Here is a 64,028-nt window from a genome sequence, read left to right as displayed (position 1 = left end):
GATGCCCTGGCTGGACATGGCTCCGAAGACCTGCCGCTCGACAGCTAGCCGACGGGGAGGACCTGGACCCCCAGGTGGTGGAGAGCATTGCGCAGCCTGGGCTTTAAGGAGGACATCCAGGACTCCGTGGCCGAACCCAAACTGAAGGAGCGCGTCCCCCACACTTCATGTCGGGGCTGGGCAAGAGCTTCCTCCAGCGGCTGCTGACGGTGGACCCCGACCAGAGGTCGACCCTGGAAGCAGACATGAAGATGCTCTGGCTGGACATGTCAGAGGATGACCTGCCGCCCTGGGCTTCACCGAGGAACAGGTCCGGGACTCCTTGACCCATCAGACATTTGATAGGACAATGGGAACATATCGCATCCTCCAAATGGCTGCGGACAGGATGCTGGGCCGCACCGTCCAGATCAGGTCCTACCAGCCTCCGACACCAGGGCCGCCACCCCTTCCAGCAGCGAGGCGTCTCAGCCATCGGAGGGCTCGTCAGAACCATCGGTGGTAAGCCCCCTCTGCCTATGGGTGAACAAGACCAAAGTCCCGCCGCCGCCCAGCCTACTAACAGTTTTTAACTACTTGGGATAAAGTAAGTTACATACCTGGAGACAGTGCTGTCGTCCCTGCTGCCTCTGCAGCCCGCGGAGCTCCCCTTGGGGACCCCCGGCCCAGCCCCGCAGCTCCGCCCGGGGGGCGCCCCCACCCCCGCACCAGCAGCTGCAGCTTCGGAGGCAGCAGTGACAGTGAAGTGATAGAGAACCAGGAGGGAGTCCCCCCGGACAGCTTCCCCCAAGAGGGCAGCTCCTCCTAGGTCAGCAGCCCCCAGCCTCTCCCGCCGCCAACACCCGGGCCGGCAGGGCTTTGCTCAAAGGGCCTTACACGCCTTCCTGAGGACCACGGGTTGTGGCTTTATCACCTTCAAACTCCGTTTGAAAAGGACGAGAGTCCACCGTCGGTAACATTTGAAAGGTGAGGAACTTAGGTCGATGCTATTTAGGTCATTTTGGAAAGTAGTTAACAAAGAACTTTACATTGTTTCTGATCCCTCACAGTCTGCGGAGCTGCAGGAAGGCCGGTGCGCGGACCTAAAGACCAAGGACCAACGGCCAACGGCCAACGACCAACGACCAATGACCAACGACCGACGACCAACGACCAAGGACCAACGACCAATGACCGACGACCGACGACCGACGACCAAGGACCGACGACCAAGGACCAACGACCAATGACCAACGACCAACGACCAACGACCAAGGACCAACGACCAACCAGAGGTTGTGGAGAGCAACATGGAACAGAGAGGATGGAGGTCTCTTCGGCTCGGGCTCCCATAGGTAGGGAATCCAGCAGGGCCTTGGAAAGCATCACTTTTTTTCTTTTATTTTAATTTTGTTTTTATTTATTTTTTTGGTTTCTTTTTGTTTTAGGTTTTTTTTTATTTTATTTACTGTAACTTTTATTTATTTTGTTTTTGTTTTTGTTTTTTGGCATTAACCATGCCTTATGACTGAGGAAGACTGCGTGGCGCCCCCTGGAGGTCAAGGTGAGAGTCTGCCCTCCTTGTGAGCCCATTTGGCAGGGTAAGATTTATGAAGGAGAGCAATCTATACATCATCTTCAAGTTAGCTGATTACTAAATTGGCTATTTAAAATTAATTTTAGAAACTAATTGATTACTAATAGATTACATATATGGAAAAGCCTACTTTCATAATTATAAATAAAAGTAAGCATAACATTTTTACATGTGAATTTCAACATCATATGCTAGTCTGGCCATTATATGTGAAGAGTTGGAATAGTCTATAAATCAGCCACAAAACTAAACTAAGAAAAGGGGAAGGGGGGGGCTCATTTTAGCATGAACTTTGATCAGGAAAATATTAAATTTAATTAGATCTAAAACCAGGAATAGTTTAGTTTTGAAAATCATCTTTCTTGAATGAACATGTTTTTTAATATCAAAGTCTACTGATTTCTCACTTTATGTTATTAATTCTTAAGTTGATGCAATACAAGTTTACTATAGTATTGTTACCAAGCAATAGTCTATTTCCTTTCAAAGGCTCAATTAAATGTTTGCCCTGAGCTTACTGTATGTCAGATATCTTTTGCAATTATGCATAGCCACTTCCTCTTGGAATTTAATTCTTTCTTTGCAAACTTAAAAACAATAAAAATCAGAAATACCTGTTACTAACTAAAATTAACTTTTACAGTTGTATTCTATATATTTGTTCCACACAAAAATCTTTGATTAATTTGAAGTAAAAATTAAATCACATGAATTATACATAAAATTAAAATTTAATATTAAAATAGTGAGAGTCAAGTCAATATTTTACAGTAAAACATCATTAGAAAATAAGTTTCCTAATTTCTCATTCCACTAACTCATTCATTTAGAGGATTTTCAATAGACATTGAGTGATAATTTACTTTTTTTTTTCTTTTAAGAAACTGCTGTCATGGAAGGCAAACAATTTATTGGCTTACCTTTCATATTTCCGACTCTATAAATCACTATTCAGGATTAAGATTTTGTGGAATGAACAAAGGCAATTTAACATTGACTAAATGCAAATAAGTATAGATAGATCAGAAACAATTTAAAGTTCTTTGTTAACTACTTTCCAAAATTACTTAAATATTAACATCTAAGTTCCTCATCCAGCTCCTGAGAAGCAGCCTTCATGCTAATTGCAGAAGGAGGTAGTTTGTCCTGCTGGGGCACCCATAGGAAACGCGGCCCACCTGCCTGCGGATTGGCTGTTGTCGTGGTTACAGTTTGTTTGGTTTCTCTGGGCTGTCTTCCACCTAGGTGGAGGGATTTAGCTGCTGGTGGGCGAGCTGGAGTCACTCAGACCGGCGGCCCCCCCCCCCCTCCCGCAAGGCGGCCTCCCCTTCAGGGTCGCCCCCAGCCAAGGCTGGGCCCCCCATGGTGGGGTCGTGGTGGGAAGGAGGCAGCGCCGCGGGAGCGCAGAGGAGCCGGAGCCTCTGGGTCCAGACCGGGAGGGGCCGCGGGCCTCTGCGCGAGGCTCCAGGCTCCTGGCTCCCGTCATTTGGGGGCATTTTGGTGGCTCAGTCAAACTTGATCTGCTCTAAGGGTCCCTCAATGACGGTGTCCTCCCTCCCTCCTTCCCTCCTTCCTTTCTCCTCTTTTCTTTCCTCCCTCCCTTCTCTATTCTTTCTTTCTCTTTATTTTCTCTTACATAATGCTGGTTACTTTTTAAAATTAAGTTTTGCTCCCCTTTTATTATAGTTGAAAGGTAGAGTTACTTTAGATTTACCACGTTTAGCGGCTTTAGCCAATTCTAAGTGACTCATTATAAACTTTAAATGTTTGCTGTCTCCACGTCAGAACCAGTCCATAGCTGCACTCACCTGGCAGGTAACCACCAGCTAAAGGAAGCGGTTGAGGGTTTGAAATGTGCTGTAGGTGCAAAATGCAAGTTAGATGTTGAGTACTTAGTTTGCAAACAATAATGTAGCCCTTTTAGGTTGAACTTCATAACAGTTTTTAACTGATTATACCTTGAAATACTATTTTGGATAAAACAAGTTACATAAAATATAGTATTGAAGTTTACTTCACCTGTTTCTCTTTATTTTTTAAAACGTTGCTACTAACTAGAAAATTTAAGATTACAAATGTGCTCAAATATGTAATTGGACAGGGCTGATCCAAAGATCAGCCGAGGAGCACAGAGGGACATATAGTGGAAGTGACTCTTACCTTTCCCCTAGTCTCCTGTCTTTCTTTCTACATAAAGTTTTGTATACCTGTGTAATCTGCTTTATAGCACGTTAAAAAAAAGTTTCACCTAACCTTTGGATTGCACTTTAAGTTGGTTTGATTACAGAATCACATTTTGCACCAGCGGTGTTTTGTTTTTTAGGTGAGAAAGGTTGTGGATGAAACTGAGTATTTTTAAACTAGCTTTTAAAATTATGAAAGTACTGCATATTTATTATTTTAAAAATCACTCAACATAAAGGTATGAAATGAAAATTAAGTTCCTCAATGCCTTCCAGCATGTTTCTGTCTAAAAATAAAGGGTGTGTGTGTGATTACATAAGAGTGATATTACTCTGCCTATCTTTCAGATACCTGCCATTTTTTAATTATTTCTCTGTGGCTATATTTCCTGAGGAGTATAGCAAGTGTGCTTATTTTTATTGGAGAACTATTATAGTATAATATTCTATTCCCTGGCTGCATTATATTTTATTTAACTTTCCCTATTGAGTATGTAGGGTATCTATACATTTTAGTGGTGTAATTGTAGATTCACATGCAGCCTTAAAAAATAATACTTGTGCCGAAACCGGTTTGGCTCAATGGATAGAGCGTCTGCCTGTGGACTGAAAGGTCCCAGGTTCGATTCTGGTTTCGGGCACATCCCCAGTAGGAGGTGTGCAAGAGGCAGCTAATCGATGACTCTCATCAATGTTTCTAACTCTTTATCCCTTTCTCCTCCTCTCTGTAAAAAATCAATAAAATATATATATTTAAAAATAATACTTGTACACAAATGCACTCTGTCCAGTGTCTCTCAGTGATGATATTTTGTAAACTATATTATAATATCATGACCAGGATATTTATATTGATGCAATCTGCTTTACTTGTACTTATTTGTATATGTATATGTCCTATATAAATTTTCTTATCTGAATAGACTCACTTATCTACTACCATAATGAAGATATACTGAACAGCTCCAACATTATAAGAATCTCTCATGTTGGCCTTTTCTCATCATAACCATCTTCTTCCAACACAATCAACTCCCAACTCTTTATCAACCAGTTATATGTTCTCCATTTATAAAATTGTGACATGTAAAAATGATATAGAAATGGAATCCTAAAGTATCTCATGCTTTGGTTTCTCAGCATAATTCTGTCTTGAATCTACCAAAAAAGTTGATTTTGAGATGGATGGGTAAAATAAGGGGGAAAAAAGAGGAAGGGAGGGAAGGTAAAAGAGGGAGAGAGGGAGGGAAGAAGAAAGGAAGAGAGAGAGGCAGACAAATCCAAGAGGACAGAGTTCAGAAGTCGAAAGTCCAGGGACTTGAGGAAAGAATGAAAGTTTGGAATAGCCTCTAAAATAAAATAATAGCTGACTAGTACAGTTATTTTCAAAATTATTTTTACCAAGAACCGCAATAAAACAAACAACAAAAAATAGGTTACGTTATAATTCAAGCACGCACACATTCATACTTTAGAAACATGTTTGTTTGTTAAACAATTCTTATCTTTAGCATATATAGTGTAATTATAGTTTCTTTTCTGGCCTATTCTAATATTTTCTATCCTATCCTGTCATTAAAACTTGATAATCAAGAGGCACTAAATTAACTTTTTGATCTGCTAATGGGTTATGATAATTTGAAGATTATTAGAAAAGGAGATGTTCAGAAAGATTGCTGGGGAGATGAATAGCTTGAGCTTGGGGACCATCTGGTAGTGAAGAACAGGATTTGAATTCAGGATGTCTGAATTAGGATCCTGCCCCCATTACTTATTAATGTAATGGCTATGGACAGTTAAGTAACCTCTTCAAACCTGAGTGTTTTCGTCTATGCAATGACTGTAATGACCCTTAACCTTTTAAGTCACTCTGAAGATTATCCATTATACAAATGTCTTCTAGTGCCTGCCTTGTCACAGCTACTTAATACTTGGATGCTAATGATAGTGATGATGATGATGATGATGATGACGATGACGATGATGATGATGACAAGAAAATATACTGAAATATATCCATTACAAGTGTTAAAGATTTATTATTTATTTATTTATTTATTTATTTAATATATTTTATTGATTTTGTACAGAGAGGAAGGGAGAGAGATAGAGAGTTAGAAACATCGATGAGAGAGAGTCATCCATCAGCCGCCTCCTGCACACCCCCTACTGGGGATATGCCCACAACCAAGGTACATGCCCTTGACCAGAATCGAATCCGGGTCCCTTCAGTCCCCAAGCCGACGCTCTATCCATTGAGCCAAACGGGTTTCGGCACAAGTGTTAAAGACTTAAATGGCCCATCCAGCATGGTTCAGTGATTGAGCATGAGCATTGACCTATGAACCAGGAGATCATGGTTTGATTCCAGGTCAGGGACATGACTCAATCCCCAGTCAGAAGCATGCATGAGGCAGCCAATTAGTGATTTCTTTTCATCATTGATTTTTCTATCTCTTTCTCCCCTCTGAAATCAATAAAATATATTAAAAAAAAGATTTAAATGAAATAAATTTTTATTTTACATGCCATCATTACCCAATATTTCATGTTATTGTTGCAAAACACGGCTCTCTCTGCTAAAATTAACAACTCTGAGTTAAAGAATAGAAACTAGCCTTATGTTTCTATTAATCATTTCTATTAGGATGAGTTCTTTTGTAAAGTTTCTTGGTTCAGGAAGGCAAGCCAGCTTATTCCATGTAACTTTACTCTTAGAGTAGTGTTTCCCAAACTTTTGACATATGTGTACCCCTTCTATAATTTTCGTAACGCTGAGTACCCCTCGTACTCATGAGAACTTAGAATTAGGCACAGCTAAGCACGGTGCAGTGCATATCCCCACCAAACTCCGGTGCAACGCGTACTCCCACCAAACTCTTCCTGTACCCCTGGTGGTATGCGTACCGCACTTTGGGAAACACTGCCTTAGAGAATTAAAAGTCTAGTAATAAACCTATTTTGTAGTCAAACATTATTCTTAAATATATGGTACAGACATGATAAGGTATGATGAACATTTGTTAAACTAAAATGTGTATATAAAACAATGTTGGATAATTATGATACATTAAAGAACCCACAGCTTATATTAGCATTAGCCTCTTTAATTTTCTTCAGTTCTGTGATTTATTGTGAAGGATGATGGAAGATAATGATGATGTAAAGATCAATGAAGAAATAGAGGCTGAATTGGACAAAATCAGCATTTCTTCTTTGGAAAAAGATGATGTAGACACTGATTCAAACTCAGAAACCCAGGGTAATGAGAGTGATGCTAGAAGTAGTAAGTTTGGGACTTTTGAGCCCTTTAATTGGAGGAAACTTTTTAGGAGATACTTTACTTTCTCAATGTGTTTTGTGTATTTATCTCATGTTTAACCTTAGGATCATCTTTAAACAGTGTAAATTGATATTTAAATATAAAAGTTTATCGAAGATAAAAATCACCTTATTAAAGATAAAAGTTTATTGAAGATAAAAATCATCCACATTCTATATGTGTATTTTTTGGGTAAAATTGGGATTATACCATTATGTATATACTAGAAGCTGGATTTTTAACATTGTATCCTGCTTTTTGACATTAATCATGAACATTCTAATATGAACATATATGGATGAAAGCAAACTTTATGTGAAAACTTTAGATCTATAGAGGTAATGCTTTTAAAAAAAAAAATCAAACATGCTATCTTTTCACTTGTATATTTCTTCCAATGAATATATATGGATGGATCCTGCTTTTTAACATTAATCATGAACATTCTAATATGAATATATATGGATGGAAGCAAACTTTATGTGAAAATTTTAGATCTATAGAGGTAATGCTTTTTTTTTTTAATCAAACATGTTATCTTTTCACTTGTATATTTCTTCCAATGTTTATATGCTTTAAAAGTCTGTTTATGATTCCTTTCTTTACCTCAAAACTCTTAATCCAATGGAAATTTATGTTATAAAATGAAGATCTAATTTGAAATTTTCTTGAACATACTTAGCTAATATTTCTAGTGTCACTTGTTGAATAATCCAACTTTTCTCAATTGACTTATTTTATCTTTTTATACATTTAGTGTTTTACATATGATCTATCCAAGATTATCTATATTTTCCATTATTATTAATGTTTGCTGTATTACAGTTTTATATTTTTCAATTTCAAATGAGTCCAATTTTTTGTTTTGCAATTTCAAAAGCTTCTCAACTAAGTTTAAAAACAACAACAACATAGCGAGGCCAGTTTGGCTCAGTGGATGAAGCATCGGCCTGCAGACTGAAGGGTCCCAGGTTCAATTCCAGTCAGGGGCATGTACCTTGGTTGTGGGCACATCCCCAGGAGGGGGTGCGCAGGAGGCAGCTAATTGATGTTTCTACCTCTCTATCCCTCTCCCTTCCTCTCTGTAAAAAATCAATAAAATATATATTTTTTAAAACACACAAAACTCACTTGCCAACTTTCAAAAAATAACTATATTCTCAGTTTTAATTAGGATTTCAATAACCTACATATAATATTTGAGAAAATTTAATATTTTTTCACATTATTATGTCTTTTTAGCCACACTTAATTTAAATGAAACTAAATATCCTGATATTATTCATGTGATTATGAAATTCAACAGAATCATAGATATAATTCATAACACCTGAAAATGAAAAGCAAATTTTCACCATATATATTTGTTTGAAATAGGCCCTTGTTTTGCAGTTTTTTATATTATTTTATTAAAACATTTTAATGTTTGCAGGTGTCCCCCTCCCCCGTTTCCTGCTCCCTTGGGCTTCTCCACAATATTGTCAGTGTCCACAGGGTAAGCACACATGTTCTTCAGCTAAAGCTTTCACCTTCTTTATCCAGTCACCCTCCTCCCCTCCCCTTGGACACCATCCAGTCTGTCCCACATATCCAAGCTTCCGGTTCCAATTTGTACATCAGTTTATTTTATTCATTAGATTCCACATATTAGTAAGATAACATGGTATTTATCTTTCTCTGACTGGATTATGTTGCTTAGCATAATTCTCTCCAGGCCATCCATTCTGTCACAAAGGGTAAAAGTTCCTCCTTTTTTAGAGCGATATAGTATTTCATTGTATAAAGGTACCACAGATTTTTATCTGCTCATCTTGGCCATTGTAAATCATGCTGCTATAAACAGGGATGCATATATCCTTTCTGACTGGTGTATTGGGATTCTTAGGACATATTCCCAGAAGTGGGATCACTGGGTCAAAAAGCAGTACCATTTTTAATTTTTTGAGCAAACTCCATACTATTTGTCCACAATGGCTGCACCAGTCTGCATTCCCACCGCCAGTGCATAATGGTTTCCTTTCCTCCACATCCTCACCAGCACTTGTCATTTGTTGATTTATTGATGATAGCTATTCTGACAGGTCTGAGATGAATTATGTTCTTTACAGCCTTTTACCTCATCTATGCATTTTCTCATATTTTTTATGTGGAATGAAGGAGGAGATATTTGATACATAGTTTTAATAAAAAATTTTATACTTTCTTTCATTATTGAATTTTCAGGACTTAGTTGAATTATCGGAGTCAGTTCTTCACTGTATTGACATCATAAAGAATAAGAGTAAAACTGCTGAAGAGCTCATTCTTCGGGACTTAGAAGATACTGATGCTTTAAGTACAGTTTTTATCTGCTTGAAAGATACATTTTCTTGTGAGAATAATTTACCTAAAATGAAGAAAATCAAACTGTTTAAAGTATGTACCTCTTCTTTCATGCATATATTTAGTCTCTAATATAATATATATATAGTATATTGGACTGTTCAATTTAGTTCATTTGTTTTTCTTACTAACCTTCCTTATATCTCCAATAAATACTAATCACCAATATTTGTTTAACCAGCCTTAATTAAAACCAGACATTCTATTACTTTAAAGAAAACTAAAAAAAAAAAAAAAAAACAAAAAAAAACGAAAACTAATCATGGGACTATTTTAAAAGTATCAGTTTGTGTATCTTTTTGGAGAAAAGTATAATTTATATAAAAAGCCTAATAATATTTATTTTCTTCAACTGATCAAATTTACTCCTGGGAATTATTCTACCTAATAAAAGAGTAATATGCAAATTAACCATCACTCCGCCACGCCCACCAGCCAATCAGAGCCCCGCCACCCGGGGGGGGGGGGTCCGGCTTGGCTACAGAGGCAGCACCCTGGGACCCTGAGCCCGAGCCCACCCGCTCAGCAGCGCCTCCTGTTTCCCAGCTCACCGATGGGGCCACTGCACCCGCTGCTCTGCGGCTCTGAGGCTCTGCGCCAGGGCCACCCCGCTCTGGGTCGTCCTCCTCCGGCTGACAGCTGCTCAGGAAGCAATCCTGCATGCGTCTGGAATTGGCACACCTTTACCATCTAAGGACTACTGCATGGTCTATAACCCTCATTGGACAGCTCTGCCAAGAACACTAGAAAATGCAACTTCCTTTAGTTTGAAGAATCTGACTTCCATACCACTGTGTGACACTTCTGATATTCCTCCTGATGGAATAAAGAACAAAGCAGTTGTGGTTCAGTGGGGAACCTGCCATTTTCTTGAAAAAGCCAGAATTGCAGAAACCGGAGGTGCTGAAGCATTGTTGGTTGCTAATAACAGTATTGTATTTGCTCCCTCAGGGAACAGATCTGCATTTGATGATGTGAAAATACTGATTGCATTTATAAACAACAAAGAATTAAAAGATAAAGCAGGCTCTTGGAGATAACATTACTGTGAAAATGTATTCACTGTCAAGTTCTAACTTTGACTATACGATGGTGGTTATTTTTGTAATTTCTGTGTTCACTGTGGCATTAGGAGGATACTGGAGTGGACTACTTGAATTGGAAAGCATGAAGGCAATGGCAGACACTGAAGACAGAGAAATGAGAAAGAAGGACGAATATTTAACTTTCAGTCCTCTTAACTGTTGTAATATTTGTGGCCATCTGCTATATTATGATGGTCTTATTTTCTTCCACAAATGGTTGGTTTATGTTATGATAGCAATTTTCTTCATAGCATCAGCAATGAGTCTATACAACTGTCTTGCTGCACTAATTCATAGGATTCCATATGGACAATGCACAATTGTGTGTTGTGGCAAAAGCATTGCAGTGAGACTTATTTTTTTCTCTGAACTGTGCATAGCAATAGCTGCTGTTTGGGCTGTGTTTAGAAATGAAGATAGGTGGGCTTGGATTTTACAGGATATCTTGGGGATTGCTTTCTGCCTGAATTTAATTAAAACAATGAAGTTACCCAACTTCAAGTCATGTGTGATACTTCTAGGCCTTCTCCTCTTCTATGATGTGTTTTTTGTTTTCATAACACCGTTCATCGCAAAGAATGGTGAGAGTATCCTGGTTGAACTTGCAGCTGGACCTCTTGGAAATAATGAAAAGTTACCAGTAGACATCAAAGTACCAATGCTGGCATACTTCTCAGCAATGAGTGTATGCCCCATGCCAGTTTCCATATTGGGTTTTGGAGACATTATTGTACCAGGCCTGTTGATTGCATTCTGTAGAAGATTTGATCAGCCGACTAGTTCTTCTTCTATCTACTATGTCTCCTCCACAATTGCCTATGCTGTTGGCATGATAATTACCTTTGTTGTTCTGGTGCTGATGAAAAAAGGGCAACCTGCTCTCCTCTATTTAGTACCGTGCACACTTATTACTGCCTCAATTGTTGCTTGGAGACATAAAGAAATGAAAAAGCTCTGGAAAGGAAACAGCTATCAGATGGTGAACCAGCAGGACTATGTAACAAGTGAAGAAACCCCTGTGGCTGCTGGTGAATAGATTACCCAACAGTAATATCATGTGGACCTGCCATAATGTTTCAACTGATTTTCTGCAAAAGAGTTTTGCTTTTAGAATTGACAATCTGAAAGAATCTTCAATGACATGCTCGCAAATATACATTTTTAAGAGCTGGTACTGTCAACTATGTCATTCGTGATTAAAATACATTTGCTTTTAACTATGTTAAAGTTGTGCCTTCACATTAAATAAAAGGACATGGTCTGTATAACTTTCAAAATGTATTATATACAGTATATTTTTCTAAAAAAAAAAAAGTTCTTTATCGATCCCTGTATTTTTCTTACTGAAACCTATTTCTTTTCAACTCATGATAGATAAAAGTATTTCTGCCCAAATGAATTTCTGAACAGATTTTACTGGGGGGGAAAAATGAAAATTTTGTACTCTATAGAAATTTGATTAATATGCAAGAAGGAAGTTCCATAATGAAATTCCAGAAACTGCAGAAGTTAAAAAAATATAATCTGGAGGAGGATCCAAGATGGCTGCTCAGGTAGACACCTAACCGCAGCAGCACACAACAATTTCAATGGAATACAACTAAAATGTAGAGTGGACATCGCCCAGACCTACAGGTAGTCGACTGACTGAAAATTCTACAACAAAAAGGAAAGAGAAAACCAGAAGGAAAATCAGAGGAGCTGAAAAAAAGCCTAAGGTACGGAGACATGCTGTGCGCTCGCACATGCACGCGCGTGCACGGAGAGGTCACAGCCAGAGAGGAGGAGAGGAGGAGAGGGCTGGGTGCTGCCTGGCGTTCCCTAGCAGGAAGGAAATAAAACCCCCAGCCTGGGCTGAATCCCCGAACCGGCAGCGCTGAGCCCCAGATATGAGCCAGACCCTGGGGACCCAGGCTCCGGCGGGGGAGACGGGGCTGTGAGGCGGAATCCCAAGTGAGCAGCGAAAAGCAGGGCCCCCGGAGTCGCACGCACATTGAGTGCAGAGGACTGAATGTTGATTCTGATGCTGGATTACCCTAGCGTGAAGAAACAAAGCCTCCAGCGGCGCTGAGCCTCAGTCCGGACTGCTCTGAACCCCAGTCCTGGACCAGACCCTGGGGACCCAGGCTCGGGCAGGGAGAGACGGGGCTGTGAGGTGGAATCCCAGGGGAGTGGCAAAAAGTGGAGCCCCCAGAGTTGCGCGCACTGCGCGCAGAGGACAGTCTGTTGACTCTGATCCTGGACTCCCCTAGGGAGAAGGAGAAAAAAAAAAAAAAAGCTCCAGACTGGAGGAATGCGACAGGGAGCAGGAGCCCCTGCCTGACACTGGCCAGCTGGGCGCCGGCAGGGAGCCGGGCGACGGGGCCCCCGGGAGGGGGTTGCCCCTGAGCCATTGACCTCTGAGCACGGGCAATGGAGCCAAGGCTGGGGGCTGCTTCCTGGGCAGCGCCGACCCCGGCAACAGGCTGGAGCAGCGCAGGAGCCCGCGGAGAACAAAGCGGTGCCACAGGCCAATCTGCTGAGCTCCCAGGACAAGGAGGAAGAAACCAAAGTTCTCAATGTGAAGAAATCAAGTGAGAGCAAAAGATAGTAAAATTACTTAAGAAAGAATACAAAGAAGATCTTGAAAATTCAAAGACTAAGTCAGAACTCAACTCACCAGCCAACATTGCAACATAAATAAGTTTAAAAAAAAAAAAAAAAAGGACAGAATGTTGGAACAGCGGCGGCCAGGCCTAGAGTGCCCAGGCACAAAGCAATGGCAACCGGGCCCGGAGCAGCAACGGCCAGGCCCCAGAGCAGCAGCAGCCAGATCCAGAGCAACAACAGCCAGCACTGGAGCAGCCAGACCTGGGGCAGTGGCAGCCAGGCCTGAGGCGGAGGCAGCCAAGCCCAGGGTGGCCAGTCCAGGAACACCCAGACCCGGAGTGGCCGGGCCCGGAGAAGCCGGGCCCAGAGCAGCCAGGTTGGGAGCAGCCAGGTCCAGAACAGCAGTAGCCAAGCCCAGAGCATCCAGGCTGGGAGTGGCCAGACTCGGAGCAGCTGGGCCCGGGGCAGCCGGGCCCAGAGCAGCCAGGTCTGGTATGGCCAGGCCTGGAGCAGCAGCAGCCAGGTCCAGAGCAACTAGGCCGGGAGCGGCGGTGACCAGACCCGGAGCAGCTGGTTGTGGAACGAACCAGAGCAACAGAGACCAGGCCCGGAACACCCAGGCCCGGAACAGCTCACTCTTCGCCTGCCCCTGCCCCACGGCTGCCTCTCAGACATGGCTGGAAACTATTGTGGGAACTTGAGGGTCTGCTGAATCGAGTGATGAAGGCTTAGATCTGGATGTGTTGAGTTAGTATAGGGCTGGGGTGTTGATCTGTGAGTGCCTTGGGTGGGGCCTGGATGAGGCTGGTTGACCTATTTGGAAATGTCTTTTGTGTGAAATGTATCATTGGGCATGTGGTGGTATTATTGATATGAGAAAATGCTAAGTAACTGATTTACTATCTCAGCGTTTTTCAACCAATGTTCCGCGGCACACTAGTGATGTTGCCTGGTGTGCCGTAGGTGCAGACAAGACAAGAATTTTATAATTTTTCACTATTTTGTTTACTTAATATTTCATAATAAAGTAATTATAAAATACTTTCTTTGTGTTTATTTGATTCCTATTCAAGAGAATTACTTTATATATAGTCAATATAGGCACAGAGTTAAATTTTTTAACATTTTCTAATGGTGGTGTGCCTCGTGATTTTTTTCATGAAACAAGTGTGCCTTTGCCCAAAAAAGGTTGAAAAACACTGTACTATCTGAGAAGGGATTTACTATCGGGGAATGGGAGGGAGGAAGAGACTGAACATAAACTGCACCTATGGATGAGGACAATGGGGGATGGGGAGGGGGCGGTGGGTGGGGTGGGAACCTGGTGGAGGGGGGGAAAAATGAGGAACCTTTGTAATAATATGAACAATAAAGATTGATTTTAAAAATTATATATATAATCTGGGAATATGTTTATAGCATACGTTTTTTTTTTTTTTAAATCATTCCTTTTTTAATCTTGAGAACCTGAATTGCTTCAAATTGCTATGTTTTATGTTACAATATTTTTCCCAGTATAGGGAAACCTAATATATAGAACTAGTCATTAAAAGGACACAAAAATGGCATCCACAGTTTTCAGTGGTTTGCTATTTCCTTGAAGGTATAGCTTAAATTTCTATAGTAGCACTCAGTTTCACTGTGGTGTTTCTGATCTCTGAAGTTTGGGCCTGTTGATGTTCAGGCTTAGTATTTTGTATAAATTTATGCATTAATACATATGGCTCACCATTTAACTGTAATATCCCTAACCATCCCCTCTCTTGCCCCTGCTCCCACCTCCCACTATCTTAATTCCTTCTCCTTTCTCCAAAGGAAACCACAGCTAACCTTTTATATTTTGGTGGAGGATGGTATACTATTATAATTTACCAGGTGTGCTTCAGAAGAAAGAGAGACAAAAGAGAGGAGACTGGGTGTTAGGGTCATTTTAATTACATGACAGAAGTGTGAGTAAATTGTCTTGGTGCCAGACATTGATGTCTCAGTTTTCTCATCTGCAAAATGAGTAGGTTAAACCAGCGATTTTCAACCTTTTTCATCTCATGGCACACATAAACTAATTACTAAAATTCTGCAGCACACCAAAAAATATGTATTTGCCATTCTGACAAAAAAAAAAAAATAGGTATAATTTTGATTCATCCACACTGGACAGCTGTTGTGTTGGCTGTTGGCATTTATCTAATTGACAATCTAAGGGGAGAGAGGTCTGTGCCCCTGACTAAATAGTCAATATTCTCTGTTGTGACGATTCTTGCAGCATGCCAGGTGCAGCACACTGGTTGAAAGTTGCTGGGTTAGACCAATGAACCACTCTAGTACCTTATAACTTGGAGGGGGGGGGGGAGGCGAGAGACAAAAAACCTCTCATTCTTTGCTTGTGACCTTCAACATTCTTCTGGAAGTCAGAGGTCAAATTGTCTTTCCTTTTTTTTTGCTAAGAAATTTCCAAATAACAAGTAATTCCAAAGGCAGTGGAATTTCACGTTTTCTAGAAATAATATACAAGATATGTTAGCCACTCTATGCTCTTTCATTCTAAAGCCAGTTCAGCTGGTTAAAATATAAACCTAATGCCTTTTAAAATGAATGAGAGCCTTGGTATTAGACCTAAATTTAGCATTTGAGGGAATTAGATGCTTTTGTTTGTTCCTTTTGCTGAGTAAGTAGCAGATAGAGAAGCTCCCTTGACAGCCCTTTGTCCACCTAATACAATTACAGATCCTTCGGTAAATGACAAGTATCTGACCAGTAAGGGTTATTCTTCATTCTGTCTCCATAATATCAAGTTCAAATTTTTTCCAAAGAATCTAATTTTTTTTTTTTTTTGCAAATGCTGATAGAACACATGAAATGTCACTTTAAAGATCCAACTATATTTTCATTTTTAATATCAATAAAATGTTTGCCAAAACATTTTTAGTAAAATTGTCTGCATTCTCATCCCAGCTTTTTGATATTCAAAAGCCTCAACCTCAGCCACATTTTATGAAGAATGTTAAGGAAAATTTAAATCTGTAAATATGAAATTTTAGTTCTTTGATACACATTCTACTGTATCCAACCATTAACTACAAAGGAGGTAAAATTTCCTTTCTAGATTGCTATTAAAAAGAAATAGGGAAATTCCTTAAGTTTCTCCATCCTCAGTGTCAACTTTACGTTGTACTTAATTTTTCTAACAACCCCGCTGAATATATTTAGAGAAATTACAACAAAGTACAAAAATATTTTACGAGTCAAAGTAAAGAGTAGGGGAGATGCCAATTTGCCTTTAAGAGGCTCTATTACTTCTTCCTCTCTTGCCTTCCCATCACCAGTAACTTTAAGAAGATAAATTGTTTTTTTTAACTAAATATGTCTTAAAAAATAATACTATATCCTATATTATTACTTATTGAAAAAATTGTTACTTCTTAGATATTTTCTATGAACATTTTTGCAACTTATCCAACATAAATCACTAAATATCTCAAATTGTAGAGTTTTCACTTCATTTTACTTCAGCAAAGATAATTTGGTTTGTGAGGAAAACCTTGCTTTTCTAATACATTATATTTCATCTTGTATTTTCTTTTTAGATTAGCAATACCTTATTAGTAAAATCCACAATTTATTTCTTTTTAGAAAGAAGAAAATATTAACCCATCTGCAGTTGACATTCATAGATTTTAATTAAATGTCCATAGAGATTTTGTTTAAATGATACATTTATATTCCATACAAATGAGCTTTCTAGTTTTCTTTTGCTCCTTCAGTTTTTTCCTTAGATATAAGCAGACATTTTTACATTTGACTAAAAAATTATTTAATTTATTTAAGCTTGATCTCTAAAATTTTAGCCTAATCTCAACCAATGAGATTTCAAAAATAATATAAGAATTGCATTTCAAACTGGTGCAATGTACTAGTTTGGAAGGCTTTATATTTTTCTATTAGCAAGGAAAAGAGTTGAATTTACCCAAGAAGATGTCAAATAATAAATTCTACAGTTTAAAATTTTTATTTTCAGTGATCATTTTACCTCAGAGGCTAATTCTAAACAGATTGGGGCAAGAAATGTAAATAAAGTAAAAATACTGAATATAAATGACTTTATGCTTCCTGAAAGAAAGATACTCTGTAAATTCAAAAGATCTGAATCAAATTACTCAAATTTTTGGAATTTGAAAGAAATTGTGTAACACTCATGATTTGGATTACTGAATTTTCAGAGTAAACAAAATGAGATTGATAGAATAATATACAGGCCATATTATAGTGAAGGCCACATATGTGAACTTGTTTAATGTTTCTATACTTCAGAACAGCCTTTGTATCTATGAAAATGATCATGGGGGATAATGATTTCTTAAAACTAAAATTTTAGAATAGTCCTGTAATAATGGCAAATAAGTAGCAACTGAAAGAAAAAAAATGTAGAATGCTTAATGTTATCATGTGTTTCCTTAATTGGGCATAAAGTATTGTAAACATTCTTTTGGAATATGGATTTTTTTAAAAAATATCCAAAGTTTATCTGGTTTGCAGAACTTTCCAGTAGGACAAGTCAATGTAAATTTTGTAGTTGTTGCCTATTTTATACCTTCTGTTGTATTTTGTTTAAATGAGAACCTTTTTAAAAATATGTGATTGAATTTTTACTTCTTAGATTATTGGTTTTAGTGTGGAATCCTTTTTTAAAACACTTTGATATGGAGGTTAGTGTAAATTAATACTTTATAACACTATTAGGCTTTATTTTTTTATGGAACATGATTTAAAATTTTTGAAGTGTTAATTCAACAGTGTTTTAAAATTCTTCATTATGTGCTAATACTGACAAGAAAACTTTTTTTAATGTATTGAATTCACTATGCCATGCAATAAATTCTATTAAAAAGAAAAGAATAGGCAAAGCTTCTTCTCTACTTTTCTAATGTTCCAGTGTGGACAGATAGATAATAAACAAATAAATAAATATGTAATGTTCCGGTACATATAAATGCTATGAAAGAAAAAAAAATTCAAAATAAAGGGATAGAGTTTGGAGGTTGCTATTTTTTTTAAAATATATTTTATTGATTTTGTACAGAGAGGAAGGGAGAGAGATAGAGAGTTAGAAACATCGATGAGAGAGAGTCATCGTCCAGCTGCCTCTTGCACACCCCCCACCGGGGATGTGCCCGCAACCAAGGTACATGCCCTTGACTAGAATCGAACCCGGGTCCCTTCAGTCCCCAAGCCAACGCTCTATCCATTGAGCCAAACCCGACCCGGCTGGAGGTTGCTATTTTAGATAGGGTAGTTAGGGAAGGCCCCTAGGGGGCGGTGCTATTTACTGAGAAGGTAAGCCACATGAATGTGTTAATGAAAGAGAAGATGAACCATGAGGATATCTAGTGAGCTGATGTTCCAGAAAGAAGGAATTGTAAATGCCAAGACACATTGAGTGGGCTTAATATATTTGAAGAACAGTGAGCCTTTGGGATTATATCTAAGAATACTAGTGTCTGATCATATAGGGCTCTTATGAATCATGGTGGATTATTACAATAGTTAGAGATGAGAGTAATCCTATATAAAATGTTTAATATGCAAATCGACTGAACAGAAAAATGACCAGTAGGCAGGGGCCAGCATGCATGTGGTGCCAGGCCAGCCAAAGCATGTGCCAGCGGGCAGAGGGAGGGAAGGGTGATGGTGGAGGGGGCGGCAACCAGCAGCCACCGGGGTTGGAGGTGGTGGGGGGGGGCAGCAGCACCATCCCCTGGTCGACCTGTCAGGTCACCTCCCACAGATGTCAGTAGGACATCCCCTGAGGACTCCTGGACTGTGAGAGGCTGAGGGACCCCTAATCCCTGCAGTGCATGAATTTTCATGCACCGGGCTTTTAGTCCTATATAATAAGAGGCTAATATGCAAATCGACCAAACAGTGGAACAACCAGTTACTATGGCATGCACTGATCACCAGGGGAAGACGTTCACACAGGAGCTCCCCCTGGTGGTCAGTGTGCTCCACTCAGCCAGAATCTAGGCTCATTGCTGGCAAGTGCAGTGGTGGTGGTGGGAACCCCTCCCGCCTCCGCTGCAGGCAGACAATAAGGAGCGATGTGTCCCAGACTGCGAGAGCCCTGGACTATGAGAGGGATGTCTGACTGCCAGCTTAGGGATTGGGCCTAAGCTGGCAGGCATGCATCCCCTGTAGAGTTCTAGACTGTGAGAAGGCACCAGCCAGGCTGAGGGACTCCCCCCCTCCAGGGTACGAATGTCGTGTGCCAGGCCTCTAGTTTGAGTATAAATGATGAAAATGGTCATATTCTCGAAACCATTTTTATGGTAGAAGAACCAAAAGGATGTATTGATGGATTGGTGTGAAAGAGAAAAAAATGGCTCCAAGATTTTTGTCCTGAGCATCTGTATGAATGGATATGTAAAGACTTGTTATATACTATAGATACTTCAGATTTTGGCAGTGATTATTTATAGTTGAGTTTTGAGAGATTTTAATAGTATGATAATTTATTTTTATTAAGTTTTATACAATGAAAATAAAAGTATATTGCCAATTATATAGCTTAATTATGAAAAAAGCCAAAGATAACAATTATAGAAAACCAGAGGCCTATTGCACGAAGAGATGTGTGTAATAGGCCTTCCTTCCCTTGGCTTCCAGTACTGGTTTTCCTCTGACACCTGGGACCCAGGCCTTCACTCCAGCCGGAGTCTGCCGCCTTTGCTGTAGACTCCAGCCAGAGTCTGCCTCTTTTGTCTTTGCTGCAGGCTACGGCTAGAGTCTGCTGTCTTCATCTTTGCTTTAGACTCCAGCTGGAGTCTGCCATCTTCGTCTTCACTGTGGCCAGCTGCTCCTGAAGATCCCTTCGCCCCCTGTCCTCCATCTCATAGCAGGCGTCCTGCTCCACTGGCCACTACGTGCCTGGAGCAGCTGGGCAGCCACCATCTTTCTCCTCCTAATTTGCATATTCTCTCCTGATTGTCTGGTGGACATAGTGGAGTGATGGTTAATTTGCATGTTTCTCTCTTATTGGTTTAGATTAGTTATATGAAAGTTTATATAACTACAATTATGGCAGTGGTTTAGAAAATTATGAGAGGATCTCCTATACAGCTCTAGTCAAATAGGTTTAATAGTTTTAATGAATAATTTTCCAAGAAAATTAAAATTATCAGTATTTATTGATAAAAAAATATTTTTATTGTACATCAATAATCTGGCAAGATGGTGGAAATGTATTTCTTTTCAAATGTCTTTCGAAACTAGAAATAATTTTGCAATAGAATTATTACAAACCATCTAGGAGCAAAATCTGTAGGCTATATACTAATATAGTTATAAAAAGGTACATATTTAAAAAAATACAATTGTATAGTCATAACACATACAATAGAAGCCAGAGTCTAACTCAATTTATGAATATAAATGTATTGATTAGGGCTCCCAGTTGTAGACATCAGAGCCATTGAGGGTATTTGTTTATGTGTTTGTTTTTATGGGTTAGAGTAAATGTTCTGGTTATTACTGCAAAACAAACTTGGTGAGTTGAAATAACAATTTGTTATTATCTTTTATGACTGGGGTTAGCCAAGCAGTTCTTGCTTGGATATTTTATGCATTTGGCATCAGATATTGAGTAAGGCTGCAGTCATCTGAAAACTTTACTGATCACTAGGGGGCAGATCTTGCATAGTGACCAGTCATTCTGCCATTCGGTCAATTTGCATATTAGCCTTTTATTATATAGGATTTTTATTTTATCACTTTTTCTTTGGTATTATGTTGAAATTATTTCTTCTTTTCAAAATTACTTTTATACTTCACAATAGATCACTTTTGACAGTTTTAATCTTAAACATAACATTTTTCTTTATAACTGCAGATGATGGTGAAATAAATTTTGAATACTGTGAAGTGGAAGAAAGATGTAAGCAATCTTTTGAAGCTTGGCAAGATAAACAGAAAGAACTAGAAAATTGAGAGAAAGAAACTCTCAAAGCTCAGAGGGATAGAGAAGAAAATCAGTTTCAAGAAGAAGAAAAGAGACATTGCTGGATGAAACAGTTTGAAGCTGAAAAGTAGAAATTAGAGAATATGCAAACGTTTTTGTTTTTCATATTTCTTTTTATTTTTTTTCATATTTCTTTTTAAACTAGAAGCTACTTATGAAGAATTTTGTAGTATAGTGTGGATTTACTTTTAATTACTCCTGATAATAAAGGCAATTAACTGGTTAATAATATTTAATATGGTTTCCTTCATTAGTTTTTATTGAAATTATTGGAATTTCACATACTGCTTTGGAGGACGGGAGCCACTAAAGTCTTTGAAGTTTCATAGATAATCCTAGAAAGGATGACATTTATAGCACAAACTGTTGATTTTTTTATACCCTTCTAATTGTAGGAAAATATAACAGAATTTTGTTGATCATACAGTGCTCTTGCTATAGCAATTAAGTAAAACATATTTGGTTGAAGAGGTTCAACCAAGTATATGATGATTTGTACTTCATCTCTATAATTGAACTAATTCCTTGGACTAGACATTTTTTTTGGTATGGAAGACTTTTGTGTGTAATTATTTCAGTTTTCTCCAACCCCACCTCAGGAGGTCTACACCCTGAGGTCACTGTAGTGGCATTTTGAGAAACTGGTGGATTTTTAGGACCCTGCTGTGGGCTATCATGATCCGTAGGGAGCAGACCTAAGCCAGCAGTTGGACATCCCTTGAGGGGTCCTACACTGCTGTGGAGGCAGGAGTGGCTCCCACCACCATCGCTATGTTCACCAGCCATGAGTCCAGCTCTGGCTGAGCAGTACTCCTTCTATGGGAGCACACGGACCACCAAGCAACTCCTGTATTGAGCATCTACCCCCTGGTTGTCAGTGTGCATCATAGTGACCAATTGTTCCACCATTAGGTCTATTTGCATATTAGGGTTTTACTATTATTATATAGGATAGAACAATGGTCTGCAAACTGTGGCTCTGGAGCCACGGTTTGCTGCACTATTGACTAATGAGTTTGCCTTAGGGAAAAACACTTAAAAAACATTTTAATAATGTACTAATGTCTTTAACCTGAAGTCAAAATTTCTGAGTAAGGGTAATGCCTCATGCAGCGGTTGGCAAACTCGTGAGCCGCAGTTTGCCGACCACTGAGATACACTATTGAATGTGAACTGTAAGTGAAAAATAAAATTGAAAGAAAATTTTCTATCTGAAAAAACTTTAATATATATATATATATATATATATATATATATATATATATATATATATTTTTTTTTTTTTTTTAATTCTCACCTGAGGATATTTTTAAAATTGTTTTTTAGAGAGAGAAACATTCAGGTGACAGAGAAATACCAGTAGGCTGCCTCTGCACCTGATGACCCACCGGGATCTAACCTAAACCTAAGCATGTGTAGCCTAGAATCCAACAGGAAATCCTTTGGTGTACAGGTTAAGACTCCAACCAATTGAGCCACCTGGGCAGGGCAGATCTGAAAAAAAATTTTTTTAATGTACCTCCAGGTCCTGGTCGGTGTGGATCAGTAAAGTGTCCTCCCATGTACCAAAGAGCTATGGGTTCGATTCCAGGTGAGGGCACATACACAGGTTGTGGGTTCCATCCCTGTCAGATTGCTTGGGCAACTGATCCATGCTTCTCTTTCTCTTTCCGTCTCCTTTCCTCTCTCTCTAGAATCAATGAAAAGAACATAGCCTTAGAGGAAGACTTAAAAAAAAAATAAAGTGCTGATTTGGTTCAGTGGATAGTGCTTCTGCAGGCAGACTGAAGGGGAAGTACCTGGGTTGCAGGTTCAATCCGGGGCCCTGATTTGGGATTCAGCAAGAGATGGATCTCACATTAGTTTCTGTCTTTCTCTCTCCCTTCCTCTCTCTCTCTCTCTTTCTCTCTCTCTCTCTCTCTCTCAAAAAAAAAAAAAAATGGGAAAATGTCCTCAGACGAGGATTAAGCAAAACAAACAAACAAACAAACAAACAACCCATCCCGGTGTGATTATTGAAGGAGCATATTAAGTATTTGTTGAATGAACAGGAAGGGATAGAACTTCACTTTCTGTTTTAGAAACACTGCAAGCCAGAGGGTTTATTTTTTTATTATTTTATTTTATATTTTTCAGTTTTGAGAACGGTTTATATAAAAACTTGGTTATATTGTAAAAATTAGTTTATCAAGTAATTAGAATATGCACCTTCATTGACAAAGCAAAGTAAGTAAACCTATACATTTGACCCATGAAGTACAGATGCCATCAACACCCTCATCCCCCAGCCAATCTGAAGAGCAGGCTTGGTTGTGGTCTGAGGTATTATGTACACTCCTGTCTTAAAATTGTGCTGCTGAATATTCTGGAGAAGCTTAAGAAGTAGCCAGCAACCTCGTCCCGCCAAGCCTGGAGACAACCCTCTTGCTTTTCTGCTTAAGAGTAAAAGGCCCTTCTCCCAGGTTCCCCCTCTTCCCCCCATTCTTTTTTCCTCTTCCCCTCACTTTCTGTATTGACCAAAAAATGTTTCTCAAATTCTGGGCCCAAACATGGAGGAACTATCCCTATTTATATGTTTTTACTATCTTTGTCTCACAAATAGGGGTGTTTCTGGTTCCCTTTGCAAGTTCATAAAGCCTTATGTGCTGGGGCTTTCACACCTGAACCATAGGCCTGGCTTGGTGCCATCACTAACTTCACCCAGGGAAGGTTTAATGGCCTCTCTGAAGTGGGAGTAGTCTTATTTTCCTTATTACTTAATCAAGCAACCATTTACAGAAGCCAAAATAGCAGGGCTAAAATTTCAAACAGCAGTTTTTATAATAAGATGGATGTTTCAGCACCAGCACTTCCCTTACTGCCCTCTGATTCCAGTGGCCATGGGCTTGTCCACCAGGATGCTCTGCAGCTCACGGGCCCCTGGAGGTTCCCTCAGCACAGGTGTGAGCTGTTGGAGGTGCTCTGAGCTCAGTGCTCAGCTGTGTCTCCACCTGACACAGGTGGGGCCCCACACCCAGAGGGTTTATTTTTTATTTTAGTTTTTATTGATTGATTATTTTAGAGGAAGGGAGCGAGAGAAACACCAGTGGGTTGTTCCACTTGCTAGGCTCTCTTTGGTTGCTTCTTGCCAGCACCCTTGCTGAATCAGGAGGAGGTTCTACCCCACTGGGCTGCGGGCTGCCTGTCAGCACCCCTGCACCCCTCAACAGAACCCTCTGGGTGCCCTGGCCCAGCTGTGGGCTGCAGCTCCTCTATTCTGTCTGGGCACCTCTTAGGTTTGGGGTTTGATCCCCGGTGGGGGAGGTCTGGGCGGCAGCCAATCCACATTTCTCTATCAGATTTATGTTTCTCTGTCTCTCAAAACCATTCACAATATATTCTCAGGTGAGGATAAAAAATAAAATAAAGTTAAATAAATAAATAAATAAATAAATAAATAAATAAATAAATAAAAAATAAAATAAAATAAAATAAAATAAAACAAAATAAAGGCTGTTGAGGAACGCCTGAGGGAAGTGTCCCTTTACTGACGGCGTCAGCATTCTGCCTTCCGGCACCCTAACCCGGGCGACCTTCCCGAGCCGCCGAGGCCGCGCCGGGATTGGCCGAGGGCGCTGGCGGAGGCGGTCGGGCCGGTCGGGCGGCTGCGGAGCGGGGAGTGGCTGACGGCCGTTGAGGTCCGGGTGTTGTACGTCGTTCCGCGGGAGCCGGGTTCCATCGCCGCCATGGCCGACTCCGACCCCCGCTACCCCCGCTCCTCCATCGAGGACGACTTCAACTATGGCAGCTGCGTGGCCTCCGCCAGCGTGCACGTCCGCATGGGTAGGTGGCGGGGAGCCGGGGGCGGGGGGCCGGGAGGCCGGGGGGCCGGGGGGGCCGGGGAGCGGGGGGCCGGGGAGCCGGGGGAGCCGGGGGACCCGGGGCCGGGGGGGCCGGGGGAGCCGGGGGGCGGGGGACCGGGGGCCGGGGGGGCCGGGGGAGCCTGGGGGGCGGGGGGGCCGGGGGAGCCGGGGGCGCGGAGCCGGGGGGCGGGGAGCCGGGGGGCGGGGGAGCCGGGGAGCGGGGGGGCCGGGGGTCGGGGAGCGGGGGTCCGGGGGGCGGGGGGGCCGGAGGAGCCGGGGAGCGGGGGGCGGGGGGGGCGGGGGGGCCGGGGGAGCCGGGGGGTCGGGGAGCGGGGGGGTCGGGGAGCGGGGGTCCGGGGGGGACCGGGGGGGGCTTGGGGGGCCGGGGTCCGGGGGGTCCGGGGGTCCGGGGGAGCCGGGGGGCCGGGGAGGGAGGCCGCCCGCTGGGTGCGGAGAAAACGAAACTGGAGCCCTTCCTCTTTGAACGCGGTCGTGTTCGTGTTCGGTGTGGAAAGGAACGGATGAAAGCCTCAGCGGCCTTACTGGGCATATTTCAATGAAAAGATACCAGAGTTTTGTGGGTTTTTTTCCGGTGGAAATAAGTTTATTGTGTAATCAATATTGTGTAACCTTTGTGACCTATTGAGTAATCGCCGTGATTACGCAATAACCTGCTTTGAGTTATCTGCGGGGATGTTTGTGCGTAGGGCATGTGAACGCATTTTATTACATTTTTTATATTGTTACTGATTTTTAGGGAGAGGGGGAAGGAGAAAGAGAAAGTGAGAGCCGGCCTGAGAGTAAACATCCGCCCGCTGCCTCCTGCGCGCCCCCTGCCGGGGATGCGGTCCGCCGCCTGAGGAGGCTCAGTCAACTGAGCACGCATTTTATTTTTATTTGTTTACTTGGTTTTTTATTAGATCTGTTGTTCCACTTATTTATAAATTCATTGGTTGCTTCTTGTACTTGCTTTGACCAGGGGATCCAACCGAAGCCTTGACTAACTGACTACCCAGTCCAGGACTGTGTGAATGCACTTTAACTTTTTGTCTGTGTCCTTTGCTGGATTATAAATCTGTGAGGGCAGGAACCATGTCTGTTCTTTTTTTTTTTTTTTTTTTTTTAAATATATTTTATTGATTTTTTTACAGAGAGGAAGGGAGAGGGATAGAGAGCTAGAAACATCGATGAGAGAGAAACATCGACCAGCTGCCTCTTGCACACCTCCTACCGGGGATGTGCCCGCAACCAAGGTACATGCCCTTGACCGGAATCGAACCTGGGACCTTTCAGTCCGCAGGCTGACGCTCTATAGAGCATCCACTGAGCTAAACCGGTTTCGGCTATGTCTATTCTTGTTCACTGTTTTCTCTGAAGGAACTAGAACTCAACATAGGTTTGAGTATTATTGGGGCAGGTGTTGGAAATAGGTGGTTTCTAAGTCAATCAAAATACCATATTAGTTTTAAGTTATTTGATATCTAGTGGGCAGGAATTATTCTAAATTTAAAAGACTCAGTTTTGCCTGGCCAGCATGGCTCAGTGATGCTCAACCACTGAGCCATGCTGGCCAGGCAAAACTGAGTCTTTTAAATTTAGAATAATTCCTGAACCAGGAGGTTCCGGTTCAATTCCTGGTCAGGGCACATGCCCAGGTTGTTCACTTGACCCCTGGTGTGGGGCATGGAGGAGACAGACAGCCCAGCAGATCAGTAATTCTCATCAGTGATATTTCTATCTCTCTCTCCCTCTCCCTTCCTCTCTGAAATCAATAAAAATATATTAAATAAATTTTTTAAAAAATGCTCAGTTTCATTTAAGTGGAATTCATTGTCCCGCTCTAGTTCAGCCAGTTGATTGATCACAGAAGCTGCCCCAGATTTTCATCCTGTCTGGGCAGCTGGAACTTGTTCTGGAAAAGGAATTATGGAGCTCTGATGCACTAAGAATCATGATCTCTAGTAGCTCTATTTCTATAATTGAATTTTGAATTATTTTGGCAAGTTTTTGTTTTTAATTAAAACATTTTAAATTGTGGTAAAATACACATAACATTAAAAATTTACCATCTTAACCATTTTTAAGGGTACTAAAGTGCAGTAGTAGTATTATTCACACTGTCCAATTAATCTCCAGAAGTTTTCATCTTGCAAAACTCTATACCCATCAAGGAGCTCCCCATCCCCCCTTCCTGGCAACTACCTTTCTACTTTTTGTTTCTATGAATTTGGCCATTCTAGCTATCTCATGTAAGTGGAATCACACAACATTTGTCCTTTCGTGATTCCCTTCAGTTAGCATGTTTTCTGGGTGGTGTTACAGAATGTGTCAGATATTTCCTTCCTTTTTAAGGCTGGATAATATTCAATTTTTATGTATAAAACAACTTTCATTCATCTGCTGGTGGACATTTCAGTTGCCTCTACCTCATTATGAATAATGCTGCTGTAAACATAGGTATATGAATATGTTTTGGGGACCCTGCTTTCAATTCTTTTGGATATGTACCCTGAAGTGGAATTGCTGGATCAAATGTGTTTTGGGGAAAAACCTGTTTTTCCATTGGAAAAACCCAGTACTCTCTTCTGTGTTTCTTTTACTTTTCACACAGAACACTTCTGACATTTCTAGTCACCAAATGTGTGGGGGTTTTTCCCCCCAATACCAAGCAATTCTTTGTGATACCATCTGAGTATCCTACTATTTAACTCAATTCTTACTAAATAGTGTCAGATCCCAAAGGTTAGCAGTTTAATACCACAAGACTGCTCCCATCCCACTTCAGATGCGTCACAAGTAGTAGGTCCCCAGCTTTTGTCTGACTTGACCACAAATTAGAGGTTCCCAAGTCTCCCTCCTCAGGTGTGATAATTTACTCGAGTGGCTAAGAGAACTCGGGGAAACCAGTTTACTAAAGGATAGAGATGAACAGCCAGATGAGTACATATGGCGAGGCCTGTTGGGACAGTTCCATGCACAGGAGCTTCTGTTCCCATGGAGTTGGAGCATTTACCCTCCCAGTAGGTGGATAAATTCACCAACCAAGAGGCTCTCTTAGCTCCATAATACTGGGATTTTATGGAGGCTTCCTCATGTAGACATTTAACTGTATTTTCAGTTCTTTTCCCTTCTCAAGAAAATGGGGGTTGGGCTGAAAATTCCAACTTCTAATCATAGCTTGATCTTTCTGTGCCGGGACCTTGTCCAAGAGCCATCCAGAAGCCAACCCAAAGCCATTCCAAACAAAGGCACCCTTATCACCCAGTACATTACCAGGGACCAGCCATGTTAGGAAGTAGGGTCATAAACCAGTATTAGAACATGCACCTAATGCTCTTACCACTTAGGAAATTATAAGGATCTCATGATCTCTGCATCAGGAAATAGAGACAGAGACCAAGTATATATTTTCTATTTTCTTACAAGATGGTAATTTTTAAGTTTTTGAGGAACCACCATACTGTTTTACATAGAGGCTGGACCATTTTATATTCTCATCAACATTGCACAAGGGTCCACATCTTCAGCAACATTTATTTTGTTTAAGTAGCCATCCAGGGTGTGAGATACCTCATTGCAACTTTAATTTGCATTTCCCTAATAATTAGTGATGTTGAACATCTTTTCATATACTTATGGGCCATTGTATATCTTCTATGAAGAAAAGTCTTTTTGCCTATTTTGTTTTGAGGAGCTTTATTTTTTATTTTTTATTTTTTTTAATATATTTTATTGAGGAGCTTTATTTTTTAAAGCAGTTTTAGATTCACAGCAAAATTACATGTGGAAAGTTACCAGTGTACCGGTTAATAATGCGAATTTTGTAATCAAAGAAAACATAATTTCAAGGGAAACATCAAAAGTGCTTTATTCAAAGTAATGTCCATCACTAGCTACACATTTTGCCCATCTTTCAGGTAATCTGTGGATACCATCCCAATAGAACTTTTCTTGTTTTGAGGCAAACCATTCAGAGACCCAATTTTTCACTTCTTCGTACGTTTTAAAGTGCTGCTCAGAAAGTGTGTGTGCCATCGATCGGAACAAGTGGTAATCTGAAGGAGCAAGGTCTGGTGAATATGGCGGGTGGGTTAATACTTCCCAGGCAAGATCTTTTAACGTGTCTTTAACTGGTTCTGAAGTGTGTGATGATGTGTCATCATGAAGCAAAATTACTTTGCCGTGTCTTCTGGCCCATTCTGGTCGTTTTACGATCAAAGCATGATTCAAATTGATTATTTGTTGTCGGTAGCGATCAGTATTAACAGTTTCACCTCGTTTTAGAAGCTCATAATACACCACACCTTCCTGATCCCACCAAACGCAGAGCATTGTCTTATTTCCGAAGTGATTTGGCCTTGCAATGGATGTTGATGGTTGACCTGGATCACCCCATGATTTTGTGCATTTGAGATTCTCAAAATAAATCCATTTTTCATCTCCAGTCACAATTCGATGCAAAAAAGACTTTCTTTCGTGCCGTTGAAGCAACATTTTACTGGTGACTTTTCGGTTTTCCATTTATCTTTCGTTCAGTTGATGTGGCACCCATTTTCCTTCCTTTAAAATCTTTCCCATTGCTTGTAAACGATCTGAAATTGTTTGCTGAGCAACTTTTAATCTTTCTGCAAGTTGTTTTTGAGTTTGATTCGCATCTTCATCCAATAATGCTTGTAACTGTTCATCTTCAAACTTTTTCGGTTGACCTGGACGTTCTTTGTCTTTCACATCAAAATCATCACTTTTAAAGCATTTAAACCAGCGTTCACAAGTATCTTGAGATGGAGCATGCTCACCATAAGCTTCCTGAAGTATATGATAACTTTCAGCAGCACGTTTCTTCAAAATAAAGTAATGAATTAAAACTTCCCGCAAATGCTCTTTTTTTGGCATGAAATTCGACATTTTTAAGCGTAAAAATATCTATGATGTTAACACCTTCAGCAAATTTGACATATGAAGTTTTGAAGCTTGCTGTCAATACAACAAAATAGCATACGTATCAAATCGCATACATAGTATATCAATATATGTGTAACTCCATCTATTGAAAAAAAATGCAGAGTGGTATCTTTGTTACAGTCCACAAACCTACACTGACACATCATCATCATCACCCAAAGCCCATAATGTACATTAGGGTTCGTTCTAGGTGTCGTACATTCTTTGGGTTTTAATAAATGTATAATGACTTACACCCACTTTTACAGTATCATACAGAATAGTTTCTCTCTCTTAAAAACTCTCTGTGCTCTCACCACTTATCTCTCCCTTCCACCAACCGTGGCAACTGAATGCCACAGAGTTTTGCTTAGAATTTTTGTAATAACAATATTGTCATTTTCCCTGGAATTACAATCCTGAAATAATATATACCCATGATCTACAGAAAACTAAGTTTAAAAACACTTGTCTAAAAATAACATGGTTCTTAACTGGCTACCTGGCTCAGTGGTTGAGTATTAACCCATGAACCAGGAAGTTACAGTTCCATTCCTGGTCAGGGCACATACCTGGGTTGCAGACTGGATCCCCAGTAGGGGAGTGGGAGTGCAGGAGGCAGTGGATTCATGATTCTCTCTCACCATTTATGGTTTTTACTCTCTCTCTTCCTCTCCTTTCCTCTAAAATAAATAAAAACACAAATAAAATAGCATGGTTCTTTGCAGTGAGGCTCTAGGACTAGAAACCAGATTTCATAATTTCCACCTCTCTGCATATGTAAACTGTTTGTTTTTAAAAAATATATATTTTATTGATTTTTTACAGAGAGGAAGAGAGACAGATAGAGTTAGAAACATCGATGAGAAGAGAAACGTCAATTCCTACTGTCCAAAACCAAGGTACATGCCTTTGACCGGAATCGAACCTGCAGGCTGACGTTCTATCCACTGAGCCAAACCAGTTTCTACTGTAAACTGTTTTTAAAGAAAAACTAGTCTTATATTTATTTCTGTATGTCTTATGTCATTATAACAGTACTAATCAAAATAACAAAAAACTTAATGAACATTTACTTAGTCATGAAAATTTAAATTATGCTGGAGCATTTTACTTAGGAGCCCTGGTAATTGGGCTGGTAACTAAGCTGACTACATTTGTATTAAAAAGTGGTTCTCAGCCGAAACCGGTTTGGCTCGGTGGATAGAGCGTCGGCCTGTGGACTGAAAGGTCCCAGGTTCGATTCCGGTCAAGGGCATGTGCCTTGGTTGCGGGCACATCCCCAGTGGGGGGTGTGCAGGAGGCAGCTGATGGATGGCTCTCTCTCATTGATGTTTCTAACTATCTCTCTCCTTTCCTCTCTGTAAAAAATCAATAAAATATATTTTAAAAAAAAGTGGTTCTCAGCTGTCTCTGGTCCTTTACCAATTAATAAGTAAAAAAGAAATATTCCACTTGTTTTTTAGAGCAAAATTAAGCTGACTGTAATGTGTAAATTTTGGAATATTATAAATATAAAATGTCAAGGCTCCTCGTTGGAAAACAACAAATCATGAAGCAACAGAAAAATTATGGGGGAATGTATTTCTGAGTACAGTCTCTACCTTGAGCACTTTTACAGTGCCAATTAAGTTTATGTAGTCAGTAATATATGAAATATATTAGAGCCTATTAAACTAGTCTATTTTAGCAATATGCTATATGTATATTTTTGAAACACAAACACATACTATTTTATAGACTTAGGAGAATGTTATAATTTATGGGATTATATTATATATACTTTCCTGCAACTTTGTATTTTCACTTAATATATTTCACATGTAAAAATAGCATAGTGTGTTGCAGTTGGTTGAGCATCATTCCAGTTTGATTCCCAGTCCGGGCACATGCCCAGGTGTGGGCTCAATCCCAATAGGGGGCGTGCAGGAGGCAGCCAATCGATGGTTCTCATAGATGTTTCTCTCTCCCTCTCCCTTACTCTCTCTAAAATAATAAAATATATATTTTAGAAAAATCATAGTGCACAATAGTTTTTAATGACAGTGGTCTTACATAGTATGTATGTACCACAATTCATTTAATCATACCCTCTTGGTGGATATTTAGGTTATTATTTTTTAATTCCTTCAAATAGTGCTTTAGGGAACATCTTTCCATCGTTCTGTAAATTTCTGCAAGTGTTGCTCTAGGATAAATTTTTAGAAGTAAAATTATGGGGTCAAAAGAGTATGTATATTTTAAATTTGATTGATGTCATTAATTATCCTCCAATCCATTTTTCTCTCCCCTTCTCTCTCTGAAATCAATGAAAGCATATCTTTGGGTGAAGTTCAAAAAAATTAAATAAAAAATAAAAAAGTAATGTGATGAGAACTATGGTTAGGGTCCATTGGGAGCATGAGGAAGAACATTTAATTCAGACTGAAGAAATGAGAAAGGCTGAATCTTGAAAGATGACTAGAAGTTAGCTAAGGGGATGAGGGATGTTGTTATCAGTACTAGAGGCCCGATGCATGAAATTCGTGCAAGAATAGGCAGGCCTTCCTTCCACTGCCTGCCAACACCGGCTTCCCCCTGGCACTCGGGACCCGGACTTCCCTCTAGCACCTGGGACCTGGGTTTCCCTCCAGCTGCCGACAGGCACCAGGACCCAGGCTTCTCCCCCAGCCCGGCTTCGTCTGGAAGGACATCCCGTCTAATTAGCATATTATGCTTTTATTATAGATTATTATAGATATTTACATAGAGGAGGTGGGAACTGTTATTAATGTTTTATTTGTGAAGCTGGTGGTGAGTCCGGTGTTCAGTGTACTACTAATATTATTCGTATATCAGAAGACTAAGTATTTTTAAATCATTAGGCCTTGGAGTTAATTTATGGATGTTGACAAAAAGTGAGAAGTAAAAATGGGTGAGTGAAAATTATGTTTATATATTGTTTGCCTTTTAAAGGGAAGTTCATTTTCGGGAAACATTTGTACTGCTTGAAAATTAAGATTTCTTTTTAAATTGATATGCAAACACATGCTTTCTGTTCCTTCATTGCAGTTTCAAGATAGAATCATTCTTTTAAAGTGTCCTGTTTTTAATCTTTTGTTTTACACTTATGTTTACAAATACCCATTTAGTGCTTTCTTTTTATATTGACAGAAAAACACATTCTGGCCTATTAATTTTTTAAGTTCATGCTTCTTGGAAGACAGTTACCATTTAACAATTTTTCCCCTTTGGAAGCATTTTCTTTAAGTTTTAGTTACAGATAAAATTATTTGGATTAATATTTAAAAATACATATAAAATTTAATAAGACATTTGATCTTGCTGTTCTATGACAAATTCTTAAGAAAATAATTATATATTTTTTTCTTTTCTAGCCTTTCTAAGAAAAGTCTATACCATCCTTTCTCTGCAAGTTCTCTTAACTACAGTGACATCTGCACTTTTTTTATACTTTGAGTCTTTACGGACATTTGTACATGAAAGGTAAGACGACTCTGGATCACTTTCAGCCATTGCTTATGATCAGAATGGAATAAGCAAAGTTCTTTATTTTCTATTTTCTTTTTATGTTCCAATGTAAAATTGTCCATTAACTCTTATAAATAACATTAGTTTTGTTTTGATAAATATTCTATAACATGGTATTTACCTTTCAACTTTTTAGTTTTATAGGGTTAAACCCTTACCTCCTGGAATTGTATTAAGAATTTTTACTGTATACAGTTTTTAGTCTTAATTTTTTGCTTTTATTAGACTTATGCCTTGTCCCCAAAGCCTAATAGAGCACTTGAAAAATAAAGGTATTTAACTAATGTGTTTTTAATTTATCTTAGTGTTGGATCAGGCCTAGGATAATTTCACTGAAAAGTTTTCAAAGACACTCCATATGATTTATCCCAAATTTATTTAAGATCTGACCTCCAGAATAATTTTATGGCTAAAAGTAATATAGAATCTTTATATTAAAGGAAAGGAAAAATAAGGAATGAATATTTTATTGAATAGGCAATTTCTATCCTCCCTCTGCAGAAGAGAAGTCTTGAACTATTAGTTTGCAATTGAGGTAAAGATCTTTAAATTACAGCTATGTAGTAAATACCTAAAAAAGTAGTGAGATATAAAATTAGTTTATTGCTCAGCCGATGTTTTATTGCTCAGCCTATGAACCAGGAGGTCGGTTTGATTCCCAGACAGGGTACATGCCCAGGTTGTAGGCTTGATTCCCCAGTGTGGGTATGCAGGAGGCAGCCAATCAATGATTCTCATTCATCATTGATGTTTCTATCTCTTCCTCTCTGAAATCAATAAAAACATATTAAAATTTTTTTTAAGATTTGTTTAGTATTTAATAGCTTTTCTTTGTATTTTAGTTTAAAAAGCAATTGCAAAAATTATTCAAATATGATATGTTCATGAAGTAAAAAGGAAGAGTCTTCCTCTTGCCTTGTGAGCTCTTTTCTTTGTCCTGTTATTCCTCTCCATCTCATACTCCTCATATTTCCCAGATGGAAAAATAATTTATTTTGACAGATTGGTGTGGATCCTTCCGGATGGTTTTTTGTACTTTCACAAACATATAAAATAGACACATTTTACTAAATTTTGTAATACTATTGTATTTATGCTGTATTTTTTTTTTACTTTAATTTGCTTTTAATTTTGTCTTTCAGTCCTGCCTTAATTTTGGTGTTTGCCATTGGATCTTTGGGTTCGATTTTTGCATTGATTTTAAACAGACATAAGCATCCTCTTAACCTGTACCTGCTTTTTGGATTTGTGAGTACTTTGACAATATCTGTCCCTTTAACATTTATTACTGAGTTTTAAATTTATTTACTTAACTGAATGCATATATGTATCACTAACAGAATTTATAATCTCCTAGTCTGTAAAAAATTTTAAACTTTGTCAGTTTCAAAGTCTTTTCTGTCAATATTATGATATAGCGGAAAAAATAATGAATTGCAATCATGTGACCTGGTTTTGCTACTATCTGGTTATATGACATTTGGCAGAGCGGTTAGTCTTTCTGTACCTAAGCTTTCTCATATGTAAAATGAAAATATTAAAGTAGATTATCCCTTTGATACTTTCTACTACTAATATTCTATGCTTTTCTTGGTAAAAAATTATATTTTGGCCTTAATTTCATAGGCCTTAAATTGAAATCTTTATGATTAATTCCTCAGTTTATTTTTGTCTAGTGACTCTGTTCTCTTAAAGGTCCCCTTTTTTCATTTGATGTGCTTTACTAAATAACTTGTTTCAAAATCATTTGTTGGGAGAACTAAGTTTAAGTCACATTTGTTTCAAATATTTGTGAAAATGAAAACCCAAACTACCACCTATAAAAACTCAATCTTAGAATATGACCAGAATGAGTTAAGGCTACAAGTTATGTATTTTAAAAATTACTTTTCCTATTTTTATATTTAGTGTGATTTGGGCTCTGACTTAAAAATTACATCAAAATTTTCCAAACTACTATTAAGAATATTTATAGTCAAATAAGATTTAAAATGCTATTTATCAGATTAAACTATCTTAAAGAAAGTTTTATGAATTTTGATAACAAATTTTTATTAATATTATGAAAGCTCAAGACTTTGAAAATTTCAGTTATTGGGAAGATTATCCATTTAAATCATAGGCCTTATCAACTCATTCTGGTCATATTCTAAGACTGAGTTTTTATAGGTAGTATACTTAAAAATCAATATCTCACCAAAGTTGTTATTAGTAGTAGGGAGTTTATTTTAAGGATATAAAAGCTTGGGAAGCCATTAGCCCACCCCATCAGGCCTCCGGAAGAAAAGGTACTAGAGGAAGGTTCTAGAAATGATTTTATTGTAGGAAATTCAACAGCAAGAGTTTGTGGTCTCCTCCTCCTTCTTCCATTACATTTCTTCTCTACCTTATATGTTTTTATGTGATCCATTGTGGGTCCTCAATGTGATTCATTAACTTGGTAGCTTCAGCTTCTGCTACCATTGCTTTATTCTCTGAGTTTATATTTTTAACTGAGAAAGAATCTGATTGGTGCAGCTGGTCACATCGTAGATTGTTAGCCAGTATGGGTTGACAGCCCCTGTGTTAGATGCCAACTCCTGTCCCAGTCAGCTGTCCTATGAGAGGAGGAGGAAGTATAAAAAGAAACAGGGTCATGTAGAGTTCCTGTTGAGCACTACAGATAGCCAGTCTGCTTTCAGAAAGACTGATTTCTATGTGGAACAATAGTTTAGATCGATCAGCTTTTGTTCAGCAGGAAGAGGACCCATTAGAAAAGCATCAGAACATTAGCCAAATACTTATGGGTAAGATATAGTCACTTACTGCTACATCTATTGACTATGCCCATAGATAAACGTGTTTTAACAAATAAGGAAGTATGTAAAAATGCACTTCTGATTACCCAGAGACCTCTGATACTGGAGTATTTTGTTCTACTCCCATAAAATAAGGAAGTGATGGATCTCACCTTGCCTTAGGCGATATGCGAGAGCTTGCCTGCACACATTCAAAATGGGGTATTATTTTGGGATGTCTTCTTAGTTTAGCCTTTTTCCCTGTTTATACTGTTGTTTTTTCCTTCTGATAATTGAGTATGGGATAGGATTTCTTACCTAAAATCATGTCACAAATATCAAGAATATTGCTCAGAAGAAATATTTCTATTATCTTTGCTACTACTAACGTGACACTATGGACATTATAACAAAATGTGGCAGCGACTTTGTTGATTCCATATCCATGTACAATTTCTAATACCATTTTTGCTCTGGTCCTAATGATTTCTTGATTTTAGGTAGGGAAGGTTAGCAGGGAGTGTTCTGTGTATGATTATAAACCACTACTGTTACTGCTGGCTTTGCTTTTATGGTATGGTCTCTCAGATGACAGACAAATCTATGGTAGAATAAGCATATAAAAGAAGTAAAGATATATAGTTGAGAGAAAAGAAACTAGAGCTACTTGTAATATGGTTTAAACAAGGTTTATTTCTCCTACATGTAAAAAATATGAATAACTGTTTAGTGGAGTTGTCAGAGGCCCAGGTACCTGTTAAGGTTCAGATCTTCCTAATGTGCCATATGATATAAGATGCTATCATACCCATATTCCACCTACTTATTTGAGAAAAGGGAGGAAGTCTCTTTACTTTTAGAAGTTGTACATGTCTCTACTCACATCCTCCTGGCTGGAATATAGTCCTGGCCAGATCTAGCTGTAAGGGATACTGAAAAATATAATGTTTAATCAAAGCAGGTAAAAATGTATATCCAATTAAAAAATCTGTTACTAGGGAAGAAAGAGATAATATTGTGAGAAAGTTTTAGGATTGCCACACCAAAGTGCTACCTGTATATTTAGTATTAAATTAATTAGCAATTTAATGTTTAATATGTTTAAGAGATATTTGTTTTTATAAATGTGCACATGATTTGCAATTTCATTTATATTTACATTACAGTGAGAAAAATAGAATTTTCAGTACTATTTCTATAATCTTCCTCTTACAGATATGAAATATCTAGTTAGAGTTTAAGTAGTGATGGAATCACAATTAAAATCTAAATATTCTCACTCAATATATTGAGGTCTCATTTTTATATGTTGGGGCTAATTATCTGTCCCATATACTTTCCAAGGCTGCTCTGAAGCTAAAATGAGATCATACATATGGAATCACATTGAACTAGAAATTAGAACCATGTACATGACAGTATAAATTTCACATGCATTTATGTAATTTCAATTTCTTTTTCTTAGACACTGTTGGAAGCTCTATCTGTTGCCTGTGTTGGTAAGCCATATTATTCTCCTATATATTACAGTTACTTTTTAATATGGATAAGTATTCTGGATAAAAGGATTTGGGATGAAAACTTAATATCATGGAATGTCATATTTCAAAAATATGGTATAGGCTTAAAATTGCTAAAATATAAGCAAAAATGAAATATTTATACTTTACATAGTTCAACTGAGCTTAGAGGGAGTGGAAAAGAATTATAAAAACAGTAGGAATGTAGAATATTCATTTGCTTATTCATTTATAAAAATAAGACAGTCTTTTTTAAAAAATATATTTTTATTAATTTTTTTACAGAGAGGAAGGGAGAGAGATAGAGAGCTAGAAACATCGATGAGAGAGAAACACCGACCAGCTGCCTCTTGCACACCCCCTACCGGGGATGTGCCCGCAACCAACATACATTCCCCTGACCGGAATCGAACCTGGGACCTTTCAGTCTGCAGACTGACGCTCTACCACTGAGCCAAACCGGTTTCTGCAAGACAGTCTTTTCTGTAATTTAAAGGGCCCTTAGAGAGCTGATAACATGTTTTGAAACAGGTACTTTCATTACAAGCTCAGCCTTTTTTTAAAATATATTTTTATTGGCCAAAACCGGTTTGGCTCAATGGATAGAGCATCGGCTTGGAGGCTGAAAGGTCCCGGGTTCGATTCCGGTCAAGGGCATGTACCTTGGTTGCAGGCATATCCCCAGTAGGGGGTGTGCAAGAGGCAGCTGATTGATGACTCTCTCTCATCGATGTTTCTAACTCTCTATCTCTCTCCCTTCCTCTCTGTACAAAATCAATAAAATATATTTAAAAAAATAAAATAAAATAAAATATATTTTTATTGATTTCCGAGAGGGAGAAAGAGAATAACATCAATGATGAGAATCATTGAGTGGCTGCCTCTTGCACCCCCTCTACTGGGGATCAAGTCTACAACATGGGCAAGTGCCCTAAACTTGAATTGAACTGTGATGTCCTGGTTCATCAGTTGATGTTTAGCCACTGAGCCATACGGGCCAGGCTTTTTTAAAATTTATTTATTTATTTATTATTATTTTTTTTTAATGAGCTCAGCCTCTTAAATTGTCTGCTTCAAACTATATTTTATTATTATACTAGAGGCCTGGTGCATGAAATTCGTGCACAGGTAGGGTTCCTAGGCCTGGCCAGCAATCAGGGCTGATCCTGTGGGCCAACCAGCGAGGTGATGGGGTGGGGAGGTGGAGAGGGGGTAGGCCCTCCCAACTCATAACCGCCTTGGCTGGGCTGGGGCTTGTGAGCTGGGGGCAGCTCCTGCACTGAGATCTGCTCCCTGGTGGTCAATGCATATCATAGGAACCACTTTTTCCTCCTGTTCCCCCTTCAGTTGATTTGCACATTAGGCTTTATTATATAGGACTAGAGGCCCAGTGCACGAATTAGTGCATGGATGGAGTCCAGCTGGCCCGGACCCAATAGGGGCGGATTGGGGTCAGGCCTATCAGGAGGAGAAGATGGTGGGAGGTTGGCTGGCTTGCCCACCCCCAATTGGAGCCCAATCAGGGCCGGGCTGGCTGAGGGAGGAACCGTGGGTGATTGGCTGGTAGGCCACACCCTCAATTGGGGTGGGGGGACCAACTAGGGGCAGGGTGGGCTGTGGGGAGGGGCTGTGGTTGGTGGCTTGCTGGCTCCGCCCACAAATGAGGTGGAGGGGGCCTCTCAAGGGCCAACAGCCAGTGGGAGGTTGGCCAGCCAGCCCCACCCCCAATTGGTGGTGGGGGGGGCAATCAGGGGTGGAGCTGGCTGGAGGTGGGGGGAAGAGGTCGTGCTGATAGTGATTAATTGCAGCTAGAACAGGAGTAGGGTAGGATGAGAATCATTCCTCCATATCCCCAAAACTGACTAGCTGTGTAATCTCCAGTCATTTCTTTAACTCAGAATAATGTGACCTCCTTATTTTGCATTAATGAATAGTTTGGAACCTAGATATTGCATTATGAAGGTAGTCTTACTGTACCAATCAATACTCAAGGTTGAATAAGGAATCTTTTCTTAGTTCTTATTGCCATGTAGTATGAGAAAATAAAGCATTTTGGTTAAATCCCAGAAAAAAAGCCATTTTATATTGAGTATATTTATATACACGTTTAATCTATTTTTTTTTTTTTTTTACTTTACAGTTACTTTCTATGATGTGTATATTATTCTCCAAGCTTTTGTACTGACTACTGCAGTATTTCTTGGTTTGACTATGTATACTCTACAATCTAAGAGAGATTTCAGCAAATTTGGAGCAGGGTAAGTTATATATTCATGGCTATGGTAGACATCTTTAATATTATAGTTTTGAGAGAAGTGCTATACTGTTAGTTTTGAATACTGCCTTTTATTAAAGTGGAGCACAATGAAAGGCCATCTCTTTGAGGTCTAGGATCCTACTCTCCCAGAACATTCAAGGGCATGGAAACTGGCTTTGAGTCATTTCCTTCCCCTCTCTGTTGAAAAGGAAGTGAATGCTAAAATAAATTAGCTTTTTAGAGTAGGCTTCTGTGCTTTATGAATGGTATGAAATTTGCCTAAATTATTTAGGTTTTTGTCTTAACACAAATGTTACCAAAACCTTAGTGAAAGCAAGATTTTGGAGATGTCTACATGAACCTCAAAACCTTTTGATCCATTTGATTAACCTCTATCCTTCTTCAAACTAATAGATATATGGAATGATCCTTTTTATTAGGATAATAGTACTGTGTTGCCCTCACCTGGTTAAGAATGAATAGACTCTTCTTTCTAAGATCATTCTAGCCTCCTGTTGGCACAAATAACTACCCAACCATTTTCTATTCTTTTCCTGTTACAACACTAAAAACTTACAAAACTGTACTTGTAGAAAGCTGCCCTCCCCCCTTTATTCCCCTGGTAATCCAGACTACCAGAAATCTTTTGGGATAAGATATAGCTGGTTAGACAACACTGATAATTGTTCAAGATGAATAGTTTTATTAAAATGGAGTTTGATTTAGGAAAAGGTAACATGTTCTTTTTTTATTCTTTTTTTTTTGTGGGGGGGGAGAGGGTTTCATACACACACACACACACACACACACACACACACACACACACACATATATATATATATATATATATATATATATATATATATATATATATAAAATATGACAGGTTTTCTCTCTTCTTTCTGTTCCAAACTCTAATGGCTCCTCTCCTTCCCATCCATTCTACTATAGTCTCTAGAACTCCTGGTATATAATCTCCCCTATATTTCAGCCTCTTTATAACATCTTTTTTCTTCCTTATCTCAGCTGAAACTTGATTCTTCCCCGAGAACTGTTCTCTAGCCACTCATTCCCCCACACCCTATGGAGCTGGGGGTGGAGTTGGGGGTTACTATTAAAAAACTGCGTTAGTCTCCTGGTGCCACTTTTCATTATTCCTTCAGCATAATAGAAATTCATTGCATTGAGGCTTATGGTTTCTGGTGATACACATCCTACCCTTCCTCGTTACTGTCATTGATCCCCTTTTTGGTCAAGCCTCCTCATTCTTTAAAGACTGTAGCATCAAACTGCATGTTAGGCCCATCCATCACCTTTGCCTCTCAATATCTCTGGACCTCATCTACTTCAGCAACTTTCATTCCCTGCATGGCCACTTTGTGGACCTTGCAATCACTAGGATTAATCCACTGCTGAAATCTTAAATGCCAAACATACTTTTTCTTCAACCATGTCCTTCTAGCTCTCTCATTTCTTTACTCCCACACCAATCTACTATGCCAGTTCTTCAGCTACTGTTATTGTTGTAATAAACTGTCCTTCATCTTAGACCTAGGCATCCATTGTGTTCTACTAGCATCCACAAAATTGTGCTAGGCTAACTTATTTGCTCATAAGTAAGGTAAAATTTCACATGCTCTATAGTTCTTAATCCCAACTTCCCATATTCTTGGTGCAGAAACTTTGGTGTTTCCCCGGGGTTTAAGTATGAAAAGACAAGTCCTGAGTCCCTTTCAGTCCTGAAGGGTCTATACTATGAGGTGGTAAGATACTTCATTCTAAGTATGCCAGAGTAGCCTCAGCTTTATGGCCGTTCCAGCAAGATAACTGAGGGCTGGGATCTCACTACATCCTCAGTTCATACACTGTAATATAAATGTATACTTAATTTCCGATTTAATTATGTTGTGGGGGTATGTGTGCTTCTGTGCATTTGAATCGAAAAGCTAAAAATTGACACTTTTAGTGTTATGCATCATATAAACAAATGTTGAATAAATAATTCTTTTAATTTCTGGGTATTCTACATTATTCATTGTATGTTTATGAATTCTTACATTTAAACTATTCTTTGACAAATAGCAGGATGGATTTATTTCTTCAGAATATGTTGAATGGGTTTACAAAGTTTTTTATAAGGAACAATATTTATTCTAAATTAATATTTTATTTTCATAGACTGTTTGCTGTTTTATGGATTTTGTGCTTGTCAGGAATCTTGAGGGTGAGTTATTTTTGAATGATAACTTGAAATGTAATTCTGGTCATGTCAATATAAATAATCTCAAAAGAACCTGTAAGAGCATAATCTTAAAGTAGGATACTTCATTGTAATTATCTGAAACATTTGTATATAGAGTGGTTATAAAATTGCCTTTTGAAAGATCCAGGTGTCATGTTAATCAGTATTATTGCTAGAAAGAAAGATGAACAAATGAGTTAAAGGCCCTCACTTGTAATTGCTAACCTCCAAGTGGCACATAACATTATGAAAAAAATTTTTAGTAGTTTATATTTGGGATGCTTCTGTTCAAAGTCAGTGGGTTATCTAGTAGGGGGACATCCATGGATTCATCCAGTCATTCTTTCATCTACCAGAAGCCAGGGTGGACCTGCTTTGCCTTGTTCTGCTTTTAACATTTGTATTCAAAGTTGAACAGCATTATTAAATATATAGCTACGTAGTATATGTAACTTAAGAGCAAGTAATTTCAGTGTGCTTAATACTGTTCTTATTATTTAATGTTTTGCCTATAGTTATTTTTATTTTATTTTTTACAGTTATTTTTTTATAGTGAAACAGTGGAATTGGTTATGGCTGCTGTAGGAGCCCTTCTTTTTTGTGGATTCATCATCTATGACACACATTCACTGATGCATAGGCTATCACCTGAGGAGTATGTATTAGCTGCCATCAATCTCTACTTGGATATCATCAATCTATTCTTGCACCTGTTGCGACTTTTGGAAGCAGCTAAAAAGTGACTGAAAACAGGATATGTAAAATGATTAATAAAGTTTGACGCAATTAACTATCAATTACTACTTTATTTGTATGCTATGTACTTCTGAGCTATTACTACACTATAATATAGCAGGTTCTCAATATTTTGTTCAGTGAGAAAAAAAATCCATTCCCAGTAAGGGCCACTGTCGGTGTATAATTTGCGAGTTCTCCCCATGTCTGCATGGGCTCTCTGGATACTTTGGTTTCTTTCCGTATCCCAAAGATGAACTGGCATGTCTAAATTGTCCCAATCTGAGCGGGTATGTGTGCCTCCTGTGATGCAATAGCATCCTGTCCAGGGTTGGTTTCTGCCTTGAGCTGCTAGGTTTTTATTTTATTTAGAAAAGAAAAATTAAAAAAAATAAATCCCAGAGAATTATTCAGAATTGTACTAAAGTGTTAATGACATTTCATCATAAAATGTATTAAAAATTAAGTCTGCTTTAAAGTTAGATATTGTGACTTAAATTTGACATTTTTCTTTTAAGTGCAGGTTTCATTTTAAAATTATAACAGTAAACTAGTGACCAGTGAAAGTTTGGCAAATTTCCTCTAATACTTTATTGAGCTGCCATAACAAAGTACCACAGACTGGGTAGCTTAATCAGAAATGTATTTATTACAGTTCTGAAGGCTAGGAGTCCAAGATCAAGGTGTTGGTGGGATTTGTTTTTCCGAGGCCTCGCTTTTGGCCCTGTGTTCTCAGAAGGTCTTTTCACTCTACTTGTCTGTGTCCAAATTTCTTCTTATAAGAACGCCAGTCTTATTTATTGGATTAGGAGACCCTAATGATCTCATTTTACCTTAATTATCTCTTTTGGTCGCTATCTCCAAATATAGTCACATTCTGAGATACTAACAAGGATTAGGACTTTGCAGTGGTCTGATCTGAATGTTTGTGTCCCACAACCTAGTGCCCAGTGTGAAGGTTTCAGAGGTACAGCTTTGGGGGTGTGATTAGGTCATGAGGGTGGAGCTCTCATGAATGAGATTCCTACTCTGAAGAGAGACCCTGTAGAGATCTCTCACCCATTCTCCCTTCTCCCAGTGAAAAGACATAGTCTGTAAACCAGGAAAGGGCCTTTACTAGACATCAAATGTGCCGGCACTTTGATCTTGGACTTTCCAGCCTCCAGAACTGTGAGAGATAAATTTCAGTTATTTAAAAATTACCTAGTATAAATTTGCTAGTATTTTGTTATAGCAGCCCAAATAGACTAAGACTTCAGCATATGAATTTGGGGCAGATATAACTCAGCTAATAACTTACACTAAGTATAATTTTCCCCCCAGTTATCAAGTTGAAATAAATTAGTAGCATGGTCCAGCCCATGTGGCTCAGCGGATAGAGCATCATCCTATGCATCAAGAGGTCACTGGTTTGATGCCTGGTCAGGGTATATGCCTGGGTTGTGGGTTTGATCCCCAGTAAGGGGCGTGCAGGAAGCAGATGATTGATGTTTCGATCTAAAAAAATTAATAAAACATTTTTAAAAAATAAATTAGTATGAATTTAGCTTCCTGTTTTAGTTATAAATTTGACTTCCATCATTTTCAATTAACTGTTAAATATGCAACTGCCTGATGCTTAAGTTTAACACAGCCTAGTGGGTAAGAGCATCTATATTAGAATAACTGCTATGCAACTAACTGATTATGTGGCCTTTGGCAAGGTACTGATCCTTCCTTATTTAGGTCTATGGGTATAATAATAACACCTACCTTATTGGGCGGTTGTAAAGATTAAATGAGATAGATAAGGCATATAAACTAGGAGATTATTAGGTGACTCGGGTCAGGGCACATACAAGAAGCAACCAATGAATGCATAAATAAATGGAACACAAAATGTTTCTCTAAAAGTTAATCAACTCAATACAAAAATTTAAAGATATATTTTTATTTATTTCAGAGAGGGGGAAGAGAAGAGGAAGAGGGAGAGGGAGACAGAAACATCATGAAGAGAGAGAATCAATGATAGGCTGCCTCCTGCATGCCCCCTACTGGGGAAGAGCCCAGAACACCAGAGAAACATCAACTGGCTGCCTGACTGGGAACTGAACGGCGACCTGGTTCATAGGTCAATGTTGAACCACTGAGCCACACAGGCCGGGCTAAACCATTTTGAAAAAATGTAAAACAATGCCACTTTTTTCAGTAAGTCGTTTTTTTTTGTTTTGGGAAATACATTTAAAAAAATATATATATTTTATTGAATTTTTACAGAGAGGAAGGGAGAGAGATAAAGAGCCAGAAACGTCGACGAGAGAGAAACATCGACCAGCCGCCTCCTGCACACCCCCCACCGGGGATGTGCCCGCAACCAATGTACATGCCCTTGACCGGAATCGAACCTGGGACCTTTCAGTCCGCAGACCGACGCTCTACCACTGAGCCAAACCGGTTTTGGCGGGAAATACATTTTTTAAGATAAAATGTATATATGTAAATAATTTATCTTTTAAAAATGGTATCAAATTTTCCAAACATTGTTTTAATTTTTGGTATGGCAAATATTGTAATTTCTAAGTGTACCAAAATCACTACATCCATTAGTTTGAAAACCATTGGTGTAGAGCGGTGGTCGGCAAACTCAACAGAGCCAAATAACAGTATGACGATTGAAATTTCTTTTGAGAGCTAAATTTTTTAAACTTAAACTTATTCTAACGCCACTTCTTCAAAATAGACTCACCCAGGTTGTGGTATTTTGTGGAAAAGCCACACTCAAGAGGCCAAAGAGCCGCAGTTTGCCGATCCTGGGTGTAGAGTATGGGTCGGCAACTAAGTAATTGCGGATTTTTTAAAGAAAAAGACAATTTTTTCATGGAATTAAATAACTTTATTCTGTAATGTATTGCCCATTTTGATCAATGACCTTTTGCCATCTTTCAGGCAGCATCATAATCCCACGTTCAAAAAACTTCTGGTTTTTATTAGCAAAAAACTGAATCAGGTACGATTTGACATCATCATCATTATTGAAATTTTTACCATTCAAGGAGTTTTGTAAAGATCGAAACAAAAAGTAATCAGATGGTGCAAGGTCAGGACTATATGGTGGATGTGGCAAAACATCCCAACCAAGCTCCATTAATTTTTGCCGAGTGACCAAAGATGTGTGTGGCCTTGCATTGTCATGATGGAATACAACACCTTTTCGATTTGTCAATTCGGGCCGCTTTTCTTCAACTGCATTGTTTAATTTCGTTAGTTGTTCAATGTAGACATCAGAATTGATCGTTTGGTTGGGTGGTAAGAGTTCAAAGTAGACAATTCTTTTGTAATCCCACCAAACTGATAACAAAACCTTCTTTTGATGAATATCAGCTTTTGATGTTGTTTGAGTTGGTTCACCTGGCCTGCTCCACGATCTTTTCCGCTTGATATTGTTGTAAACAACCCATTTTTTATCGCCAGTTATCAGTCATTTTAAAAATGGATCATTTTCATTACATTTCTTTAGCAAATCGCAGCTGCTAATGCGTTGCGTTAACTGTAATTCTTTCAGTTCGTGAGGAACCCATGTATCGAGATTTTGAACATAGCCAAGTTGTTTTAAGTGATTTTCAATGCATGTATGTGATACATGAAGCTTCTCTGCAATCTCACGTGTTGTACTATGACAGTCCGAATTGATTATTGCTTAGATTAGGGCGTCATCAACTTCAACTGGACGACCAGAGCGTTTTTCATCTTTGAGTGAAAAATCACCAGAACGAAATTTGGCAAACCAATTTTGACACTGCCATTCTTTTAAGGCTTCGTCACCATAAACAGCACATAACTTTTTATGAGCTTGCGATGCGTTTTTCCCTTTGCGGAAATAAAAAAGCAAAATATGACGAAAATGTTCCTTTTGATTTTCCATTTTTCAACGAACGCCAAACGAAAACTACAAAACAGATCAAAAAACTTTTTTTACTGATTAACAGCTGAATAGCCAACTATCAAATAACAAAATGTGTTTTACATTTGTACTAAGTCTGCAAACCTAAAAATTCAACTGAAGCCATGTGTGAAACCCGCAATTACTTAGTTGCCGACTAAGTTCATTTAGTTTATAAATGAACCATAGTTATTCATACATTCTTCTGTCATTGAATTTTATATGGTTCCTCCTTTTTTACCATCACAGTCAGTCTTGCTCTGTATGTCCCTGTATGTTTAGCAGCATGCATAGATAAGAGAGTTTGTCCAGGTAAAGAACATACCTGGATGCAGAATTACTGGATAAAAGGGCACGTGCAACTTAAATTTTTTTTTTTTTTTTTTTTTTACATTAAGTAAAGGTGAAAATAGACTCCAGAAATACTAAAAAAGTGGAATTAGTGGAACTCGGAGTGACAGGCAACTCCATGTGTAAGGTACAAAATGCAGTCAGAGTCGTAGGCGCAGTATCTGAGAACCGTTTTGACTGAGTGTAATTTGAGGAAAGAGGTGGAGCAGACCCTATCTAACTGGCCTGCATTACTTTTCTCACCCCTGCTTTCAATCCACTTGATGTACTGTGGGCATTAGTGGTGTCAGCAGCCAGGTGTTGGCCTTTTGGGAGCAGCTGGGAACTTAGGTTCTTTTTGTTCCTTTCATTTTTGTGTACTAAGCTTTGTCTTTAAGTTCCCATCTTCTAGGGCCTGGACAACATGGAGTCACCATCTGAGTCCCAGAAGTCTTCCTATTTTACTAAATGATTATGCAGATCAGGGGTTCCACCGCAGAGGCCTGACTTGGAGGTGGGGGGGATTAGGAGGGGTGAGGGTGGTACAGAATGGGAATGGCTGGTGTCCATAGTGGAATATGCCTTTCAGATGGAGAAACAGCCCACTTCCTGTCAGGTATGCAGTGCTACCCATTGTGCCTTCCAGTCCCATAGAATCTGTCCTCCTCTGTGAGGGAGAGATAAGCTATGTCCAATCTGACCCCTTAAGCCTTATCCTTCCATCAGGGGTTACAGTTTCCTCAAGTCTGTGGTTTGGTTTCCGTCATCTTTGTATACCCAGCATAGTGCTCATCAGAGCACACACTCAAATGTATGAGTGAAGGAATGAATTAGGGATTTCTAAATCTACCAAGGCCACTTAACTATTCTGTTAGAACTGCTTTTATACAAACCAGTGAGGAACTTAGGTTAAAATTCAGTTTTTTAAAGCATTAGTAATCCTGAATTATGGCATATATTTAACACCAAGCCATTTTCATAAGTTTTTTTTCTCTTTTCTTGTGCCAAATGTCTACTTAAAAGCTTTGGCCTGATATATTAAGCAATATGGAATCAATCTGGACTACGTAAAAGTGAGTTTTCTCTCATTTAAAATGCAGTACACACACTTCTTTTTGGAAGAAGTGGCTAAATTCTAACACGGTGGGAAACGTCGGGCCGACGAAGTCATTTGCTAAGGCATTAGGGGTGAACTAATGAAATGTTTGATCAAATACAGCTAGCTAATTTTAAAATCTTTTTTGTTGAAAGTATTACATAAGTCCCCTTCCCCTCCCCCCCATCCCTTTTAGCCTGCCCCCTACCCTAAGCCTTTACATTATAGTTTGTGTCACTCTGAGTCCCCTTAATTCCACTTTTTTTTAGTATTTCTGGAGTCTGTATTTTCACCTTTATTTGATGCAAAAAAAAAAGGGGGGGGGATGATTTGGTGTCAGGGAACCCATTAGTACTGTGTGAACGTGAAGCTAGAGGTCGACTCTGGGCTCCTTACCTGGCGGCAGAATCCGCTGGTCCCCGCCACCCGTTGGGTTAAAACATCGGACGGCCGCCGCCGGCGTCCCCACCTCGACCAGGACTCTTCCGCGTTCCTCAACTTCCGCTTCCGAAGTGGGAGGAGCCAGGCTGCCAGGCCTGCAGGCACCAAACACCGGAAGCGCGTCAGCGTTCAGCTTCAGAAGACCCCGCCTCTGGATCTTCTGATTCGGCTCCCAGAGTGCAACGCGCCGGGGGGCGGGACGGTGTGAAGCGGCGGCCCGGAAGGCGGAAGTGCCGAGCTTCCGGTCGTCTGGAGCGTGTGTGCCGTTAAGGTTGAACCTGTGGAGGTAAGTGGGTGTCCGGTGGGGCGTGGGACTCCGGGTTCCACTCTCCCTCTCGTAGAGAAACGCGCCTGCAGTCTCGTCCATCGCCGGGCCAGCTGAGGCGCCCGCCGCTCTTGAGGGCAAGGGCCTCTCGTCTCGGCGGCCCTCGGGCATCTCGGTGTCCTGGGCGAACTGGAGGCCTTCGTCGTCCAGTCTTCCTCGAGTTAACCTCGGCCCGCAAGACTTGTTTAACGAAATCCTTCTATCCCGCTGCATACAGGTTATGGGTGGTCATTCACAAGTTAAAAGCCTAAAGTGGTGATTGTTGGCATCCAAAGAAATGTTAGTTATTAATTCAACAGGTCTATTTAATCTTGGCTATGTGCAATGAGTTATATATAATGGGGGATCAAACGGTGAAAAAGACCTATTTTGTCCCTGCCTGATGGAGCTCACGGTTCATCGGGGGTGACAGAAAATAAACTCAGACTGTAACACATCTTAAAAAGGAAGGAAAAGGATGATAGCATGGAAGATACAAGGAGGGGAGCTGACAAGGTCAGAGAAGTCCTTTCTCAGGTAAGGAGGCGAAGGTGCAAGCCTTGAGAAGATCAGTTCTCAGGCACAGGAAAGCAAATGTAAAGGTACTGATGTGGACATAGTTTAGACTTTTTCCCACCCAAACAATGTCGTAATGATTTATATAACTGCATTATGGGTGTATAATTAACACAATAAACTTCATATGTTTAAAGTGTGTATTATAACCTTTGATATGTGTATGCAAATATAAGTCCAGCACAATTAAGATGATGTTATAAATCACTCACAAAACTATCCTTAAAAACTCTTTATAATCATTTCCTTCCTCTCTCTCATCGCATCCCCACTGTCCCTGCATTGTCACCAATTGGACTTTTTTTCAGATGCAATTGGGGGTGAAATGGAACATGAGGAGAGAGAGTTGAAGGAAGCAGGAGTCAGGTCACAAATAACCTTGTAGATCTTCAAGATAGGAGGTAGAGTCATTAAGGAAAGGCAATCATGTGCTCTAAGTTGTGTGTGTGTTTTTAATTTTAATTTTATTTGATTTTAAAGAAGAAAGGGTCGGGAGAGACACATCAGTGTGAGAGAGAAACTTTGATTGGTTGCCTCCTGCACACACCCCAACAAGAGATCAAATCTAATGGATATGTGCCCTGACTAGGACTCAAACCCACCACCTTTTGGGTGGTGCTCCAGCTATTTGAGCCACACTGGCTAGGGTTGCTCTAAGTTTTTAAATGCTCCCTAACCACCATGTGGAGGATTTAGGGCTAGGAATAGGGATGGAGAGAAAGCAACAGTGGAATTGGACAACTTTAAGATAGCTAGATTGACTTTAAGGGGTGGATAGTGATGACTTGGATGGGTGTCCTGTAGGATTGAGTGAAATCAAAATTCAGTTAAAAGAGATATTTATTTTATTTTATTTTAAAAATATATATATATTTTGATTTTTTTTACAGAGAGGAAGGGAGAGAGATAGAGAGCTAGAAACGTCAATGAGAGAGAATCATCGACCAGCTGCCTCTTGCACACCCCCCTACCAGGAACGTGCCTGCAACCAATGTACATGCCCTTGACTGGAATCGAACCTGGGACTTTTCAGTCCGCAGACCGACGCTCTACCACTAAGCCAAACCGGTTTCGGCTAAAAGAGATATTTATAAAAGCTTTTTGTGATTTGTAAGTTGTTACTTAAATGTAAGGTGATGATGCTCTTTGCATTTTGGAGGAAATTCAATTTTTGCATCTTGTGTGGAAACTCCAGCAACTTTCAGAATTGGCTTGCCGTATAGCTAGTGACCAAGGCGAGTTTGATTTGGTGTTCTTAATTATTCAATGACTGTAAATGGCCATGTTGATCCTCACATAATTTGCACATTAAGCCATCGTAAATCAAAGAGTTTTACCTTCCATTTGTTTATATTATGTAGAGATACCTTTTGATTTGGTTTTCCCAGCATTTTCCCCTTTTTGATGGTACATATTTACTTTTTTAATATGTATCTTTGTTCACTTTCCAGATAAAATATGGCTAAAAGCTTGCGGAGTAAGTGGAAAAGGAAGATGCGTGCTGAAAAGAGAAAAAAGAATGCCCCAAAGGAGCTTAACAGACTTAAAAATATTCTTAAAGCAGATACTGATGTTTTAATGAAAGATGTTCATGAGATAGCAACTGTGGTGGTCCCCAAACATTCTGAAGAGAAAACCCATTGTGTGGTGAAAGATGACAAAGGTGAGTTAAAAAAAAAAAAATTCTGCCAGTTTTCTTTTATGACTTTTTTTCTTTTGTCCTTTTTTCCTGTCTTCCATTCACTACTATACATGCATTGCTACAAACCTTCTGCCATGCCCACATTATTCTTTGAAAGCTTATAGTGCTGCTAGAGATTTGATGCTAAACTATTTTATAGCCAGTTCATATGAATAGGCACATTTGGGGATATGCAGAATGGGCCTTTGATGTTTATACAATAACCCAAATGTCTCAGAAATAGACAGTGCTATAGGCGTAGGCAAACCTAGACATCCTCGTTGGAAGGTACACAGTTCAGTCAGGGACGAGGCAGGACAAAAGGAGATCTTTCTTCATTTCACCCTTTGCAAGAACTAGTTCCCATCCTAAGAGTCCTCTGCATTTATATTATCCTGAAAATTCATAAAGTTTCCCTGTATTTGATTTTGACAAATTTTAGAGACCTCGTTGTCTTAATAGTCTAAAATTGGAGGCTGTGTATTATAGTTTCGATACATTGGTTTTCACATGGTTAATATACTACTTTGACAACAAATTAAATTAAGCACTCACAATGCCTAAGGTCAAAATATTGATAGAAGTGTATTTATGTGGTGTACAGTGGTCAAGGAAAAGAGAAGCATTCCTTAACTTTCTAATCCTAGAAATTTCCTTTCCCATTCTTCACAATGTCTCCCCATTTAGTAATCTACCTGTTTTCAATATGATTCCTCATCTCTGCTTTCAGGTTCATGTTTCCCCTTCCACTCTTTCATTTACCCACTTAATTTCTTAAGCCACAGATCTTTACCCTTGATCCCTCTTTCCTTTTTCTCCCACATCTAAACAACTAGCTCATCTTGAGTATCTTCAAAATACAACAGGAACCTATTCATTCTTCTCATTTATGCTTTCACTTTAAATAATCACTATCTCTCAACTGAACTATGATAGTAACCTTTTTACTTCTCTCTTCAGCTCTTGTTCTCTTCTGATTCATTCAGCCTATCCATAAGTGTGATCTTTTTAGAATATAAATCAAGTTTTATTTTAATGCTTAAAGCACCACATGTCTTTTCATGTGCTTAGCAGAGTCCACCATGTCTTACTAAATCTGATGTTAGTAGAGAGAGGTACAGAACCTCTCTGTAAAAAACTGCTTACCACAGGCTGAAGTTTGCCTGTTATTCTCCTCTCAAAAGAACATTGTAAACTCTATGAGAGCAGGGAGGTTATTTGGACCACTATGTCCCTAGACCTAGAATAGCACTTAAGATAATCATCCATCAACTAGTTATTCCAAGTACTATGGAAACAATGAATATTAGAGAAAAGGCCTCTATTCTAGTATACTTGCCTTGTTTTAGAGGCGAAAGAAAGTAAACCAGATAAGTGAATGTCAGGAGGTAGAAATCATGGAATACCTTGTATACCTTGGTCAGTTCTCAGGGAGGGCCATTCTGGGCATGTTCTTCACAGTAAGAAAGGTTGGTGGTGGATGTACCACAGCATGGTTGCACTGAGCTTCCTGCCAAGTCTCCTGTTAGTAGAGCTGGATTTCTGCGTGTTATCTGGATAGAAAAATGTGGTAGTCCTGAAATAATCCAGTCATTCTCTATTTCCTCTCCATCTCTGTCATCTAAAGCCTGCTGCTTACTGCTACTCCTCTTTCTACTTCACAGCATTAGAAGTGGCCATTCATTTTGAATCAGCTCATTTACTTCTGAGGCCTGTCTATTAGAAGTGGGGGTACACTTCTTAATGGCACAGCTGTCTTATTTAGCTCAAGAAGGCACTTAATTTAAGAAATGTTCTTGTAACTCACTCAGAACCATATATTAGCCCCTAACGCAGTAACTCAAATTCATTCATCCTAAATGGTTCCTGTTTAACTTTTTCTATTCTAAAGGACAGTCATGACAACATTCTTTAGAAAGTTTTTTAGTGACTAAAAAAGTGATGTCTCTTTCCTCCCAAATACTTTTCCTTCACAATTGTAGAAACACTTGACAGCATGTGTGTGACTCCATTGAAAGTGTTGTTAGAGGTTTTAGAGTTAGTCAAATCAGGGATTTGTGTTCTCTTTTGTAGTTTCAGACCACATTCACTATTGATGTTCTCACTGCATTAAAATGCTTTTATACAGGGTTGATTTTTCATTCGTGAGTATTAACAACTTTTCCATTTTTTTAATTCAGATGACATGAAAATGGAGACTGACATTAAGAGAAACAAAAAGAGTCTTCTAGACCAGCATGGACAATATCCCATATGGATGAACCAGAGGCAAAGAAAAAGGCTGAAGGCAAAGCGAGAAAAAGCAAAGGGGAAAAGCAAAGCAAAAGCAGCAAAGGCGGCTAAGGGTTTGGCCTGGTAGACTTTTGAAAACTTGAAAAGTGCCCCATGGGACAGATCTTTGATCAGAATGTATACACCTGTTTCAGCTTCTATCAAATGAAAACCTTGCTTTCGTTTTTTAACTGGGCCTTTTTTTTCAAACCCAACATAACATCTCAAATTTGTTTTAGGAATTTGAATAAAATACTGCCTTCTGTGAATGAAAGCTGTACTTACATTTAAGTTGGATGCTATCTAATATACAGGGATTGGATTACCAGACATCAAAATTCTATCAAATATTAATGTGGTTGTGGTTTTTGGTTTTAGTAAAGATAAGTGATATTATACTAACTCAAATTAAAGAAGAAGAATTAGTGTTATTTTAAAATGTAATGTCAGTGGATCTTATGAGAAGTACTTATTTGGAGTTTTGAATTTGTATAATTCATAATAAAAGGTATTTTGTTTAGATTGTGAATATCTTTTCTTTCATGTATCCTTAAGATATTGTAGTGGAGAAGTCCAGATTCTTTTTTAAAATTTTTAGATAGATTATTAACATGTACTAGTTAGTATGACCCATCTCTTAAGGAGATTAGAATATCATGGGAACTAGCTGAATGTTTATCAGTTTTTATATTATATAGCCTAATATAATGCAACATTTCCAAGACTATATTTTTCAGGATCTATTTTTCCAGATGTGTGGTGAAAAAAATACATTTTATAGTCACATCAGTTTTGGAAGTGCTACATGCTTGAAGATACATGGAAAGTATTTGCTCAGTATTATTTTGTAGAGATCTAGCGATAAAGAAACTTGTTTAGCTTTGACTTGTTGAAACTAGTATTCAGAAGAATAGAATATACTGTTGGAAATGTTTGTATAATGAAATTATTTTTGTTGGCTCTGTCTTGCTACAGTTTACTAATTTCACTCTTATTTAAGTTTACTCTTATTTTTAATTTTTAGTTGTGTTAATTCTCACCCCAGGATATTTTTTCTATTGATTTTTAGAGAGAGTGGAAGGGAGGGAGGGGGGAGAGGGAAAGAAACATTGATGTGAGAGACATATACATTGGTTGCCTCCCACATGGAGATTGAACCTGTAACCTAGGTATATGCCCATGACTGGAATCAAACCCATAACCCTTGGTGCACAGGCCCATGCTCTAACTGCTGACCCACACTGGCCAGGGCTAAGTTTACTTTTAGTTAAGCCATTTAAACTTAGCATTCACCAAGCCCTGGCCAGTCATGGTGCATGTGGGAGGCAACCAGTCGATGTGTTTCTCACATCAATGTTTCTTTGTCTCTTCCCACCTCTACCTTCTTTCCATGCTCTTTAAAAAGCAATAGAAAAAATATCCTCAGGTGAAGTTTAACAAAAAAATAAAATAACCTTAGCGTTCCCTCTGAAATTTCACTGTAAATATATTAACCATCACCATATATTCACTGGAACAACAAATATTTGAGTGCCTAGTGTATGCCAGGGTCTTTTCCAGGTGTTAGGGGCACAGGGAACAACACAAGGTGTCTGCCTTTATGGATGTGTACTCAGAGGCGGCTGTTAACTTCAGAAGAAAACTAAATTAAAAGTGAAATCTATTAGAATAAAGTCACTTAGTCATCTGGAGACAAGTTTTATGCCAGGCAAACTGCTAGGTTGGGATACAATCTTACAGAATAAAGAGGTAATATGCAAATTGACCATAAATACCCTCACACAAATGGCCGCCTCTGTGTGGTCAAAAGCTGGCCACCACAAGATGGCTGGCAGGAGAGGGCAGTTGTGAGTGACCAGGCCGGCAGGGGACGGCTGTTGGGGTGACTGGGCCAACATGGGAGGGCAATTGGGGGTGACCAGGCTGGCAGGGAGGGGGGGCAGTTTGGGACAACTGGGCCTGCAGGAGATGGCAGGGGCAACCAGGCCAGCTGGGGAGGGCAGGTAGGGGCAATGAGGCAGTCAGGCAGGTGAGCGGTTGGGAGCCAACAGTCCTGGATTGTGAGAGGGCTGTCTTAGGGGTATCAGATTGGAGAGGGCACAGGCTGGGCATAGGGACTCTCCTCTCCCCCACCCTCCATCCCCAATGCACATATTTCATGTACTACAGACCTCTAGTATAGAGATAAATAGGACACGACTCAAATCTTTTAGGAGTTTTGAATCTATAAATCTGCCAGTAAAATCTTAAAAATTATTTTACGTAATAGACTTTTCTCAATTTACTCAGTTCACCAAAAAGTTAGTGGATAATTTTTAAATACTTAAAATAAGTTTTCTCAAAGAATCTAATAGAAGATTTGAGCCCTAGCCGGTTTGGCTCAGTGTATAGAACATCGGCCTGCAGACTGAAGGGTCCTGGGTTCGATTCCAGTAAAGGGCACATACCCAGGTTGTGGGCTTGATCCCCAGTAGGGTTTGTGCAGGAAGCAGCCAATCAATCATTCTCTCTCATTGATGTTCCTTCTCCCTCTTTGAAATCAATAAAAATATATTTAGAGGGGGAAAAAAGTGAGTTGGAAAATAAATGTCATTAATGGCCTTTTTTTGCCTTTTGTTATAGTTATGAACAACAAATAGAGTTTGTGAGGAAAAGGTAAATAAATATTTATTCATGAAATAAAAAGTTGCTAACATCCTAAATTTACTAGCTAAACTGTTTACCTTTTAGGAATTGTCTGTATCAGTGATGTTACCCATTTAGTGCTTATTTATATTTTGGTAACATTGTCAGGTATTGTTTTACTGGATTCTGTCCAAGAGTCCAGTGCCCAAGATATGTTTTCTGTTGCTGATAACTTCTAATTTGACTCCAGTGGTAGTTGCTTTGAGCATTTTCATCCAGGGCCTCATAATGATACAGGTATAGGTATGTTCACTTAATTTTGTCCAGTCCTGAAGTTTGTGCAGTCAGGATTTAACAAGTTAACAAAATAAAAAATCAAACACCATTGTCAATAACTTATTTGAGAAACATGTCCTTAAATGTCCTATAGCTTCTGGAAAGGATATTAAAAAGAAATTGTCTTGCACTAGGTTGAGATGGGCCACTAAAGCACTGAGTTGGTGTATTGCACTGCCAGCAAGATTTACCCCCTCCAAATTTTGGCAGAAAATTTAGACTGGCATTCAAAAATGAATATAGGGTATGATCACTTTTTTGTTGCTTTATATTTAAATATTATAATTAAGAAGTATAGCCCCAACCGGGTGGCTCAGATGGTTGGAGCATTGTCTTGTATACCAAAAATGTAGGCTGGATTCCTGGTCAGCACATATTCATAGGTTGTGGATTCCATCCCTAGTCGGGGTACATAGAGGACGCAACCAATTGATGTTTCTTTTGCATGGATGTTTCTCCCTCTCTCTCTAAAAAAATAATGAAAACATGCCCTCAGGTGAGGATTTAAATTTTTTTTTTTTAAAAAATATATAGCAATGTCATTAAATCTTTTAAATGAGTAAAATATTTTTTTGAAAATTTGTCATCTTTTTATTGGACCTATATTTTCCAGGGAATTGCTGTAAAACCACCAGATGGAGCTCAAGCTAAGCACCAAATCATTTTTGGAATTAGGATGAGTGGGCTCAATCACATTCTGAATTGAATGTAACATTTTCTTTTTTTTAATTTAATTTAAAATTAATTTAAAATAAGGATAAAAAATGCTTTCATTATTGGTTGCTTCATATATCAGAACTTAGTCTAAATTATTTAATCCTAAACTCTTCAATCACAGTATTAACTCATCCTCCCAGCAATCTATGAGTTGGGTACTCCTGGGAAAAGTGAAGCATACAGGTCCTATGGCTAAAACTGGAAGAACTGGAATTCAAGTTTAGGCTCCAGAGCCTACAATCTTAAAATGCTATTTGACCTCTAAAGGATGTACAAGCTTAGTAGGAAAGAAAGGTAGTTTTAGGATAGAGTACCTGTTTTTGGTCCAAACCATGATGCAAGCTTGGGATCGGATGAAGAGCAGGTTTTAGCAGAGAAATCGTTTATAGAACCCTTCTTAAATCTCTGGGCCTAGCCCAGACTGGAGTTCCCTCGGTAGCACTCCCTTAGCATGGGCTGATCCAGTCACAAAGGTGAAGCCCAAGGTCAGTGGTGTGCACGCTACTAAACAGAAGAAATGCCAACTACAGTTGAAACTTTTAAGGTAGAATCAAGTAGTGGTTTTGACCACTTCTTTTTATTTTTAATGTCACATGGATGTAAATAATTTTCCCTACTAGATCACAAATTTGTAGCAAATATATTTATTTATTAGAAAATTTGTATATGTTCAGAATTTGAATCAATATTAAGATGGGATTTTTAGGAGTTGGGGAAATAAAAACTGTCTGACTTGATTTGAGTATCTGAAACGGACTGTGTAATGAAGGTGAAGGGCATTGATGTATGGTTTAGACTAGTGAAGTGCTAGCCACACAATATAGTAAATGGGAGAAGTCTAAAGAGACTTAAAAGAATTGCCAAATTTATAAATACTGCTATTGAGATGAAGATGTTGGGCTGTTGACCAGCTAAGTGACTGGCTTCTGATGTCACTTGGCAGAGTGATTCAAATTCATGTTAGGTACAAAATAGAATTCTTTCCCCCTGTATTTGCCTGTATATACACATACCATTGCAGCCCTGGCTGAGTGGTTCAGTTGATTGGTGTGTTGTCCTGTACACCAAAAGATTGCAGGTTCAATCCCTGGACAGACAAGTACTAGAGGCAACCAATTGATGTTTTTCTCTCATCCCTCCCTTCCTTCGTCCCTCCCACTTCTTTTTCCTTCCTTTCTCTCTAAATAAGATAAATAAAAACATATTCTTGGGTGAGAATTAGAATATATACCATTGCATCAAGCACATATGAATTTTACAAGGAATTGTTGGAGGGGAGTGGGGAGCTGTTAAGTACTCATGCCAGCCCAGAGGCCACTCTGCTGTTTGCAGGGTCCTGTCATACAGCAGGAAAGCCTGGCCAGATGTATGCCTGCCTATAAAACCCCTAGCTTTTGCAAAGTTGAATGCTAAGGGTCTTCACCTATTTTATTTTATTTTATTTTATTTTATTTTATTTTATTTTATTTTATTTTATTTATGTATTTATGTATTTATTTAAATCTTTATTGTTCAGATTATTACAGTTGTTCCTCTTTCCCCCTCATATCTCCCCTCCACCTGGTTCCTTCGCCCCTCCCATGCCCTTACTCCCCCCCCCCCCCCGCCCCATACTCATCCATTGGTGTATGATTTTTGTCCAGTCTCTTCCTGCACCCCCCACACCCCTCCCCCCCCACCCCAGGATTGTCAGTCCACTCCCTTTCTTTGCCCCTGATTCTATTATTTTCACCAGTTTATTCTGTTCATCAGATTTTTTATTCACTTGGCTTTTAGATTCACTTGTTGATAGATATGTATTTGTTGTTCATAATTTTTATCTTTACCTTTTTCTTCTTCCTCTTCTTAAAGAATATATTTCAGCATTTCATATAATACTGGTTTGGCAGTGAAGAAATCCTTTAGTTTTTTTCTTATCTGACCTTCAATTCTGAATGATAGCTTTGCTGGGTAGAGTAATCTTGGTTGTAGGTTTTTGCTGTTCATCACTTTGAATATTTCTTGCCACTCCTGTCTGGCCTGTATAGTTTCTGTTGAGAAATCAGCTGACAATAACATGGGTGCTCCCTTGTAGGTAACTAACTGTTTTTCTCTTGCTGCTTTTAATATTTTCTTTGTCTTTTGCTCTCGGCATTTTAATTATGATGTGTCTTGGTGTGGTGCTATTTGGATTCCTCTTGTTTGGGGTTCTGTGCGCTTCCTGTACTTATAAGTCTATTTCTTTCACCAGGTGGGGGAAGTTTTTGGTAATTATTTCTTCAAATAGGTTTTCAGTATCTTGCTCTCACTCTTCCTCTGGTACCCCCATAATTCTGATGTTGGTATGCTTGAAGTTGTCTCAGAGGCTCCTTACAACTATCTTCATATTTTTGGATTCTTTTTTCTTTTTGCTTTTACAGTTGGGTGTTTTTTGCTCCTTTGTCAAATCTTTGACTTGATTCTTGTGATCCTCTAGTCTGCTGTTAGATCTCTGTATAATATTTTTAATTTCAGTCAGTGTATGCTTAATTTCTAGCTGGTCCTTTTCCATATACTTGAGGGTCTCACTAAATTTATCAGCCTTTTCTAGAAAATTCTTGAAAAACTTTATAACCGTTGTTTTGAACTCTATATCCAGTAGTTTGTTCTCCTCCATTTCTTTCATTTGTGATCTGTTTCTTTGTTTCTGCATTTTGGCTGCTTCCCTGAGTTGATAGAGTGGCTTTGTGTGATAGGTGTCCTGTAGGGCCCAGTAGCTCAGCCTCCCCAGTTACAGGAGGTGGACACTCTTGGTGCACCCCTTTGTGGGCTGTGTGCGTTATATTGTTGTAGTTAAGCCTTGATTGTTATTGGTATCACTGGGGGGAATTGACCGCCAGGCCAATTGGCTGTGAGGATCAGCTGTGTCTACAATGGGAAACTTCTGTGCTGGAGACAACCTAATAGGGCAAGACTTGCTTCAGTGGGGCTTTGGTGCTTATTGAGTCTGCCCCCTGAGTGTGTCCCTTATAGATCTGAGGAGTTATAATCTGGATGGTCCTACTCTGACTCCTGGGCACACTGGCTCTTGGATCTCCAAGGAGGTGCTAATTTAGCCTCTGCCTGAGGCCACCCAGCAGGAGCTACAGAGAGATCTGCAGATTCTTCTTCTTTGTTTGGGTTTTGAAGGTGCCCAGAAGTGGCCCAGCTGTGAAGAAATGTAAGCTGCTGTGAGACCTTGGGCCTTCTTTTGGATGTTCTGGATCTCTCTGACTTAGCTGCAGTTATTTTAGGCAGGTTTAGATTTCAAAGGTCCAGGCCAGTCATATGAAAAGGTTCTGTGCACAGCTTGGATGGGGCAGAGCAAACAGCAATGGCTTCCTGTCAGGCCTACCCTAAGCAGCCCCCGGGTCTCAGTGTCCCTCAGTAATCGCTGCAAGCACCTCTGAGAGAAAGCTGCCCTTGAGTTCTGCCCACTGCCAGACAGTCCAGTTTCTTCCCGTATGAGTCTGAGTCCCCAGAGTCTCACCCGGAACTGGAGTTCAGAGTAGTAAGGAGCTTGTTTCCTTCCCACTTGAAAAAGATAGCCACATACTCAGTTGCCAACTCTCTCTGCGCCTCCATACCTCTGCACTTTACTTCAGCAGCTCCTCTGAGTCTCAGTGTGCTTTTCTCTTTCCTTCTAGTTGTAGAATTTCCACTTAGCCAGCCTTCCTGTGGTTCTGGATGATGTCCGTTTTGTCTTTTAGTTGTAGTTTTAAAGTTGTTGTGCGAGGCAGCAAGTTCAGGTGTTTACCTATGCTGCCATCTTGATTTCTCCGGCATCTTCACCTATTTTAGAGCAGGAGAATATTATAATATGATGTCAAATAAGACTCAATTGGTAGAATAATGGTAATAACCAACATTTAGATAATGCATACTTGTTAAACACTTTACCTACGTTATGTCATTTAATCCTTAAAACAATGCTGTGGGATCAATACCCTTATTCCTATTTTCAGATGAGGAGACCATTTTGAAGAGGTAAGTAAACTTGCCCAAATTCATGCCCCTGTTTAAAAGTGAGCATGGCTGTTCCAGAGTGTAGAAAGAATGAATGCCTCTAATGGGAAGCTTCAGAGAGAGACTGATGCACTGTAGGGAAGAACTTCCTAACCAGGATGCTGGGAGGCCAAACAGGCAGCCTCAGGAGGATTACCCTGGAAGGCTGGACCGCCACTCGGTTGGAATGTAGCAGAATGGATTCAAACACTGCCCAGTAGCCACACATTGCCCCCTCTCCCCCTTACCTACAGCAGAGAATACAGTCTAAGAACCTCAGTGGATGCCTGAAACTACAGACAGTAGTGAACCCTATATATATAATGTTTTTTCTGATACATATCTATGGTAAAGGTAATTTATAAATTATGCACAGTAAGGTATTAACAACAACTACAACTAAAATAAAGCCATTATAATAATATAGTCCACTTAGAGACAGGCCTTTTCCAATCAATATACAGCCAGCCCTCCTTATCCCTGGGTTTCGCATCTGTGGGTTCAAACAACCACGGATCGAAAACAGTATTTTTGATCTGCAGTTGGAAATCCAAGGATTCAGAGGGCCAACTGTACGCATTACCCCATTTTATACAAAGGACTTGAGCATCCGCAGATTTGGGTGGGGAGTGCTGGAACCATCCCCCTCAGATACCAAAGGGCAAACTGTATTTCAGTTTCTGGAGGGTCAAAATGTATACATGGTTTCTGGACTGCATAGGGGTGGGGTCAGTACCCTTAACCTCTGCATTGTTCAAGGGTCACGTGTATACTGTAGTAAAAGTTATGAATGTGGTCTCTCTGAGTTTCTCACCGCCCTGTACAGTGTGGATGCACAGGACAAAGGGAGACAGGTCTCAGGCAGGATGGAGCGGGGCAGCTCGGGTTTCATCACATGGCTCAGAATGGTGTGAAATTGTTTATTTCTGGAATTTTCTATTTAATATTTTCAAACTGCAGTTGACCCCCAAGTAACTGCAACTGCAGAAAATGGAACCTCAGATAAGAGGTGACTACTGTCTGTGAAATTAGGGTTTAAAGCTGTTCAAGTCCTTTCCAGTCAAATGTCTTGCAGGAAGCTGTCACGGCTAAATGCATCGAGCTTGCTTTGCTCTGTGTAGTCTTTAACGCTACATGATTGTGACTTAAGTATCTTAATCTGAAATCTTAAATGTGTTAATGTTAAGTCTTGTATTTATTCCACGAGGTTCCATTTCAAAGTATGAAAAATGTTATAAACATCTGCCTTCAAACAATGAATGGGGAAAAGTCCCCTGCATTTTAATTTAAAGAATGGCATAGTTTTATCATATGCAGAATATTTAATTTCCTAAAGCGATGACTTATCTTGTCATTATGCTATCTTATGAAACACTTTCTCACTCTCACATTGTGTCTTTATAGTTTTCAATATCAGCAAAACCTTTAAATAGTCTTAGTTGGGTAACTGCTAGTACATATGGTATTTCTGATCCATGTAATAAAGTACATTTGTCATGTATCTTGTGATCTGCATACCTTTCAGCTGTTACTTCATAAATCTGTTCCATCGGAGAACCGCTTTGTACAGCAATGGTTGAAGCTGCTTTTAATAAACTAATATTTTGTGTCTCATATGTAATCAACAGGGAGTATTATAGACTTGTGCCTCTGTGGATAAACATTCCATTAAACTTCTTTTCTCTTGACAATAATGGAAAAAAATAGCTTGGGAAAAGCACAGATGTTCGAGAACATATGTTGTTTGCTCCTAAAAGTCAGCTGAAGATCTTTTGTATTGCTCCAGGATTTTTTTTCTTTCTTTAATGCTTTAGAGAAGAAATGGTTTGAGATATGTGGTGGGGAGAAGACAGTTACAAATTTCAGTGAGAGACCAACATGGGGTGCTATTTGTCAAAATTCTAAAATGCCTCACCTTGCTCACATAAAGAGGTGATACTTTTGAGCAGGGATGTAGGCACTTGGCCAAAAAGATTGGTCATTCCCACAGGTTTCCCTACTCAGACATAAGCAAGCATTGTGCTCTTGTGCTAGTTTGTGTTCTGTCCCAAACTGCAAATTAAGTCTCTTCAAAAAAGCACAGGTATTTAATAATTCAGGTAATCCCTTGAGTTATTGAATAGGGGCTGTTGTTTTTTTCCAGCTGTAGAATGTGCTCAATGAGTCAGCTCTCCACAGACTAGGCAATTGGTTATTGATAACTATATGGGAAAATATTCTTGGAAAATGCTTAAGAAAAGGAAGCTGTATGCCTTAGGCGACGTTGGTATGGACGACCTTTCTAAGCCTGTGAATCTTTAAGAAGAGTTGCTATAAAGAGAATGGGAACCAGCTGTTCCAAATCTCCACTGAGGAAATGGGTTTTAACTGTAGCAGAAGGGATTTGGGTTAAATGTAAAGAAGGACTTCCTGAATGTGAGTGTTATTTAAAGCCAGGTATGGGTTGAAAAGAGGCTGTTGAATTATCTCTGGAGGAGAGAGAGTGCTAGAGAAAGCAATGGTAAAGGGTGGGGAGTGGGAGATCCCCACTTAATGAAGATGGTTAAAATTTAATTCCTCCTGATGGTTATAACTCCTTCATCCTATCCTCTCACACTGACATCTCAGGTTACAAGGGTTAAAAGGTCAGACCTGAAGACTATGCTTTGTTGTTAGGACTCAAGTGCCAGAGGATGTCACAGGTCTAGAGGTCCTTTTGGTGTAATTCCTAATGAAAAGGGAATGCTAAGGTGTGACC

At 39.2% G+C, this 64,028-nt stretch overlaps 2 protein-coding genes and 1 pseudogene across 6 annotated transcripts; all 3 read left to right on the top strand.

The window, feature by feature from the left end:
- Positions 1-9,472: 9,472 nt before the first annotated feature.
- Positions 9,473-11,825, top strand: LOC118730310 (annotated as a pseudogene).
- A 12,961-nt stretch (positions 11,826-24,786) lies between these two features.
- Positions 24,787-43,055, top strand: TMBIM4 (transmembrane BAX inhibitor motif containing 4). 4 transcript variants are annotated; one of them, XM_036456787.2, is made up of 7 exons: positions 24,787-24,970; positions 33,309-33,417; positions 34,605-34,710; positions 37,705-37,738; positions 39,900-40,017; positions 42,195-42,240; positions 42,798-43,055. In XM_036456787.2, the coding sequence occupies exons 1-7, from the start codon at positions 24,874-24,876 to the stop codon at positions 42,999-43,001; spliced, it is 714 nt and encodes a 237-aa protein (XP_036312680.1). In that variant the 5' UTR covers positions 24,787-24,873; the 3' UTR covers positions 43,002-43,055. The 4 variants fall into 4 exon arrangements, with proteins under 4 accessions (XP_036312680.1, XP_036312682.1, XP_036312681.1 ...); XM_036456789.2 differs by having other exon boundaries at positions 42,812-43,047; XM_036456788.2 differs by lacking the exon at positions 42,195-42,240 and having other exon boundaries at positions 42,812-43,055.
- Positions 43,056-48,946: 5,891 nt separating this feature from the next.
- Positions 48,947-54,140, top strand: LLPH (LLP homolog, long-term synaptic facilitation factor). 2 transcript variants are annotated; one of them, XM_036456839.2, is made up of 3 exons: positions 48,947-49,060; positions 51,109-51,322; positions 53,521-54,140. In XM_036456839.2, the coding sequence occupies exons 2-3, from the start codon at positions 51,118-51,120 to the stop codon at positions 53,697-53,699; spliced, it is 384 nt and encodes a 127-aa protein (XP_036312732.1). In that variant the 5' UTR covers positions 48,947-49,060; positions 51,109-51,117; the 3' UTR covers positions 53,700-54,140. The 2 variants fall into 2 exon arrangements, with proteins under 2 accessions (XP_036312732.1, XP_036312733.1); XM_036456840.2 differs by having other exon boundaries at positions 48,957-49,065; positions 51,111-51,322.
- Positions 54,141-64,028: the final 9,888 nt, after the last annotated feature.

Source organism: Pipistrellus kuhlii, unplaced genomic scaffold (genome assembly GCF_014108245.1).
Source record: "Pipistrellus kuhlii isolate mPipKuh1 unplaced genomic scaffold, mPipKuh1.p scaffold_m20_p_3, whole genome shotgun sequence".
In the NCBI taxonomy this organism is placed as follows: domain Eukaryota; kingdom Metazoa; phylum Chordata; class Mammalia; order Chiroptera; family Vespertilionidae; genus Pipistrellus; species Pipistrellus kuhlii.
The sequence above is the reverse complement of the archived record's forward strand: the minus strand, read 5'-3'. Positions and strand labels throughout refer to the sequence as shown.

Excerpts from the sequence above, each read along its gene's own strand:
- TMBIM4 (XM_036456787.2), top strand. The coding sequence starts at position 24,874 with ATGGCCGACTCCGACCCCCGCTACCCCCGCTCCTCCATCGAGGACGAC. Across the intron at positions 33,418-34,604 it reads CGGACATTTGTACATGAAAG|TCCTGCCTTAATTTTGGTGT; the intron begins GTAAGACGACTC and ends TTTGTCTTTCAG. Across the intron at positions 40,018-42,194 it reads TTCAGCAAATTTGGAGCAGG|ACTGTTTGCTGTTTTATGGA; the intron begins GTAAGTTATATA and ends TTATTTTCATAG.
- LLPH (XM_036456839.2), top strand. The coding sequence starts at position 51,118 with ATGGCTAAAAGCTTGCGGAGTAAGTGGAAAAGGAAGATGCGTGCTGAA. Across the intron at positions 51,323-53,520 it reads TGTGGTGAAAGATGACAAAG|ATGACATGAAAATGGAGACT; the intron begins GTGAGTTAAAAA and ends TTTTTAATTCAG.